This window comes from Pinus tabuliformis, chromosome 9, assembly GCF_031772625.1.
Source record: "Pinus tabuliformis cultivar Carrire ecotype Pingquan chromosome 9, CPIR1, whole genome shotgun sequence".
NCBI lineage: Eukaryota > Viridiplantae > Streptophyta > Pinopsida > Pinales > Pinaceae > Pinus > Pinus tabuliformis.
Genome location: NC_142307.1, coordinates 1,674,413,453 through 1,674,485,541, shown reverse-complemented (window position 1 = coordinate 1,674,485,541; position 72,089 = coordinate 1,674,413,453).

Here is a 72,089-nt window from a genome sequence, read left to right as displayed (position 1 = left end):
GGAATGTAATTTAGGAGTCTGCAAAAATACCAACTTCCTCAGATCATATCTCCGCAAATATAGCGCGAAAATCTCTGAAATCCGGATCCAAGGTTTAGTGCGATTTCTTCTCAAATGGGTTTTCTTGGAAACTTCTGAAACATCGCAGAAAAAAAGTTATAGCAAAAATGCCACGATGACCTGTTTGGAGCAGTGAAACCCTAGAATCCAAAGCTTTGATACCAAATGTTATGAAACCAGCTCAAGAAAAAGATAGAAAAGATAGATCAACGCCTTAAAATTTAGCCTCTTCGAGGGGGCAACCTCCTTTACATTACATAAATGAACAATTCTTGGATGATACAAATGAAAAGACCTCCTTTCTATATATAGGAGTCCAAGGGGTCATAACATAATCAGAGCTGACATAACAATAATAATGTAAGGGCACAATAATAACAATAGTGGGCTTCTATGGGGCACAATAGTAACAATATGGGCACTACATGGGTACATCAATATAATAAGTGGGTTGTACCAATAACAATAAGGGGTTACACTAGTAGTATAGGGGCCTAACATTTAATTTTACTTTAATTTTCAAAATCTTGCATTTTTGTGAAACATATTTGAACTTAACAATTCAATTTTCTGATATAAAAAAAATATCGAAGGAGTGTTGAAGGCAAAAAATGTTTTCTCTCCTCCTTTTCAACAAATTTGCAGTAAATACAAAAAACCCATTCATCCAAACACAACTAAATGCACAATCTGTAAATATGACATAGTATTTAACTATGAGCATAGTGTTGAATGCACACTAGAAACAGATAGTTGCAAAATTGATTGTATGTTGCAAATGCCACAACTAAACGAACATTGCACAGTTATTGTTGGGACAAGTTTTCAGCAATACATTCAAAGAATATTATCTATAGTTTTCAATTTAAGAAAGCTTTGTATTCGAGGTCTTTTCACTTTAACAGTTAAGATAAAAAAGTTTTCAGCAACAAAAGAATGCTTGCTTTGTTCATTAAGTTTATACATTTTTATAATTAATATATTCTTCCTCTTTCCATTTTTACTTCCTTCATTGCACCAACTCATAATTCACAAATCCTTGCACCAAAACGAATGTATAGTTTTGCTTTTATTGCAGGTTCCATAATGTTGGCATTATGAATTATGAGTTGTCCTTGATAGAAACCCACCTGAAGAATGGAAACCTACTTAATGAGATGTATCTTGATGGAAACCTACTTGTTGAAGATGTAAACAAGATGTGACAGAGTGTTTTGGCAAAGGCATAACAATTCATAGGCAGAGGTATGATAATGTTGAAAGTTCAAGAAGTATACACGGGTTCTGTTAAGTAAAGTCACGTACACACATGAGTATGAAGAAGAAAAGGCATGTATAGTTTCCACACCATGGTATTCTAAATAACAAGGGTCCTTAGCATGGTATTTCCCTGAGGTATTAAGTCAAGTAATGGAATTTTTGATCCCATTTAAGAAAACCATTGGTTAGAGTATGGTTTTGACATGTGGTATTGAAAAAGGCTAAGCTATATAAGGTGATGAAGATCAAAGTGGTAAAATTTGTGCAAGTGATGGAAATCTTATGAGTAGTTAGATCCGAAGCAAATATGCATGTTATGGGCTATTGATGATTTGCTTGATCTAAACTAAGTATGCATCCAAGAGTTTGATGATGGATTAGATACAATAAATCTGAGATGACAATCATGATTATGGGATGATTTGATTTGTATTGTTGGTGTCTTAACGCATGATTTGTCTATGTATGTTGAGATCTGGGTATTTTTGAAGTTTTGTGTTGCAGTGAAGATTTGATTTTGAATTTGCAGATCTGTACATGGGTTTTATAGATTAGAAGGTGCGTACACACGCTAGTGTGGTTCTGGTAAGTCGCTTACATGCAGTTTGTTTTTTGAAAATTGCGTTCACACACAGATATGATTTGAAGAATGCGCATACAGAAAGTGGGTTTTTGATGAAAAGGTTGTCTGGTCACTTTTAACAGTTTTGATGTGTTTTTGTTGTCTGTCAATGAAGTCTTCTCGATGATATGGGCTTAAACAATGATGTCTTGATTATGAATTTATTGCTTGAAGAATGTTGAAGTTACTTGGTTTTGATTAAATTCAGTGAAGGTTATACGGTTTTCTCAGAATGAGACAATATATTTGAGTAAGATTCAATGTTTGTTTTAGAATGGAAATGGTTCAGTTTTCAGGTTTCAGTGGTTGAAGATCTATAAGAGAGTATACTTCATGAAAAGCATGTACACACGGGGGTTTTCTACTAGAAAGTAGCATACATATTTTAACAAATGGTTGATCAGGGTTTGCAATAATAAAATCTAGTTTTTATGATGTACTGTAAGCTGTTTGATATTTTGGTTACAGTGATCTGACTATTCTGGTTGGTTGGTTGAGTTTCAGTTGATTGGGTTTCAGTGATTGGTTGATTCAGTTATAGTGATGAGTTACAGTTTGATGATTGATATTGAGATTAAATGTTGGTAGTGGGTCTAGTTTGAAAATTTGATGAAATGTGGCCTACAAGTTGTGATGTGTTGTAGCAGGTGGATCCAGTATGAAAATTTATGAAACGTGATCCCTGGAGTTGAGGGAGTTGGAGCTTCCTTCTAGTGATAGATGGTAAATCAAATCAGGGGGTTGGAGCTCCCTTCAAATAGTATCTAGAGAACAAGTGAAGGTTGTAGCCTTCTACAGGTTGGTGCCTGTGTACTGGTATGAGTGTACACCAGTAAAAGATCTAGGGGGTTGGAGCTCCCATCCAGTAGGAGTTCGAAAATGAGTGAAGCTTGTAGCCTTATGTAGGCGGGTGCCTACATACTGTTATGAGCCTGTGCTAGTACAAGATTGTAAGCTTTTCTTTATATTAAAAAGAAGACATAGATAATAGTAGCGGGTGGCTTTTTCCCACATTGGGTTTCCACCTTAAACCTAGTGTTCATGTGTGTTTCTTATGTGTGATGGCTTATTTTTTTCGTGCTACACATGGTTACTATCTATTCAATGTTTAATGAAGTACTGATGTAACGGGTCAAAATAAATAGAAGATGAATTAACTGCAAAGTAAGTTTTATAGATATACACTAATTGTCTCAAGAACTGTTGCGTACACACGCAGGTTACCTTCTATAAAGTCGCGTACAAAAATCAGGAAATGAAATGAAAAGTTTATTGATTTGGAAATACTGATTCACCCCTCCCAGTATTTTTCTCAACAATTGGAATCAGAGTTGGTCCTTTGGCAGAAGCTTGATCGCTTGAAGGAGATTTGTCAAGATGGGTAGTCACGAAAGAGTATTTTCTATCATACCTCCTACATTTAATGGAACTAACTTTGTCTTTTGAAAAGTTAGGATGAGAGCAGACTTGCAGGAATTAGGACCTGATGTATGGGAAATAGTTGGAAGTGGATATAAATTTCCAGCTTCCATTCCTTCAGACACTGCATGAAAGAAACAGTATGAAACCAATGCAAAGGTTATAAATTCCATCTTGGGAAGTCTTCCTGAGACTGAGTTTGTGAAGGTAATGCAGCTGAACACAACAAAGGGAATGTGGGATAAGATTATCCAAAGTTATGAAGGCGACACCAAAGTAAAAAGCGCTAAACTTCAAACATTCAAGATTCAATATGGGACATTGAAAGTGCATGATAATGAAAGCATTGCAACATATTTTCTTAGAGTAGATGAAGTTGTAAATTCCATGAGAAATCTTAGTGAAGAAATAAAAGATGCCTCTTTTATTGAAAATATTCTGAGATCTCTAACTCCAAAGTTCGAATCCAAAGTATTCTCTATTGAAGAAATGCAGGATCTAAAAACATTAGGGGATTTTTGAGGTCTCTAAAATCGGCCTCCTAAGAAAAATGTACGACCAAAATAAACTTTATAAGATCCAATATGATTCAAGATTATGACGTTAACCATGGGGGATGATTCACCATTTTTGGAGTAAAAAAGTACAAAGATTAAAAAATAATAAAATAATAAAATTGTTTTTTCAACTCGTATTTTCAACTTATTTCCCTAAGTTTTTACTCAAATTTCGAGCGAGAGTACTCATTAGATGAAAAATTTAATTCCTCATCCAAGGAGTACCCATGTTTCATACTTTTGATGGACCCTACTACAAGAAAAATAAAAAATCACTAGTAGAAAATGATGAAATTAGTGATTAGGTGACTAAAAAAGTTAGTCACCGCAATTATTTCAAGTGAATTACTACTAAATTTGAGAAATTTTAAGTGACCGAACTAAAAATGACTAACTTAAATGACTAATTTAGTCTAGGGATAAAATATACAACTAGATAATAAGTGACCAAACTAAATTGGCTAACTTAAATGACTAATTTAGTCTAGGACTAAAATATACTACTGGATAATGGGTGATAAAATTAATAATGATTAACTTAAATGACTACTATAGTCCAAGAATAAAAATATGACCAAATAAAAATTACAAGTATATGAATAACTCATTTATGTTAGTAATTTTTAATTATGTCACTCCAGAAATGGAAAGTTGCAATTTTGATATTGAAGTGCTACATTTCACTACATGGGTCTCTCAATCCATCTACATTGTTAAAATTATGAATAACCATTTGTCTCTAAATTTTAGCACTACAGATGGATTCAGAGAACCCCTTCCTTGAATCCATTTGTAGTGTTAAATTTAGAGACAAAGGGGTCTTTGAGTCCATCTATGGTGTTAAAATTTAGAGACCCCTTTAAGAGTGTCTCTAAATCCATCTGCAATGTTAAGTACATAAAAATGACTCAATATGACTAAAATTTTCTAGTCATAACAAAATTTGACATAAAAATGACTCAAAATGCACATACATTATCTTGAATCCCTTCTAACAAAAACTATTATCCATTGCATTGTGAATAAAAGGTGATATGAGATTACTTGTGCTATGAAATGTTTAATTTAAATCATTTACTTATAATAGTTCATGAATCTTAATGAAGAGCATTTTCATAAATCCTTTGGAGTTTAGATGTTGTGCATTACCTTCATTTTGAACATATTCTAGAATATTGGCCTGGTTGAAATCTCCATGAAATATAACATATGATAAAAAAATAAATGCTAGCTATAAAGAAACAAAATTGCATAAATTTTTTTCTTTCTTCTATGCTATTGTTTTCTATGTTGCCACCTTACAATGTTTACTTGGAAACATGTGGTGCAATTGCTAGTTTTATATGTTTGATGAATATAGTGTTTAGATTTTATATAGACTAATTTGTTATTAACTTCTTGGGTGATATTCTTATAAACTCCAAGAAAAAAGAGGAGCATGAGTGGAATTTGAGGATGGTGCTATAGGTGTTACAAGAGCAATAATTTTATGCAAAGTTGAGCAAGTGAACTTTCTATCAAATGAAAATCCATGATTTAGTTCACAATTTCTTAGAGGAGGGCATGGCAATGGACCGAGGGAAGATGAAATCCATCAAAGGTTGGCCATCACCAAAAGAATATTTCAAAGGTGAGACTGTTTATGGGTTTACCTAGTTACCACATGATATTTATTGAAGGTTTCTATAAGATTGTACATTCAATTATTTCAGTGCAACAAAAATGAGTATAGAGTGAATGGACTACAAATTGTGAAGATAATTTTCAATAGCTGAAATATTTATTAACCAATGCACCTATTCTAAAGAATGTAGATCAAAATAAGGATATTTTGGTGTGCATAAATGCATGTAAAGAAGGACTTGGTGGACCCCTTATCCAAGATAGGCATGTCATATGAATTGAAGAAAATCAAAGAACATGAAAGAAATTATGCTACCCATGAGTTGGAGCTTACAACTATTATCCATGCATTGAAAATGTGAAGTCGACATTATCTTATGGGATGAAAATTTGAGTTGAAAATAGACCATAGAAGTTTGAAATACTCACATAGAAAAATTAGATGGTTGGAATGCTCTAGTGAATCTGACTTTGACATCAACAACACTAAGGGAAAATAGAATAAATAGGTTAGTGCACTTACCATTAAGAGGGTGCATGTAATGCATGCTATAGCTATTAGCATATACAAATTAGACTTAAAAAGAATAATTTTGGAAGATTAGGATCAAACTAACACTATTTACAAATTAAAGAAGGCTTACAACAAGGTAATTCACACCAAGAATTTAACGACTACATGCTAGAAGAGGATGGAAACCTCTTGCAAAGGAACACAAGTTTATGTTCCTAATTCTCAAGAATTGAGAAATTTAGTGATAAGAGAAATGTGTGATGCGCCATATGTTGGACACTAGGGTACCAGAAAACTATTGGACACTAGGTTGATTACATAGCCAAACACATGTAATGTTAGAAGGTAAAGGATGAACATAGACATCCAACATGATTTCTATATCCATTGTCCACTAGTAGCTAGATTTCCTAAATCCCAAAACTAAGAGCTCCTTACCAATCTATGTTAGAGCCCTAGAGGGGATGGAGATTGTATAAGGGACTATGATACATAGAAATAAATATCATCCTTAGATTGTGAAATATGATTGTAGGAATTATTGTAGGGGTCACATCACTCTTAATTTAGTAGGTATTGGTCTCTTAGTGTTGACTATAGAAATCCATAGGAGCATGCTCACCTTTGTGGAATCATAGCCCTAGATTAGGGGTGGCCTATTATAGAGAGAATTAGTCCAAAAATAACTATGGTTGGATGGAGTATTTGACATTTGTAGCTAGTTGTGTAAAACATTTATAAGGATAAATATTCCAATCACTTTGTTATTTAATATGTAAATGTTATGCTTGAATGTTACATTCAATTTATGTTGTGCATGATTAATTCATCTACATTATTGAATTTTAAAATCATGGACAATCACATGAGCCTATATGTCAGACAACATACATTCATTTATTTCAAAATGGTATTAAAGTTGAATTTATGGTAACATGCCTTAGACTAAGGGTCTAGGTATGTCACTCATTGTCTTATTGGTATGTTGTCAAAACCTAGCAAATTTTCATGTAGAAGAATAAGTTATGAGGTTTAATGATATTTATCTCAAACATCTACAAAGAAATGCAAAAAGAATACCGAGAGAATAGAGAAAATAAACCATAAATGAATCCCAAATAAAAAATTATTGGTTCTTATTAGTTTGGCAATGGAATTTTTATAGTTTTACAAATAGATCACCAATTGAAGAGTCAATCCTTAAATTTGGCATGCATACAAATTAAAGGCTAGAAGAAACAACAAAATATGCAACTAACTAACAAACTAGCATTTAAGGTCTAGAAAGGGATCCTTCACGGGAGGTGAACTACTAGTGATGACGCTCCTTGATGATCACGGCCTAATGTGTCATACTAGGTCCTCCCAACTTAGAGGATATTTTCCCCAGTTTCTTCTCAATATAGTGATGGAGCTATGACTGTGAAATTGCTACTAGATAGGTTATCACTAAACTTGCGAGCACTACTAAAAATGATATGATGAGCAAGGTTACAAGGATGTGCATGAGCATATGAATACAACTTTACTCAATGTGCAGATGAAAAAACCTATGCTATGAAAAAAAATGAAAAATATGTTGTTGTAAGCTACCAAACACTACTAACATCATAATGTGCCATCAGAAAATTCTAATATATAAAATTAAACTAAAATCTTATCCAAGATGTAAAAACTCAGTGTGTCAAGTATCTCACTCTTACATCTCAAATATTTAAGCTTTTAGAAACTTTTGACCTCCAAAATTGATAAAATGCATACTTTTGTGACATTTCACAATGAAGAAAAGTTTTTATTTTCCACACCATTTAAAAAAAACAAATGTTGAGAAAAAAACAAATGTCGAAAATATTCAAATAAATTTAAAACAGATTGCTCAAAATTGAGCACTTTCAAATATATCTATCCATCCCATAATTTAACACATAACACATATTGCTCAAAATTGGGCACGTGGTTAAACATATTTTACCATGATCTAATTCCCACCAAAAAGACAAAGGCGAGAAAAATAGTTTGACAGGGCAATATGAATCTCCAATCTTATTTGGGAATATATGGAAACAGGTACTGGTCATTGGATCAATTTTTAGGATGTCTAGATCGATTATTTTTCTTCAAATCCATTGAACTTTGATACCTTAGTTGCAGATTTTTTCTACGTTTTCATACTTATTTGTTCTACTTTTTCCAGTGATTCACCCGCAGTTAGGGTTTCAGTGTTGAATTTCAGAAAGTTCATCGATTTGTTCGATCCATATTTTCGTGAATAAAAGGAATCATGTGCGAGTGCACCACAACTTAATGATGACTCTCAACGTGCAACGGTCCCCGTGAAAGCACTCACGCTCGGTCTGGATGATTTTCCCATTTTGTAAGCGGTATGTTACGATGGATATATTCATTACTGGAAGGAAGATCGAATATTGCATTACTCTGGTTTCCTTAGAGGCCACCTTCACTCTGTTCTCTGTCTGGAGGCCATTGGTGATCTGATCCTCAGTGGCTCAGCTGATACAATGATTAGGGTTTGGAAAAGGGAAGCGAGCGGCACCAAAATATGTTGCATTGTAGTGATGGAGGGGCATTGTAGTGATGGGGAATTAAATTTATTTTAGAAATTTAATTCCGGTAACTTGATGTTCAGAGTTGTATGGTTTTTTAAATTAGATTTTCCGCATTCTTGGTGAGGCGGCAGTATAGATCCTTAATTGCACAGAAATGGAGAGAAACAGGGCCTGCCAATATGGATCTGGGCGGCGGCCATCGTCAAATACTGGCCACTGGGAGCATTATTCTGGAGGAGAAATTCCTCAGAGCCTGCGGTTTCTTGGTGATCCTCTGCATCCATGGTGAGCGGTTTCTTGATTTTTTAATTTAGATCCTCTGAATCCATGTTTTTCGGTTTTTTAAATTAAATCTTGTGCATCCATGCTGAGGCAGTTTCATATTCATATTCCACAGGAATCCTATGCCAATCCTAGATTGTAGTTCATTGTTTCCATATTTAGAGTTCCCAAATTCCTCAAATAGCCAAAAAACAAGAAATATTTTGTCCCTCAAGTTGTTTCGTCAGGTGCCTATCGTTCCAACAGAGAAAATCTTTCTCGAATGGACAATAAAAAAGAGATCCATGCGTAGAATGACGACCAAGATCAACAATATTAGGGACACCACTCATCCAGATAATATGGACTTCTCCTTTCATGCAATGGAGAAGATATTCCAAGACGTGGACAATATCGGGAATAAGTACGAAGAAAAGATTGACAACAAGCCAAAGTGCCTCATTGTGCCAGTGTATTAGATCCTCTGCATCGATGGTGAGGCAGTTTCTTGGTTTTTTAAATTAAATCCTCTGAATCCATGTTTCTTGGTTTTTTAAATTAAATCCTTTGAATCCATGGTGAGGCGGTTTCCTTGGTTTTTTAAATTAGATCATCTGCATCCATGATGAGGTGAGAAACCCAACTTGCCAAATTCACTGTTGAATATGGATGGTCGATGTTAAAGCATTTTTCTGGAGGATAAATTCCTGAGATCCTGCTGTAAAGTGAAGATGTTAAAAGATGGAGTTGGAGGGCGTATATGGTGCATAGTGTTGGTACAATGATAGGCTCCTGAATGGGTTTCTCCATTGTGGTATCCAACTGTAGTGGACTTTAGGTTGGTCGCCCATTTTTTTATGCATGGTCTCCCAATGTAGCGACCATTCTCTTAGATTATTCCTGTTAATGTAGACATTGAATCTAAGGGCAAAGAAAAAGGGATTGAACAACGTCATAATCCTTGCAAATATCATGTCTATGTGGATTTAGGGTGTATACGGTGCATAGTGGTGGTACAATGATAGGCTCCCGAATGGGTTTCTCCGTTGTGGTAGCCGGTAGTGGACTTACAGTTGGTCATCCATTTTTTACGCATTGTCTCCCAATGTAGCGACCATTCTCTTAGATTATTCCTGTTATGTAGACATTGAATATAAGGGAAAAGAAAAAGGGATTGAAAAACATTGTAACCTTTGCAAATATCATGTCTATGTGGATTCAGGGTGTATACGGTGCATAGTGTTGGTACAATGATAGGCTCCCGAATGGGTTTCTCCATTGTGGTATCTAGTAGTGGACTTATGGTTGGTCACCCATTTTTTACGCATCATCTCCCAATGCAGCGACCATTCTCTTAGATTTTTCCTGTTACATAGACATTGAATCTAAGGGCAAAGAAAAAGGGATTGAACAACGTCGTAACCCTTGCAAATATCATGTCTATGTGGATTCATCCCTCAGAGGTAAGGTAAGCATTTTCTTGACGGACTATGTTAATTTTGTTGGGTGTCATTGTCGATTGCACCAAGGAGAATAGGGGATTTTATCAGAAATTCATACATGTGTGATAAAGAGAATGTTCAGATTTCACTGCACTCTCTTATTAGGGTGCTCTGAAGACTCTTCATTTAGATTATCATCAAAATCATTTTTTAGGTCTTCATTGCTTTTATGTATCGAGCCTCTTGTGTTGAGTTAGAACTTTTAACATCCCTAAAGAGACCATCAACAGAAACTGTCCTCTCAGGAGAGATTCTAGCAAATCCTAACTCAAATTCACCAAACTGAATGCTCACAAAACAATTGTATAGAATTTCCGATATGTCCAATACCTCTACCCATTCTGCATGAAAATCACAATAGGGTGCATGATAAAGCTTCACATGACTATCAGTTGTGCAAACAACGAGTCTCTGTTGGGCTACCACGAAACCGGTGGTTTTTTGACACTGAAAGGTGGTTTCCTCCTGGACACTTGCTGTTAGTAATGGATATAACAATTCGATGGCATATGGCATTTTGTTGTATCAGATTTCACTGTACTTTCTTGTAAGATAATTAATTTATAATCTATAGTCATCATTGTGATGATGTCATGATTTTGATAATAAATTTATGTATTGTTGTGAAAAAACATTGATTCTCCTACTCCAAGCTTCCAAAATTGTCAAACTCCATTTTGCACTGGGAATGATGTTTGCATTTAATTGATTATATCTTCTCTTCTAATTTGATAAATATTCCCAATGAGTTGTAGGTTATATTCTTGGGAGTATGATGACTTGAGTTTTGTCTCAGAACATCCTTGAAACTCATCTCCTTGCCCTGAGTCTTGGCATACTATAGCTAAGGATATATCATAAACATGGCCTGAGGTTTCTTTAGAATCGACATAACCATGATCTGACATTCTCCCTTGACCAATTCAGGCAGTGGAAGAGACCAAATTTACTTGTACCTCATGGCTCATATTAGATGTGAGGAGCACCAAATAGACATGAACAATCCTAAGATAATGCTAACACTAAGAACTTTAATGATTATGGTAAGATTGTGCTTGAAAGGGAATGGAAAAATTCTCAAGTCACAAATGAACCCAATGCTAGAACCAATGAATTTATGGGTAGAGACGAGAGAAGTTGGGAATCTAAATTTCAAAAGAAGGAAGTTTTAAATAGAACCATTCACTCCCCTAACAGAGACAGACGTTTGAATATGGAATCTGCAAGTCATGAAAATAGTAATAATTATGACGCGGTCACCAGAAGACTGAGCGTTCAAGCTACAATGAGTCTATTTGAAAACAAGAAAAACAACATAAGTGATTCAAATGAAGGTTGTATAAATACTATAGATTCAGAAAATCAAACGTTATTGTCTACGGGAGAAATGAGTTCAAGGAGATGGAGTGGAGAGAGTGACATGAGCATGGATTTATCATTGCAATGGTCCACCAACAATGAAAATGAAGAACATATTTGTCTACAGAATTATGTTCTTCAAAACACCGAGATGCAATTGCAGCTAAAGGTAGATGAACCCATTCTATTTCCAAGGAATTTTGTTGAAAACTGCAACACCAAACTTTAGTTGAATGAAGAGATAAGGAAGAAGGCCAGAAAACTTGAAGCACCTTCCACTAGAAAATTCAAAAGCCATGATGGGCCTGATGCTCTAGTAATGAACATCAACGTTGAACATTCTGAATGTATGGCATTGAAAGAACCAACCACTGAGAAGGAAATAGATGAAAATTCTGGAATGTTCAAAAGTTCCATGGATTTGAATCTACAACTTTTGGAAGAAATGATTGAAAACAGGAACAAACAAGTGCATTTGGGTGATGGGTTTTTCTCTCAGGAGCTGAGAGGGAAACACTATGACTTATACATGCTGAAACGAGAAGAAAAGTTAAGGGAGGAAGATCCTTCAAAAATGTTGGAGAATGAAGAAAAATTTAAGGTGATGGAAAGATTCCTAGAACAGAGTAAAGTAGACATTAAAGGGAAGAGAAATCCTACTAGCCATTTAACGTTCTGACCCAAACTGCAAAGGATGGAGAAGAGGAAACCGATGATTTATTCAAGGAACACAAAGGTAACAAGTAGAGTAAGAAAGTTACATTCAAAAATTCTGCTCTTGCTGCGATGGTTTCTCCTCCATCTTCTAAGGACCTGCCAAGGAAAACGAGACCATCCAAACCAATCCCTTGTCTCACTACAACTCCCATTTCTATTTCTTCAAATAAGAAAAGGAATCAATCTAGTATGGCTAAAAACCAATTAGCTAGATCTGTTCCCAACTTTACAGATCTTAAAAAGGAAAATACCAAACCCTCTCCGGGGAAATCTGGTTTTGGTTTCACTTCAGTTTATCAAAAGTCAGGATCTTTTTCTTATGCACAACATCAAAATAAGAAAAAGAGTTGCAATCAATTTGCTTCTTATGTATAGGTTAACCACTCTCTATCTGCAAATAGTATGAATGAGAAGAAATGACGCAACAAAGATATGATGAAAATCTGTGCCAGTGTGAGTGAATTGAAGAGTTTGTCAGGCCCAAGGTATGAAAGAGGTATACTGAGCCCATTGAAGGCTTCCAAAGCAAACAAAAATGGTAGCTCTATTGAAAGTAGACCTTTCCTCACCAAAGGCAGAGGACCAGGACTAAGCATTGGACCTGGAACTACTGAAGCTAAAGTTTCTCCTCTGAAGAACATGGGGTATAAAAGTGTAGACAAACAGGGTAGTATTTTTCAATCATCAAATGTTATAGATGCATAAAAGTATAGCATGGGTAAGCACAATATAATGAACTTCTCATATGCCCAATGCCCTTCAGATACAACACCTTATGATTGTGAAGAAAAAAGAGGATTTAACACACCTGATTCATCTCCATTGAAAATTCCACCATTTTCTAGAGAGGTAAAATACAGAGAAAAATATGGGCATCTAATGGGGGGCTCTGATAGTTATGTTACTAGGAGGGTGATTACTAATTCTCCTCAGCAATTCCAATAGGTTTCTCTCGAGGGAATGAAAAGGTTCCTGAATTTTGGTTAGTAAACTGTGGTTTTTGAAGCTATTAACATAAAAGAGCAGGAAGATGATTTTATGAGGAGAAATCTATTTCCATATCAGACAAGCTATGGTTGTGCAAGAGTACAAAATGAGCAAGTGAGAGGTAAGTGGATGCATATTTATTTTTAAAATCATGTTCATTAATATAAGATTGTATGTGATACTAGTATTGCTAGTATTTTAAGGGACCTTCCTTGTAGTGTTACCCTCCTGAATTTTAATCCACCCCATGTAGATATATAAGGATTAAGTACTGTAGTATAATCTCTCGTTAATTGTACTAGCCCGTGAGCTCACAAAACTAATGCTAGTGTATTAGTAATTTGAAACAATATTTTGGAGACTCTCATGTCTTTCTGACCAGATGTGTAAGTCTACTAAACAAAATGGCCAGTAGCATCACCCCTGAAAGGGTAAGTGAAATAAGGGATCTAATGCATTATTATCTTGCAGTCCAGTCTCTCTGAGCTTCTGTTCCAGCCTGGCTTGCAAACTCCGAGTTAGAGGATGATCACACTTTTGGAGTTGGTTCCTTACCTAAATGTGAGTTGCATTACTTTCTCTCATAAAGCCTCATATTTGATGAGAGAAAAGTTGATGGTAATGCTGATAATGATGTTGAGTTGGGTGATGCTAATGCTTCTCAATGTTCATATTGTGATTTTGGACAACACCTCGATCTTGCCTCGCACATACATCATTCAAAAGCAGTGGAAATGACCCCAAGTCTGGCTTATCCACAATGAAATATGTGGGTGTACGACACTAGTTCTTGCAACTAGCCTCCTCCCCTTCCAATGCATATCAAATATACATACATACAAGCTATTTTTTCATGAAAAGAACTTCAACAGTTGGTCATACTAGAAGTTTTGGCAAGATATATCAGCATAGCTATGGATTTGTTGGCCCAGATGACTTAAATTTGGTTTTGGTATGGTAAGTTGTGTGGAACAGAGTGGATTTAAGTGGTGTGAAGAATGGAACTTTAGTTTTCAAGGTTACTGGGTCTAGGCATTCAATTAGCGTATTAGTTGTTTGTGGGCAGATCAAATTATTTTCCTTGTAGAGGCATGATCATAATCATTTTATCACCCACAAAGCGTATTGAAATGTATTGGTCGAATTTAAACTTTAACAAAAGTCATTTTACTACCCGTTCTTCAAATCCATTGAACTCTGATGCCTTAGCTACATATTTGTTCTACGTTTTCACACATATTTGTTCTACATTTTCCAGTGATTCACCGATAGTTAGGGTTTCAGGGTTGAATTTCGATACATTCATTAATTTGTTCGGCACATATTTTCATGAATAAACCAAATCATGGGCGAGTGCAAAACAACTTAATGATGACTCTAATCCATTTAAAAGGGAGGTAGTTGTTGTCATAGAAGGTCTAAATAAAATGGGCATGCACCCAATCATGGTTACAAGAGATAAGTAGACAATGATCGACGAAATGCAAGTCCCCTACCCCTGCCATACACCTTTCCTTAGTAGAACTAGATGCCTTAGAATATTGATTTCCTCTCATCATAGGAGAGCCAAAACTAACCACTGGTTGTGATTTTTCTATCATCAGTACTTCTAAGTTAATAAGAATGTTGAAAATAATACTGAGAGGGGGGGGGGGGGGTGGTGAATCAGTATTATCAGGTCAATTATTCTTTATTTTACAATCAAATTGTATACGCTACTTCAGTTAGAAAATACCGCGTATGTACGCAACTTCAGTTAAGGAAACAAGCGTATATGAGCAAACTTGTAAGTTAGATTATTCTTCAGATGTTGATCATTAATTTGTGCATCAAAACATATGAACAGTAACCAGGAATAGTAAAACAGAACAGGCAATCACACATAAGAACACCAGATATAAGGTGGAAACCCAATGTGGGTGAAAACCACCTGCTGCAATGCGTCTCTATCTTCTTTCAATTAGAAACTTCTTTTTACAATGTTTCTGTACTGGTGCAGACTTATACCAGTACGCAGGCTTCAACTTGCAGAAGGCTACAACCTTCTCTCATTCTCCAACTTCTCATGGAAGGGAGCTACAACCCCCTTAGCTCTTGTACTAGCTGAGATACTAGTACGTAGGTGCTGACCTACTGAAGGCTTCAACCTTCTCTTTTCTTCCAGGGACCACGTTTCATAAATTTTCAGACTGGATCCATGAATATCAAACAAACATCAAGTAGATCTGCAACAACCAATCTCCTTTGTACAAATACTGAATCAACCAATAACTTCTCTGAATGCTGTAACCAGAAAACAGTACCAGTAACCAGACACCAATTCTGAACCTAGAACACTGCAGAAATAAATAGAAGCAGCTAAAACTTATTTTAAGATATGTACGCTACTTCACCAATATAAACCTACGTACATACGCAACTATGCCAAAACAAACCAGTGTATACGCAATATTCACTTGCTTAAACTGCGTGTGTACGCGCCTCTACCGTGCCGAACCTGCGTATAGATCTATAAAAGATAATTTATCCTTTTACTTAATCAGACGTCAGTTATACCCAGATTATCAGTTTTATAGATCTAATCATGCACCAAATATAATAGATCAAAATCACACAATGATACTACTATTCAAGTCTTGAGATCTTGACCCATCAATAGAACTTAACCATCTTGTAATGCTTAGGTTCCTCCTTGATTCAGGTTCAGCTATGTCTCACCAACCAATCACCAGTCTTCCAGATCTTTCTCCTCTTCATATATTCAATGCATAAGTTGATCACTTGCCAAATGATCTCCTTCCCTTTTTATAGTCTAGGCCTTACTCAAACCATGGTCCAAAACCATAGAGATCCAATACTAGGGACCCAATACCTGGGTTTAATACTTAGAAAGCAATACCAAGGATCAAAACCATAGGTTCAAATATGTCGGACTAAATACCATGGACCAACCATAAGTTTTCCCACATGTACGCGCTTTTCTTTGCATGAAAGTGCATGCATACATATACACGCCTTCTGATCGGTAGACCCGCGTTTATACGCGACTTTGTCAAGATGAACCTCGCATACCTCATTTTCTTTCATTCTGAGAGCTTGAACTGTGATCTACCTTTTGAGTGAGTTGTCATCAAGGACAACACCTGTGTCATAGTGCCAAACCTATGCCATAATGCCAACACAAGAAAGCCTTGAAACCTAATTTTCTTCTGACACATGATGATCATATACCTGCAATAGAATCTTGATATCATTCTCCCCTTGCTTAATGGAAAATTTAGAGTTCCAGTTCCAAATAGGGCATAAACCCAAGATTTTTCTTATCCATTTTAGCAGCCAACTCCCTCTTTCATTGGGGAGTCAAACACATAAGGAAGAAGATTCCCAGGTTCATCCATCACAACCTTGATATGGAGGTTGGAATTAGTTTTATCGAGCCTTGATAGGTATGCATCAAATGTGTCAGTCAAAAGGTCTCATCAATTCAACAATGAAGACTTTTTCAAGAAAATATCAGGTGAATTTTCTCCATCTTAAACTCATTTATTTTGATTTTTGTCATGTGATAACTGAGACTCTCTCATCTATATTTTCTCAAGTTTATTCATTTGTGGATAAATAACTTATTTTTCTTAACTTTATTGGATTATGTTCCCTTTCTTTCCCTCTTTCCTTATCCCCTAGCTGTTAGTTTCCCATTTCATAGTTTTTTGACCATTCATCTCAAGCCATGTTTTCTTCTACCTTCATTTTTTCCCCTTCTTGGCCAGTTGATTGCCACACCATCCCCATCCCTTCTTTCCACGATTTGACCCATCCCACCCTTTCTTTGCATCCTTACAACTACACAATTACATGAACAATGAGAGGAGCATGACATTGATGAAGGTACAAATTGTTATTAAAGTAGCCATGCCCCACTGTAAGATATTCAATTACATTGATTGTAAGTAGTGTAATGTAGCATCCCTACTCTAATCTGTGCAAGTGGATGATATTCCTTTTAATAGATTTGAAGGAAACAAACAATTGTGAGCTCCCTAAACTTTAACATTGCCTATACCTTTGACAGAATATTTATTGCCTAATTTAACTACTAAGAAAATCGTCCTATAAGCCAGTGTTCTCACATAAAGAATATACATTTTGTATGGATATCTTCAAACTAACTATGCAAAAATTTATAGTTCAAATTTAGCCATTTTGTCCATCTTAAACTCACTTTTCTCATTTGTTTTCATCTTTAGCATGTGACTGAAAGTCAAGAAAGTATTCTTCATATCTGTTCAATATTATATCTTTGCATATAAAGAGATAAATAAATTCCTCATTTTATTATCCCATTTACCTTCCAGGCGTAGTTGAATTAGTTTATTCTACTAAAGAAATTCATGTGAACTAGTTTCCAAGCATGAATTTCTCTTGTTATTTCTCCTTAACAAATTGAGATTGAATAAAAATTTGCCTCGAGAATAAAACAAGTGAAGATTTATTTCACATGTCACTTCTTCTCAAACTCAATGTCTCTTGTTTATATGAGTTTCTTCTCTTGAAGCTAATTCCTCTACTGCCAATTACAATTAGTGTACGACCTAAACTAACCAAGTTGAATAAAATTATAGACACAACTTGTGAAGAAAATAAAACAATATCTGACCCAATTGAGTTAAAGATATTTCACATTGTAGCTAATGTTAAGAGTAGTGGTAAGTTGTATGAAAATACACCCTCACTAACACTAATCGATGAAGAGATTTTAAATTTAAAGAATAGGTATAAGATTTCTTGAATAAAACTAATAAATTTCAGATTAGTCATTTAAGTAGCAATCCATAGATAAGGCTATAGAATTTTGCGAGCTAGTAAAAGATAAATAATTTATTGAACGGAAATTGCAAGAGAGAAATATGAAGCTTAAACCCAGCTTGGAATTTGTATGCATCCAAACTGGAACAAATGTATAAAGTCAGGTTGCAATTGAGAGCCTTGATAGATCATGCTCTGTCCTTGTATAATTAATCCAACAGACCAATGCTGCTTTGGTATCCCCATGATGAAAAGGTTGGATGCTATCATCGAAGAGTTTCTAATTCTCTTGAATATTTGGTAGGTTTCAGTGAGTCTGTAACAGAGAAGGTTCGTATACTCACAAATATTCAAAATATATGGAATATGATAATATCCATAATAGGAAAAGTAATATTTACATATAAATAATATTTATATATAAGAATGTTGAATGTACAAGTCATATCATTGGTTCCAAATGAGTGTTGAAATTTGATTGCAAGTTGAATTTTTGATATTGGTAATTACTTGTGAGAGAATTATTATTCTCTTACCATTCTTTATTCTTCATCAAAAAATTATACTTTAACAATTTTAATTGTAAGAGATTACTAATTCCTATGGTTTGTAGCATATATGGATGAGTGTTAGGATCCGAAGATATTGGGGTTGTCTTGGTTTTTGAAATGGATATTTTTTAGGATGTAAATAAATATGAAAGAAGAAATTCAAGTGAGTACATTTGGTCAAATACATTGGAAGGGTGTGTATACGACATAGTTTTAGAAACAATTTCAAAATGCCATTTGTTTGCCATATTTGATTTTTTTTGGGCATGTGGAGAAAACATGCAAAAATGATACTATGGGGTATAACTAGTTAAGAATGGATCAATAGTGGAAATGATAGTAACCTGGATTTATATATTTTTTTAAACATCAAATTTACATCATGGTAAAAATATGAATATCCCATTAAGTATTACCTAAAGATGATCCAAAAAATCTCACCTTTAGCCTAAGTACATGGTAGAGTAATTTATGAGGTGTAAAGTTTTATTAGAGGTATTGTTTGTTTGTTTTGGTTAGAAAATGGTTTTCTCTTGGTTTTATGTGAATTTCAATTTATCATTTGTAGCACGTTGAGAAATGGGAAAGTATAACATGTGACATTTATTTTGTAGAAATTGATACTGAATGAAAGGATATAGAATTTAAACAAGCTACAATCTACTTTGGTAAAGGCAAAGGAACATCTTAAAAGTTTGTCTAAGAATACACCATATACAAAGTTTGAACAAAAGTAATATATGGTTTTTTATTTTGCATATATGTTCTTTTTCCTACCTCATTAAGGTCAATTTTTTTGTTGTCCTAATTGATTGATACCTTCTCATGACAAGAAGACTTTAAATATGAATTAATTTGTTCCTTAAACAAATCAGATTGAAAGTTTATAGATATAAAGATAAAAAAAATGTCAACGCCTTTGTTCGATTGTTAGTTGACTCTGATGTGGGCAAGTTATAAGAAATGAGATTAAAAAAGGACGGGGAGACAATGTAGAGCATGTATTGGATGCGATTCATTTGTTATCCTTCAGGCACTTGCCTCATCAACTGTGGAAATGTTTCTAGTAGGGATTCCTATGATTTTTAATGTTGTGATTCTTTCACCTAATGGTTATTTTGGGAAAAAAAATATTTTTTAGGAATGCTAGACAAGACACAGGTGGACAGGTAAACAAATATTTTATAATTGCAATGTGCATTCCATGATATCTCGTCTTTATTGTTTGATTGTATTTTGAACGTTTCCTTTTATTTTGTTTTGTTTTTTAACCATGAAATTGAAAATACTTGGTATCATGTCCATTTAAACATCCAAAGATTGAATATGAGATTAGTATTACATGATATTAATTGAAATCCTTTTAGCTATTTTGTGTTAAGAAAATTTCATGACTATTAGAAAAGTTTACTTTCATGTTGTTATTTGAGCACATGTTGTCTATATACTTTACCAAGTTCATGCATTAGAGAATGAAATGTGTTGTGAATAAAATGACAAGGATTAGACATCACACCTTAGATTATTTGTTTTCACAAGTTATCTACAGTCTGAGATTTTTAGCATGTAACTTAGTTGGCTTGATTATGCATAAGATTTCTCTAAAGGTTTAATACTAAGTTACTAAGTTGTTCTTTTCTATGGTGACATTTGAATTTCATTGTTTATACAGGTCATTTAACCACATAGTGTCCACTATCTGACCCAACTGAAGAAAAATTGTTCGAGTTTCTGGCTTTTATGGAGAAAAATGGTATTGACATTGTTGATGTTGAGGTATATGTCATATAAATATTTTATAGTCTACTTTAGTTTATATTCCAGTATTCATTGTATTTCACGTCTTATACTCTACATTGTATCTTCTTTCGTTTTCAAGAGAAGAACTTAATATCGATGGTAAGAAGCAAGAATTGAAGAAATAGGAGAACAATAACACTAGAGTGATAAATGCAAAAAGAGAAAGAAGAGAACTAGTCTAGTGATATCCTTAGAGCCAATATCTCACATAAGACACACAGATAGAGATTGTTGTTCAAGTCTTCTTGAATTCACTTTCAATCTCTTGGAAACACAGTGATAATGTTTTGAAGTGATGAAACAATATTGCATGTTTAAATTGTAGTCCAACCAATATTAAGTTGGAAACTCATATTGTAATACTTGACATTTTATATAATATAATTTATGGTTGAAATTATTTATAGTTGCACGCGATATTATTTAGATTGTAATTAACATATGTGACTTTGTGTTTTCATACTAGATGAATATGCACATTGTATGGAATTTTTTTATCTAGTCGCAAAATCATACTAATTAATTTGTGTTGATTAGTAATGAACACATAAAATCAATATAAACTACTAAATTAGTAGTTCATATTGATTAATGATGAACACAAATAAAATGAATACACGACTAAATTGGTCGTTTATAATGATTATTAATGAAAGTAAATTAAATTAATATAAACTATTAAACTAGTCGTGTATATAATGAATATGAAACTACCAAGAAAATATAAATGACTACTACAAATGATAAATTTGTGATTAAAAATGACGACTGAATTTTGCATTAATACGATTATTAGTGGTTAATTTATAGTATCTTATAACATGACCAAAATTTATTCAGATTTCTTTGGGCATTAATTGGTTTCAAATGGTGACTAAAATTTGCATATATATGACTATTAGTAGCTAATTTATAGTATCTTATAACATGACTAACGTTTTGGTCATATTTCTTTGGTCATTGATTGGTTTTCTCGGACGTTCATATAGTAATTTATTTTGTTGTATATTTGGTCATTAATTGTGGCAATTAATGACTAAATCAATGACTAAATTAATGACCAAATATATGATTAAATATACTACTAGAAGATAAAATTGAGACAACTAATTAATGACTAAGCTAAAAACGACTAAATGTTGGTCGCGTTATAAGATACTGTAAATTAGCTACTATTCGTCACCGATTGAAAATTTGTCGTTTATATGCAAATTTTAGTCATTTTTTTAGTAACTAATTAGCCATTTTCTACTAGTGAATACATGAAGAAACGTTACTGCAATCATGTTTTTCATGTATTTCTCATTTTTCATGTAGAAAGGTCCATCAAAAGTATGCAACATGGGTACTCCTTGGATGAGGAATCAAATTCTGCATCCAACGAGTGTTTCCGCTCAAAATTTGAGTAAACCCATATGGAGATAAGTTGAAAATACGAGTTGAAAAAATAGTTTTGTTTTTTTTCCCACTAAACTTTGATGATGTTATCTAGTATTATTTTACTATTTCCACTATTATTTTGTAATTTCCTTAGGAGGCCCATTTTAGACCTCAAAATTCCCCTAATGTTCTTAAACTTGATCAACTCCATGTAATATTGAGAGCTTTTGAGATGAAAAAAGGTGGTCTTTCACATATGAGAGAAGAAGCAAATCTATTACAAAAGGAAAAGAGAAAGAAGAAATGGGTTATGTATCATAAGATGAAGAAGCAAACTTTGTAAAGAAACTCCAAGTGGGTATAGGAAGATTCAGAGGTAAGATTCCTTTCAAATGTTTTTCCTGTGGTAGAGTTGGTCATTATGATGCTAAGTGTCCTTATAAAGAAAATAAGGAGAAAGGAAAAGGAGCTCCCAAAATAAACAGGAAGAGGTTTGAAAACAAGAGAATTTTTATACATATGAAGACAGTGATGGTATTTCAAATGGTGAAGAAGGTGAGTTTGATCAAGGTTGTCACTTATGGAATTTGAAGATTAGTCTAATGATAATTTCATGGATGCCCTAGAAGAAAAGGATTATTTTACAGATGTTAACAAATATTCAAAATAGGGAGAAACCCGCTTTCTATTGATCAAGAATGAAGAATATGAAGCATCATCAGGTATGGATTTTTGTTCAAGATGTGATACATGTTCTTGTATATGCAATAATGATAGTAATAGTGAAACCACTAAGTTTGCACTTATGGGTAAAAGTGAAAGTAAGCCTCTTGAAGCAACAGATCAAATAAAGTTAGAATCAATGGAAAATGCAGATATGCCTATGCTAAGCAAAGATAATTATCAACAATGGAAAGGAAAGATGAAATAGAATCTAATGAATCTTGATGTTTGGCATCTAATGGTGCAATGGTTAACTGAGTTTCCTCCATCGGGAAAGGAAGTGAAAAATAATAGTAAGGCTTTGAGTAACATCTTTTGTAGCATATATGATTCAATATTAAATAAGGTTATGTAGTATACTACTTCAAAGAAAGTATGGGATAAGTTATACGCAATACATAAAGAGGTCCCAAAGGAAGATCTCTCAGGTAAACTTTTATCTAACAATGTGTCCAAAACAACAAATGGTGTCGTTGATTCAAAACAAGAAAGGTTAGAAGAAATTATTGTTAATCTTAATGATAAGTTGCAGGTTTATGACAACAAGGATCATGTTAGTATGGTATCTAACCAATATTGTGAAGATATTGAAGCTGAGGTCATCTCTCTAAGAGAAGATCTTGAAAAATTGAATAAATGGAATGAAGATCTACTTGAATTTTTTGAAGAATAGGAAAATAGGTTGAAAGAAGAGATTCTCAAATTGAAACAGCAAATGGAGGAAGGAAGAAAGGTTGAAGAAATCATGAAGAAGCAATATCTAGTAAAGGAAAAAAAATATTAGGTTGAGGTAAATATCCTAAAAGGTAAATTAGAAGAAAAGGATAAACATTTGTGATTTCAAGATAGTACTAAGATTTTGGATAATATTCTTAGTAGTCAAAGTTCTCCTGCCATCAAATCTAGTCTTGGTTTTCATGAAATTGTTAAAGGTGAATCTAGCTCACAAGCTGAGGTAAGGCATTCTAATGCAAAATCTGATATGCTCAACAAGGAGATAAGAATTCAACCTCATCAACAACTAAGGAAAGATAGTCTTCAAAGGAAATAATTTACTCCTAACTATAGAAGTGTTAATCAATTTTATCCTCTTATCAATAATGTTGAATGTTCTATATGTCATAATTTTGGACATGTTATAGCCAGTTACAGAAGTACAATGTTTCAAGCTAATAATTGTTTCAGGGAAATATCATCCTCTTCCAGGTACTTTAAGGGATATTGTTCTACTTGCAATATGTTTGGGCACAAAGACATTGATTGCAATAGAAGGAATATGAAACATATAATATGTTATGCTTGTAACAAGTTTGGGCATGTAGCAAAAGAATGCAGGAACAAGTCTATGGATTGCTACAAACAACATGATAAGCAACCAGATAAGAACATTAATATTAGAAAATTTGAAAAAGGTGGATCCACCAATAAGAAAGAAAAAGAAGAACATATAAGGTGTGGTCTTGCTCTCTGCTCATTTGAAGATGAAGATGAATGGTACATAGATAGTGGATGTTCTCATCACATGAATGGAGATAAGAGTAAAATGGAGTCTCTCAGGAAGAACCATCATGGTAATTTTATTCTTGGAACTAATGTTTTAGCAAAAGTTCTAGGACAAGGTAAAGCCAAAATTAATAAAACTAGAGCAACAACTAATTTTTTGTTAGTTCAAGGGCTAAAGAAGAATATCCCAAGTGTAGGAAAAATGGCAGATAATGGAAATATAATTGTGTTTACATCAACCAAGTGTAAGGTTATGAAAGAAGTAACTAGAAAAGTCACAATAAGAGGATATAGAAATAGAGACAAATTGTATGTGTTTGAATATCGGAATTCGCATAGATATGAGAAAGGTTCAAATTTAGAGTAAAATAAGATGGTGCCTATGGAAGTCTCTTATTCTTAAATTAACATTTCTAACATTAAATGCATAAGTGGTGAGAGGTATTTGACCTCATGAAAATAGAAGATAATTATCAGGTCCTCAGTATCAGTGATATGTAATCACAAGGGGAGTAGTACATGTGTTATCATGATGATGACTCCCCTGTTTGCGTTTTATTTTCATGCTACTTATACTACTGACAGTGACGCTAGTGTAATAATAGTGCATAGGTACAGACAGAATAGACTTAGGGGGAGGTGTGAAAATTCAGTGTTTCACCTTCTGTACGTGGATCCTATGAAGAAAAATCATGTGTATACGCGAGTTTTGAACTGAACAATCACATATATCTTGGTTTGATGAAGAAATAGTGGGACAAACTCAAGAGAAGGGTTTGATATGCTTCAATCAATTATTGTTTGGATTTTCTGCTTTGATGGTTGATGTTTACAGTTTGTTGATTTTATTTAGAAGTGATTTTTGTCTTTTATATGACTGGTTGATGAAGATACTTTGATGTCCTAACTGATGAATGAAATGATATGATCAGATATCATAGTGAACAATTGGCACAGGTTCAGGGGGGACATTTTCTATGCTTCTAATAATGCATTGTTGGAATTATGTCTTCTTCTTGGGTGATGTTGCTTATGTTGTTGAAGCTCTTGAATGATGAATTTTCTATTTCATACTATAATGAACAGTTGATTATGTTTCATATTGACTAAGTGGTGTTGGTGTGATAAATCTTCTTATGAAGAATTTGGGCTAAGAGAATGATGTTGTGAAGACATGGTCACATGCTACTGCTACATCTGTTGAATGATACTTGGAAACATGTCATATTGAAGAGTGATGCTACATTGTCCTATCTTATGATGATTCTCACTTATGATGCTGTGGTTGCATACCAGGTCACAGGTTGATGATATTGAAGCTACATTGTTCTATCTTACATTTTGATGATGAGTTGTTGCTGACAGATGCTTATGGTGCAAATCCCATATGGTGTATGATAGTTATTGATGACTATCATGGTATTTTTTGAGCTATTTGGTCTTGGTTATAAATTTCTTCTCTATCATTTGATGTAAAGGTCATGTAAAGACCTATCATGTAATCATTATAAAATTTAGCCATGTATGGACTATTTTGGTCAAGTCCTTCTGGATATGTGATGTAGTTTGTAACCCAACTGTGTTTGGGAAGTTGATGTAATAATGATGTCAAATATGTAAACCCACTATGGTTGGGTGATTGATGTATGTTTGAGTCCTTGGTGATAGAACAAGTCATATGAGTCATAGAGTCATGTATTTCATTCTACATTCATCAGAAACTTTAGCATGTGCTCAGGGGGAGCATGATCAGTGTTCATACTCAACAGTTCAAATACAAAAGTCTTCATTCAGCATTTGGTCAACCCTTTTCCCTTGATGTCAAAGGGGGAGAGTAGCTTGGTTTTTGGAGAGGTGTTTGGAGAGTGGTTTGGTTTGGTGCATGGTTTGATGTGTTTTATAGGTTGTGCTGACCAAACACCAAAGTGGTTTCCATCAAGTCCAAATGGGGGGATTGTTGGCATTATGAATTATGTGTTGTCCTTGATGGAAACCTGCCTAATGAATGGAAACCTACTTGATGAGTTGTCGCTTGATAGAATCTACTTGTTGAAGATGTAAATAGGATGTGATAGAGTGTTTTGGAAAAGGCATAGTAGTTCAGAGGCATAGGTATTATAAAGTTGAAAGCTCAAGAAGTAAGTGTGGGTTCTGTTAAGTAAAGCTGGATACACACGCGAATATGAAGAAGAAATGCGTGTACAGTTTCTGCACCATGGTATTCTAAACTCCAAGGGTCCTTACCATGGTATTAGATGATTCAGAATGTATAAATATCTATTGTAACATTGAAAGGAACATAATGAAAAATCAAGCTGGTAGTCCCAGTTTTAGAATCTAGGGGAAAATCTTTGTGTAGATGTGTTTTCTGTGTTATGCTCTTGCATTGTTTATTTTCTGTGTTTTAGAATTCGTATGTAGGTAATTTCTGTATGGGGTTAAAACTTACATTTGGTATTGGAACTGTTTTAGCTTCAAGGGGACCCCTTTGTTGTTGAGGGGTTTCGCTCAGGCCTGTGGTAGACCCCGTTCAGTGGGAGATCTGCGGGATCGATTCTGGTGGTGAAAGAAGATGGCGAGCAGTTGAAAGATATATATCGAGAAATTTAATGGTCAGATTTTTGAGCTGTGGAAACTCAAGATGGAGGATATGTTGGTGGATAAATATTAGTGGATCATGGTAGATCCGGGTACTAAACCAACGAGAGTGTCTGAAGAAGAATGGAAGAAGTTGGATTAGAAGGCAAAGAGCACAATACGATTGTGTCTTAGATTCAGTATTGTTGAATGTATTAGGGGAAGCTACGATGAAGGCTTTGTGGGACAAGTTAGGGAATTTGTACCAATCTAGGTCTCTGGTGAATAAACTGTTCATACAAAAAAAGCTGTATAACCTGGGGATGAAAGATGGAGACTTCGTGACAGAGCATCTGAATGTATTTAATACTGTGGTAAGTTAGTTAGCATCTGTTGATATTAAAATTTCAGATGAAGATAAGTGCATCAGTTTGTTGTGTTCTCTACCAGATTCGTGGGATAGTCTGTTTATTGCAATAAGTAGCAATACAACTGCCTTGCAGTTTGATGAAATAGTCTCATCCTTGCTGATGAAGGAAATAAGATGGAAAAATATGGAGAGCCAGAATGGTGATGCCTTGTCTGTACGAGGATGGTCACCAAATCAAAAATAAGTCATCGAGTGGGAGATCTAAATCTAGAGGGAGATCTAAATCTCCAGGAAAACCTGTAAAGGTGGTGTGCTGGAAATGCGGAAAGGAAAGACACTACAAAAGGGACTGTAAATCTAAAGGTCCTGATAAAGGAAAGGGTCTGATGATGCTCCTTCTACAGAGGCGAAAACCACCTCAGATGAAGGTGGGGATGTGTACTTGGCTTCTTCAAGTACACATGTAGATCATGAAGCATGGTTGATTGACTCAGGTGCATCCTTTCACTTCACTCCCCATAGAGAGTGGTTCTGCGAGTATGAGAAATACGATGGTGGTGATGTCTTCTTAGGGGATGATATAAAAGCTAGAATCATTGGTTGAAGAAAAGTAAAGTTGAAGTTGCAAGGTGGAAGGGCTAGAACACTTCCGGGTGTTCTACATATTCCTGCATTGGCCAGAAATTTGATTTCTGTAAGCAAGCTGGATGATGCAGGTGTAAAAATAGTGTTCGAGAAGGATACCTGCAAGATGGTTCGGGGAACACTGGTATTGATGTGGGGAGTTCAGATTGGAACTCTGTACAAGCTGCAAGGTAGCACAGTTGTTGATGGGTGCAATAGTTCTATGGTTCCTGAAAGTGGATTAGAAAATTTAATGGTCTCTAGAGAGAAGACCATGTTGTGGCATCAAAGGCTTGGACATATTGGAGAGAAGGGCCTTCGAATACTTCATGGTAAAGGTATGTTAGAAGGTATGACTAATAGCTCTCTGGATTTTGATTTCTGTGAAAATTGTGTATATGGGAAGTAGAATCGGGTGAGTTTCCCTTCTGGTGGTAAGAGGGCGAAACATATATTAGAGCTTGTGCACAGTGATGTGTTTGGACCTGTGAAGGTTCCATCATTGGGTAAGTCTATGTACTATGTATCATTTATAGATGACTTCTCAAGGAATACATGGATATATTTCCTTAATAAGAAATCTGAAGACTTTGATAGGTTTAAAGAATTTAAGGGCTTTGGTGGAAAACCAGACAAAGAAGAAGATAAAGGTGCTGAGGGCAGATAACGGTGGAGAGTTTTGTAGTAAGGAATTTGAAGAATTCTGTAAGAAGTGTGGTATAGCACGACAAAAGAATACTCCATATACACCTCAGCAAAATGGAGTTGTAGAAAGAATGAACAAGACGTTGATGGAAAGGGCAAGAAGCATGCTCAGTGGTACCAGGTTAGGACAAGAATTTTGGGCAGAGGCGGTGGAGACAGCATGTTTCTTGGTCAACAGATCACCTTCAACATCGTTGGAGGATAAGACTCCACAAGAGGTATGGACTGGTAAGAAACCCTCTCTTTCACATCTGAGGGTATTTGGATGTGATGCATATGTACATGTTCCAAAGGAGAAATGAACCAAGTTGGATAGTAAATATGAAAAGTGCATCTTCATTGGGTATAAGGATGGTTTAAAGCGTTATAAGCTTTGGAACACAGTAAGAAGGAAGGTTGTGTACAACCGAGATGTGGTGTTCAGAGAGGTGAAATATGTTATTAAACATGAATTCCAACCAAAGGAACCTGAGAAGATAGAGTTTGAGCTAAAGGAGGAAGAATCAAACTCTACAGTAGAGGAGGAATCAGAAGATGAAGAGCCACAAACTCTGGGTGTGAAAATATCAGTTCGAGAAAGAATGTAGCTAGAAAGGTATAGTTCATCTAATTTCTCTTCAAATTTTGCTTTATCTATTACTAATGATGGTCACAAAACTATGAAGGAAGCAATAGATTTAGAGGATGGAAAACTCTAGAGAGAGGCCATGGTTGATGAAATGGAATCTTTACACAAAAATGAGGCTTGGGATCTGGTGGAGCTTCTGGCTAGAAGGAAACCCATTAACAGCAAATGGGTGTTCAAGAAGAAGACAAATGCAGAAGGAAAGGTGGAGAAATACAAAGCTCGATTGGTAGAAAAAGGTTATTCCCAAATGCCGGGAATTGATGTCGGTGATATTTTTTCTCCTGTTGCCAAGGTAACTTCTATTAGATTACTTTTATTTGTTGTTGCTGCTTTTAATTTGAGGTAGAACAGATGGATGTGAAGGCACCATTTCTTCATGGGGATTTGGAAGAGGAGATCTACATGAAGCAACCTGAAGGTTTTGCAGTGAAGGGTAAGAAAGAACTAGTATGCAAGTTAAAGAAGTCTTTGTATGGGTTAAAATAGTCACCAAGGATGTGGTATCAGAAATTTGATATATTTATACGGGGACTTGGCTTCACTAGAAGCAAAGCAGATCACTGTGTGTATTTTAAATTAATTGGTGACCGTGTTATTTATCTGGTCTTGTATTTGGATGATATGTTGCTGGTTGGAAATGACAAAGAAATTATCCAGGATTTGAAGATCCATTTTTCCTCCAAATTCGACATGAAATATCTTGGTGCTGCAAACTATATTTTGGGCATGGAAATTAAAAGAGATCAGGCAAAGAGGAAGCTCTGGTTAAACCAAAGGAAGTATGTCGAGACAATATTGCAGAGGTTTAATATGCAGGATAGTAAATTGGTGAAGGTTCCTATTCCTGTAGGTGTAAAGTTATCTACTGAACAATGTCCCAAGACACAAGAAGAGGAAGAGGACATGTCCCGTGTTCCATATGCAAGTGCAGTCGGTAGCCTGATGTATGAAATGGTCTGTACTAGACTAGACATTGCACATGTAGTGGGAGTATTGAGTAGGTTTATGTCAAAACCAGGAAAGGAGCATTGGACAACAGTGAAGCAGGTTTTCAGGTGTTTGTGTGGCATCAGTGATTATGGTTTGTGCTACCAAGGAAGACCAGGATTAGACAGAGTGTTGGATATCTATGGCTTTGTTGATGTAGACAGAGCTGGAGATCTGGATCAGAGAATATCTACAAGTAGGTATGTGTTTAACCTATTTGGAGGTGCAGTCAGTTGGATGAGTAAGAAATAAATCTTTAGTGGCACTATCAACTACAGAGGTAGAATACATGGCAACCACTCATGCAAGCAAGGAAGCAGTTTGGTTGTAGAGATTGTGTTCAAAGATGGGGTTAGTACAGGGAACTATAAGGATAGACTGTGACAACCAAAGTGAAATTTTCTTGGCAAAGAACCCTGCATATCATTCAAAGACAAAGCACATTGATGTTCAGTATCACTTTGTGAGGGATATGATAGAAGACAAAAAGGTGTTACTGGTAAAGGTGGACACTTTGAAGAATACTGCAGATGCATTGACAAAATTTGTGAGCTCTGAGAAGTTCTCTTGGTGTAGAGAAACAATGGGCATTGTAGGGATGAATAAATGACTAAGCTCTCTTATGGCCCCCTATGGAAATAAAACAACAAGTGTGAGAATGTTGGGTTGTGTTATATTCTTTCCACGACTAGCCCACATAGTTAACTGGGGAGCCAGAAGGGGGGTGGAGCCCCCCTTCATTGCACCGATTGTGTAGCGGGGGGAGACACAGGGGGTTTGAGGGGTAACCCCACTCTATGGGGTCCAGGGCAACGCCCCGTAAAATTTTGGTTTTGGACCCTATGTTAGGTTGGGCGGACCCACCTATGGTTTTGTGCATGATTTTTGCACATGGTTTTGGATGTGATGGTTTTCAGTTCATGGTTTTGGACGCAATGGTTTTTGGTCCATGGTATTGGATGCTTTGACATGTATAAATATGTATTGTAACATTGAAAGGAACATAATGAAAAATCAAGCTGGTAGTCCCGGTTTTGGGATCCAGGGGAAAATCTTTGTGTATATGTGTTTTATGCTCTCGCATTGTTTATTTTTTGTGTTTTAGAATTCGTATGCAGGTAATTTCTGTACGGGGTTAAAACCTACAGATCTAAGGGGTTGGAGCTCCCTTCCAGTAGGATCTAGAAAATGATTGAAGGTTGGAGCCTTTTATAGGTGGGTGTCTACGTACTAGTATGAGTCTGTGCTAGTACAAGATTGTAAAAGATTTTCTTTATGTTAAAAAGAAGACAAAGACACAGCAGGTGGTTTTTTCTTGCATTGGGTTTCCACCTTAAATCTTGGTGTTCATGTGTGTTGCTTATGTGTGATGGTTTATTTTTTTCTTACTGCACATGATTACTGTCTATTCAATGTTTAATGAAGTACTGATGCACTGGATCAAAATAAACAGAAGATGAATTAACTACAAAGTAATTATACTAGATATACGCTAGTTGTCTTAAGAACAGTCGCGTACACACGTGGGTTTCCTTCTGTAAAGTTGCGTACATAAATAAGGAAATGAAATGGAAAGTTTATTGATTTGGAAATATTGATTCAGTCCCCCCCCATCTCGGTATTTTTATCAACACATAATTATAAAACACAAAAACATATTGTTTAATGCTTTCTTCATATTTGCTACAATACCTGAATCAAGATTTTTTTTAATTTTTAATTTTATTTAACTAGTCCTTATTTTATTTTTCCTTTAAGTTTTGAATCAAACATATTTTTTTATTGCAAGTGAAGATACAGGGTAAGATGCACCTTATATATATATATATATATATATATATATATATATATATATATATATATATATATATATGTATATATATGTATATATATGTATATATATATATATATATATATATATATATATATATATATCTATATATATCTATATCTATATCTATATCTATATCTATATCTATATATATATATATATATATAGATATATATATATATATATATATATATATATATATATATATATATATATATATATATATATATATATATATATATATATATATATATATATATATGCCAATATTTTTCTCTCCACTTTTGAAATATTAACTTGGATTCTCATTTGTTGCGAGCTAAGGAATTATGTTGACTTAGGAAAAAAAAAGGGAAGAAAAGAATTGCATGTGTATACATGTCTTGAATTTTTATATTCTCAATTCAATGCTTTGTGCTAAAAGAAGGCACTATAGGGGAATTGAGATATCTGTGTTTTGCTTTTCTTTTCCGATATATCAAATCCTGCTTATTTTCCTATTTGCATAATTATTTTACATGTTTTTTTCATTTGATGATTAGATTTTTTGATCTCAATTTCTGAGCTATATAGTGTTGTGTTGCAGTTATATACAATTCCAAATTTATTTCCCAATGAATTAAGAAAATTTGTATCTCATTTATGTTTTCTAGTTTTTTTCTCTCTTCTTAAAATGCATTTCAACTAAAAAAAAAAAACTATAATCTACGCAGATTGTGGTTTTATTGATACTAGATGATTTGACTATGGTGCTTAGTAATTTTTTGCTTGTTTTTCATGAGACAGACGGAAAGAAATGTACATAGTTACTAAATTCACTTGTTCTTTCGAAAATTTATGGAAAAAATAGTGCATCATTTTGTTAATAGGACCATAATATCTCAGTTGCACAACAACATCTTATAATTCCAAAGAAAATTTTATACCGTATTATATACATACCCATGTTTTTTTTTCCACTGTTACAATATTGACTTGAATTCTCATATTTCGTAAATTATGAAGTTATGTTGTGAAGGAACAAAAGGGGAAAAACATTGTATCTCCATTTTTTAATTCTTGTATATGTTCAATGAAATGTTCTATGTAAAAAATAAGAGTCTCTATATGAGCATTGAGACATTTGTGTTCTCTTCTTTTGTTCGAATATATCAAATCTTCCATTTTTTTTGCACAAGTGTGTTTTTTTCAGGTTGTGTTCTTAGGTTAATTGGCTTTATTATATAGAGGTTTTTATTTTCTAAGCTATATAACGTTCGATTTAGTTTATATAATTGTAAATGTATGATCTAATGAATTAACAAAATGTACATCTTATTTATGTTTTCTAATTTTTTTGTTTCCTCTTATAATGCATATTAGCTTGCAAAAAATTGCAGATTTAACTATAGTGTAGGGAAACTATGGTTCTTCTAATCCTAAGTGTTATAACTATGGTGCCAACTATTTTTTTTCCTCCTTGTCCCCAACCATAGATGGTAACGAGCGTGCATGGTTTCTATAGCCACTTGTTTTTCCATCGCAAGCTATTTCTATTCTTATTTATCACATCACATGTTAATAGTTTTGAATTGTTGGCATGTGATAATGAATGTTTAGTGAATTGCAAAGGGTATATGTATGATTTGGAGTCAATTATCCATTTTTTATAGCACAATGTCATTTCTATGAATAATAAATATATTAGTTATTTCAAACTTTGAACTCTTATGATAAACTTTCTATACACCTATATAATCAATTTTACTTGGACATTATGTCAGTTTTTACTCTCTCACTAGCATAGCATTTTTCCTAACAATATTGTCTTAGGTATTTTTTGTATTTATTGTTTAAGATATGCAATTTAGCACTCCATATATATTGTAAAAAAAAATTGGGAAAATTGTAAAATAAGCTTTGAATCATTGGTGATGTGAATGCTTAATTTTCATCTCTTATGTCACTTTAGGCTCTATGGTTTGACTGTAACAATAGCTAATCAGTACCATTGATACAAATATCACTAAACTTATATCTTTGGACCCACCTACTTCTGAAATATTGCAAATCTCTTGAATCGTTGAGCCAAGTGCTTTTATCCCTTTATTCATTTAGCATTGTAGAACTATGTCCAATGTTAATTCAGTTTTATTTAGCCGTGAATTGAAGGGAGAAACCACTATTACCGTGAATACAAGAATGAACAAACATAGAGTCAAATGAGCATTTTAAAATAGAGTTATGGAGTGTAGCAAAGAATATGTCAACAATTTCTCTTCAACCACCTATTCTTCTTGCACCAATATTATTAATGAATCAATGAACTGAGCTTAGTGACGATTGGAAACATGTGCCACACAGTTCAACCAGTGGAGTGACTGATCGAACAGAAAAGCATAAATTTATGAATAAAGAGGCATGCATTTTTTAGGCACTTCTTACCTATTATTCAATATTCTTGGCAAGTTTTATCAAATGTATTTTGAGTACACTGATTTAACATTTGATGTGCTCACCATGCCAGAAGTATGCACCGAGATAATCATTGGACATTTAATAATGAAGTCATTCTTGAAGTTGAAACTAGTCTGCAGACATTGTAGATTTTAATATTTCAATTTTAATATGATAATTAATCTCATCATAGGTAACTTTTCCTATAATTTTGTGATTTTCAATCTAAGTATTTATTTTATCATGTTCATTTACAAATAATCCATTATGTTGGATTTCTTATGGAATGTGTATTATATTTTTCTTCTACTTGTAGAATGTTGCAAATTGTCATACTCCATCATTGAATCCAGAAACTACAAAAAAAAGGATGATGCAAAGTTCATTTCTAGGTAAAACAACAAGTCATAAATACCATGATTTACTCTTGTCCTTTTTAAACTTTTTTTCTTTACATTCATACTAAGGTCTTTTTTTCATAAGACAAATAATGATATATTGATTTTTTCACTAGGTGGCTACAAGGTATCCCTATGTGCTTGGGCACAATATTGAAATATCTATGGGTGTCTAATTACCTACACAATTACAAAAGCTATCAACATGATGTAAGCATCAATTCTAGCCTACCAGCATCATCCATCTACTCAAATAGTTTTAGGCTATGTTTCAGTTAGAATGGAGATTATTTTGATATCTAGTGAAGCTTTTCTTGTAGTGGAACAATAAAAAAGACAACATGCTTTCATGAACAAGGGGAAAATTCTCCTTGCCAGATATCAAAAAATATATACATGGTTATGTTTGATGTGTTAAAGCTTATATTGTTTCAGTTGCCAACCTTGTAGGAAATTTAATGGCCTTCGACCACTGCATCCACCATGTATTTTGTATACTTTTCTATTGGGCTCACTCTTAGCTTAACAAAAAATACAGGTTTTCATTCTTTTTCATATCTCTCTTTGTCTTTTATCATCCATTTTAACTATAGATATAAATGGTATTTTATGATTGATATATGAATAAAAAACACATTGACTAATATAAATTCAATCTAAGATCCTTGAAAATAGAAAGCATCTCTATGCAACCCTAACCATAGTATTTATTAATATTTTTTTGTCAACAAAGGACACATTGTATATCTTCCAATCATTGGGAAACATTCCATTTTCCTACTCGTTTTCCACAGATTTGATTGAAATAGAGGAAAATGTTAGCAGTGTTATTTCCTTTCATGTATGTGGTCAATGTTCATAGATTTCCTCTTGCAAACTTTGCAATTATGCATTGTGCAAGATACCCTCAAATCTCTGCCACCAGAGAGAAAAACAATGGAAAACATGATAACCTCGATATCTGTTGCGATCTTAGTTATACTCTTTTCTATTAAGAGGTTCATTTTACAAAAAGTTTGTTATTAATTTTTCCCTACTATTTTGATATGATTCTTATTTATTGCATTCATTGGAATATCAACAAACATGATACAAGTGTCTTCAAATATTTTTATCCCAAAAATATCTTTGATTACTTTGGAAGAAAATCAAAGTAGCCTTGGGTTTTACTTGGAGGAATAGTTCTATGCATAGCAAGTATGTAATATGCTTCCAACTGTCTGAGTAATTTGTTTGGATGTTATCAAACACATTCTACATTGGTAACATTAACAATGAGACATGTAAACGATTATTTAGAAATTACCGATCCTAGTCTTCATTACTAGCTTCAAGTAAGAAGAATGCAAAAAATTATTTTGACATTGAAAAGTCCAGTCTTTATTGCTAATATTAAGTAGGTAGCATGCAGGAATTGAAGCTATGATTGCATTGGTCAATCATTTTTCATTATCATATGTACTTGAGACAATAACATAAATTAATTGAATGCAAGAGGAATATAATGCATCTTTGTTACTACTAGTGTTGTTTTTGCTTTGAAATCGAAATCCAATGGTCATTCATTCCATGACCCATGTTCTGGAATTTTTTTTTATATGAAGCATTTAATATAATTCACAAAATAATGTACATTCCTGTTATCAGGTTTACAAGAACCCTTTCTCCTTTTGTGCATCGCAAAATCAATAAAAACAAAAAATCCTTATACATTTTTCTTTTTTCTTTTTTAAGACTTAAGTCAGAGCTCAAATCCATAAACATTTTGTAAATAAAATTATAACCTCCCAAATACCCTACCTTCCAACCATCCGACTAGCAAGTTAGGCCGAATACGATTTTTTTTATAAATAATTCACCCGACCTCCCAACCTTAGCATTTCCTGAATTTCTAACTACCTGACCTAATGAGAACACCCAATTATGGTATAGTTGGGGTCAGGATAGAGTAAATCAATCATAAAACAAAAACAAAAATGCCCCACTGATTGACCTCCTGACTGTAGGGTCATCCCAATAAATAAATAAAGTTTGGATTTGTGTACAATGCACTTTTTATATAGATTTTCAAATTTTTCCTTTTCATGTTCAATTGATTCTTTGCTAACACAATAATAAATTTCCTTGTTTTTTCTCGATTCACGAAAATAAAAGAAATTGGTATGCTTACGAGAAATTAATGAACACTTTTAGTTGTGATTTTTTCGTATTTTAAATATAATTTTAAGAGTTTAGAGTGTTTTCACTGCATGTTGTTTTTTTAATTTTGATTCAAAGAAACATTGAATTAAGGAAATATAGTACCAGTTTCAAAAAAAAATATGTATCCAGAATATCATTTTACAAACTCCTTAATTAAATTTAAAATTTTAAATAAGGAATATATATATATGTATATATATATGTATATATATATGTATATATATATACATATATATATATATACATATATATATATATATACATATATATATATACATATATATATATACATATATATATATACATATATATATATACATACATATATATATATATATACATATATATATATATATATATACATATATATATATATATATATAGATATATATATATATATATATACATATATATATATATATATATATATATATATATATATATATATATATATATATATATATATATATATATATATATATATATATATATATATATATAGGCAATTAAAAGTGGAAAAACCACCCGATTAGCTGACTACTCGACCTAAAGACAAAACTCAATTTATGGTATAGTCGGAGTCGGGATAGAAAAAATCAATCATAAAATAAAAAACCACTCGATCAACTGACCGTCCGACCTCCCAACCATATGATCATTTGAATATAATACCATTTTTGTTGATTTACGTGCAACCCACTTTTTAATAAAGATTTTTCAAAATTTCCTGTTTCATGTTCAATTGATTATTTGTTAAATAAATAATAAATTTTCTAAATCTTTCTTGATTTTCAAAAAGAAAAACAGTTGGTATGTTTACAGGAAATTAATGAACACATTCAATTAAAATTTTCGTGTATTCTCTAAACAAAATTTTAAGATTTTAGGCTATTATGTCTGCATGCTCTATTCTTAAGTCTTGTTGGAAGAAAAATTATATTAAGGAAACACAGTGCCAATTTCAAAAAATTATATGTAAGTATAATGTTATTATTTTTAGAAATTCATGAATTCAATTTCAAATTTTAAATAGGCAAAACTTATATATGCTCTATTGGTGTTTACGGGTCATAAAATGGAAAAAAAGGGAAACTCTCCAGCGGTAAAATTAAGAATTTAGGATTTTCTTTATGCATGCTCTTTTCGTAAATCTTGTTTGAAGAAGAACTAAATTAAGGAAACACAATACCAGTTTCCAAAAAAATTGTGTTAGCATAATGATATTTGTTTTAGAAATTCATGAATTCAATTTCAAATTTTGAATAAGAAAAACTTATATATATGCTCTCTCAGTGTTTACAACTCATAAAATTCCAAGAAAGAGAAAATCTTGAAAATACAATTTAAGATTATAGGGTGTCCTACATGCATGCTCTTTTCTTAACTCTTGTTCGAAGAAGAACTGAATTAAGGAAACATAGTACCAGTTTCACAAAAAATTGCGTAGGCATAATGTTATTTTTTTTAGAGATTCCTGAATTCGATTTCAAATTTTAAATAATAAAAACTTATATATCCTTTGTTATTGTTTAGAGGCCATAAAATGGGAAAAAAGGGAAAATCTTCAGTGGTAAAGCAACAAATGGATAAAATTAGGGAAAATATTAAGGAGATGGATGACCCACTACTAGAGAAACACAACTTCAGTTCATTCCTCATCTCAGATTCAACTTACAATAAATAAAAAGCAAGTACGATGAGATGGGAGGAGATATTTGAATTCTTTGAGCAAAGAGAATGGTTAAAAAACACAAAAAACTATTGAAACAAAGAGCAAACAATTCGAAGCAATAAGAGAAAAAGAGTTACATAAAGTAGAATCTAAGCCAAGAATTTTTCCCTATTATGACATGGTTTCATGGATTCTCTCTCGCGCTGATATTAAAACCCGAACAATATCAAACCATCAAGTAATTTTCATAACTTCCTAGAAAGTTGAAGTCTTATCGGCCATATATAATCTCGGTCCCCCAGAAATCCACCTTTTTGTTGATTTCCTTTATAGGTTTTGAAGTATTGCCTTGAAGAAATGTCAAGAGAATTATGATGTAGTAACTGGAGACTGGTTGAGAGAAGAAGAGCAAGGTTTCAAGCTCAAAGAAAAAAAGGAATATCCCATAGCTATTTTTTTTTTTGTAAATCATGCTAATTCTATTATAGTACAAAAAAGATTACAGAGAGAGTTACATCCGCCACAAAGAGTTGGCTACATGAATAGTTTGACATTCTGAGACTGAAACTGAGTCGGAGAAAAAGAGGGACTATGAAACTGTCCGCTGACCCCAAGCTAGAACCAACAGAGAACTGGACCTAGGTGCTATACTTCCACTCCCTTCCGAGGCGAGGGAGGAGTTTACAGACCTTGCAAATCCCACATTCAAAAAACCCGACATGACAGACACAGACATTATAATCGACATACAAAAAACTGAGTGGTGCGACCCGAAAACTATCATAGACTAACTCCCATTATTTACTGTAGCTGCTACTTCGACATCCTGAGACTGAACAAAGTGTTTCCATAACACACAGAACGACCATGCAATGTGACTAGGCATCCACAGAGGTGGATGGTTGCTTCTCCACCACTGGACAGGCATATGGATCTGGTTGCTCCTCCACCACTGTACAGGCATATGGGTCTGAAGCACTCGAGTTTGTGTATGGCGCGTCGTCCTTCGCAGGCTCGCTTGTTCCCGCTCTATTCCCCGCCACCGCACCCGAGCCTTCCGCAGGCTGTAATCGCGGACCCTGAAAAGGCGAGGGTGGCCGAGGCTCTGTTGGGGCTTCTGGTCTATCTGCATGGTTGCATTTTTCAATGCGCACTGAAACATAGTAGATTGCGTTGTCCAGAGCACACGGGAACCTGAAGCGGGTTGATGGGTGCAAACCAAACGTACACACCGCGGCTCTTCCCCGCCCTCTGCCTCTTCCGCGCCCTCTTCGAGCTCCTGGTGAGCTAATCTCCTCCGACGGGGAGTCGATGGATGCCGAGGAACGTGGCGATGAAGCCCAACTTCTGGCACCGCCTCTTGAACCTCCCCGCCTGCAAGCGCCATGTAACCTCTCACGCGGCATCCTGTAATCAACAAATAACCAATTCTGCCCAGAGGCCGCGAGTGCTTTGCGCCACCGAGGATTCTAAACCGGTGCAACAACTTATACAACAGATGAGAAACAGGTAATGGAACACGAATTCGAATAGCAATGCTTACCACATAGGTCGAAAGTCGAGCCTTTTTAGGAGCTGCACGGGGTAAATTGCTCCCAGAGAGCTGAGCAGACCAGAACCAGGTATGACCAAAGCGCCGAAGGGCCAAATCTCTAACAAGGGCGCAGAGCAACTGAAACACCGTGACACTCAGAGCTTCTGGAGGTCGAAGGTGCTCAGAGACTTTGCTTAAAAAGAGCAGAATGACACTCAATACACTGATCCATAGCATAGAGCCGTAAATTCTCTGACAATCCAGGGTTGAGACCAGGGCCTCCATAGCCGAGGGCCGAGGTCTGAGTCTTGGCTCATGCACCCACGGTGCAGTCATCCAAGAGCCGAACACACCATTCACAATTGAGACCATACAGAGCTTCCAACAGACAATGGCGCTTCCCGCACCTTCCAACAGAACACCTCTCATCGGCAAACCAAGGCGAACGACCAATATACCTATGCAACCAACTGTTCTCCCCCTACCATTAATGCTCGCATAACTGTTGGCCGGACTGAGGTGATGGCTTCTCGAGGCTTCGGTCCATTTGGCTGGAGCGAGCGACCACTTGCCATTTAATAAGGCCGCCTCCTCATTCATTGCGCTAATTAACACCCACAGCCGGGGATCCCATAGCTATTTTTAAGAAGCCAATAGATTTCTTATTAAAAATTTAACTAGATTATATGGGGAACGAGATCCTTAGCATTGCAAAACTAAATGGAGCCCAATAATCCATAACTTTTGGAATGAGAGAAAATGTCTAAATTGGGTTGACATCTTATCGTAGAATATCACAGATTCATTAAAATTGTCAGTATCATCTCCCCCCCGGTTCAAATATATTTTTTGTTTTTCTTCCTATTTGATAGATATTGTTATTATCTCTGTTCCATTCCCACTCATGAAATGGAATTACTCGTCTGACCAGTAGCCACCCATTCAAAATTATGCTCCTATTGTATGAGAGTCTAATTTTAAATACCATTTTATGATATTTTTCATTATGTTTTAATTCATTTCCATAAAATCGTGTTTGGAACAATACCTCCTAGAATAAGTGATAATTTGAAAGAAGGCCTATATTCAATAGATGGCTGGTTTGTTGAGGAATTGGTTTCCTACGTCATAGTTTTGGAAGTGAAGCTAGTTCCCATCTTCTGCCCTGATATATCTTGGAAAGACTTGCTTTGAGAGAAGTGGATAATCAAGTTGTTTTGAATGGGCAAGCCAAAAATTTGAGTAAGTTGCAAAAGAAACTCTAGCCTAATTTTCTAATCAAGTTTGGTGATATCAATATCCAAGACAAAGGACATGGATTCAAAGAAGTCCAATAGCTTTAAGAAATTTGGTTATTTCCTTTGCGTCATTACCACTAATCCTAGAGGTCTCATTGGAATTCATTATATAACAAGCAGTTATATAAAAAAAATATTCATCAGAAACCCCCTTCCAATGAGATTTTTATAAACATTGATGATTTTCAGCAGGTTGTTGAAAGAGGCAAACTCTTAAATAGTCAAACAAGACAACAATTGTAAGAATTTAGGGAGAAATTGTTGCAAATTTTCCCAAAGGAAAAGGCTGTCCACCTCAAAATTTCATTCAAACAGTTAAAGTCTACTAATTTTTATAGTTTAATTTTAACGAACTCACTTCAAAACCTTCTATTGTTTCTCAAAAGAAACGAGGGGTATAAATTGAAAAAATAGAAGGTTTTGAAGTCACAACAATAAAATATCTCAAAGAGAAGCAGGAAAGTACATAAAGAACAAGGACTCTAAAAAAGATAAAAAGCAGTTGAACAGGAGATTATTGTGATTAATTCTCCTGAAAAAAAAGAAGAAAAAGTAACCAGAAACTACGGAAGTGAAAGAAATGGAAATAGATAAGGAGAAATAAAAATAGGTATCTATTACAACCAACACCAAGGAAAATGAAGAAAAAATGGGCTCATATAACAAGATGGATATTATATCTGTCGTATCCCATCAAGCATCAGTAACATACATTTTTCTCAGATTCCTTGGGAATCATTTTTGTTTAAACTAGTTTCTAAGTTAGAGCCAATTGCAGATACTATCCATTCTTTGACAGATTATTATTTTAATACTAAAATAAAATCAGTTGTTAGAAGAACAAATAAAATAAAACATGATACTTTGAAAACTGTATCTGAATTTAGCTTGCAGGCTTAGGGAGACGTGAAAGAAAAAGCTCAAGAATCCTCTCAACATTTAGGAGATTTTTTTAATTACAATCAATATCATTTGAATGAGATTGCAGCTTCATATGATAACAACTTGCAGAAAATTAAAATTTTGGAGGAAAATTTGAAGAAAAATGAATTGTTCAATGAAGAAAACTAGCGAAGGAATTATGCTACTTTAGTTCAAGGATTTGTTGTAGAAAGAGAAACCTACAGAATAATTCTCATAAACAGTTGAAAGAAGCATATGCAAAATATGAACAGGGGATTCAGGAATTTAGACAATTACATGAAGAGAAAACCTACATCTGGAAGTAAGAAGAAAAAAACAATTCTCAGATTATGATCACATCTTTGATAGAGAAGATTGAATATCTTAAATATCAACTCAATGAGAATCAACATGCAAGACAGAGTCTCAAAGTTTTCAAGGATCAAACTTTGCAAATTTGTCTAATTTTAAGAAAGAATCAATCAAAATTCTATAAAAAAATGGATAAAATCTTAATATGTTATCAACAAATTACAGATTTAAATGAAAGAATTGATTCATTGGTACAAGAAGACAAATCAATTAAAAACAATTTTTTGTCTATTCTTGATTGGGAAAACAAATTTCAATATAATGAAATTCCAAAAGTTTCTAAGAGAGATAAAAGATTGATGCTTATATCTTAAGTTGTAGGGAGAAAGACAAAAATGAAATCAGAGCATGCATACAAACATCATATGAGCATTGTTTAACAATTTGGGAAAAAGGAATAGAATTTATAGAAGAATTTGACCTATCAGGTGGCAAGTCATTAAAGGAAGCAAATCTCGGAGAATTAAAACAGTCTACGGAAGATCTCATTGCCAATGACTAGGTAGAAATAAAAAACATTAAAGTTTGGAAACATCAAAGTTTCCAAAAATTCCTGCAACTGCCTTTTGAAAAAATCAATCTTATTTCCAATTTTGAGGTCAAATATGAGAAGAAGAAAAAGGTACAAGGATTAACTACAAGCTTCCAGATCAACATCAATCAATTTCCTTCTATTTCTTTCTCTGCATTGTATGATATATATTCACAATGGGCAACATATATCCAAGTGCATGCACCTCACTTGCTACTTAGTATCAATTATGAAGATTCTGAATATGATGAAAGGATTCTTGCTTCTTTGCCACATATCAATTGAACAAACATATTTTTAGAATTGAGTATTTACTTTCAGAAAATATGTTGATTTTCACGTTTCAAGACCTTTTTTTTTATTATTTTTAAGTATTTATGGACCTTTTTGCATGGGTGCAAAGGGTCCATAATCAATGAAGACTACAACCTTGGATGTTTCAATCAATTTTGAAGTACCCGTTTTTTTGAAAACCATTTTCAGTGTTCATGTGCGATAAGATATGGGATTTATGTCAGTACATGGTATTAATTACTTAATAAATGCCTTTGATATTACTCTATGACTTATGTTGCTTGATTATGAATGAATATTTAATAATTTTGTTTAAGATTCATTATGACAATTTTGCAATTTACATATTTTTATGATCATGAATTAAAAAATGGTGAATTTACTTATTGCTTGTTGATTATTGCAATCCAATATTCAGACATAGGCCCATTTGTTCTTGTTTATGAGATAGATATTTATATTTATTTACTTTAAATTGTGCATGTCTAGATATTCCAAAAAATACCAAAATATGCGTTTGAATAGGATGAAAACCCAAAAATATTATTGAAGTTTCTATTTAAATCTTCAGCCAAAACTTATTTCTTCAATATTCTGAATTCAATTCAAATTAGGATTTTAAATCTCATGATATTATGTGTGGTTTTATGCTTATTTAAAAACTTTAATTGCTGTTATTTAAATTGTTTAAATCATTGTAGTAGAATGTGTACATATCATGTAAATTATTAGAGTATATCACATTTTTTTCTTAAATTATTTATAGTTTTTCTTAGTTTAATTTTAGTTTTAGATAGGCAATCATACCTTTGTCACAGGGAATATACATCCATACTAAATGAATACATATATATATATATCTATATATATATATATATATATATATATATATATATATATATATATAGATATATATATATATATATATATATATATATATATATATATATATATATATTTGGAACTTTAATTGGCCAAATACTCACTTGTTCCAAGAGGAGTTTCTCCACTTGTCAATAATTCCTTATGTAAATTGGATGCAAGGATAGCAGTTATTGCAATCATAATTGTACCTTGATCCTTGTTGACATTGGTAATGCTTATAATATAGCATGGTCATTTATTTCTTGTTATAATGTTTATCATTGTATATGCCGCAATGGATTTACTATTCTTTTCAGCAGTGTTCTACAGGTTTCCCTAAGAAGGTACATTCCATTAGTTTTTGTTGCAATATTGTTTCTTGTAATGTATGTGTGTAATTATGTGCATGAAAGAAATTATTCCTATGAGATAAATCATAATGTGACACTTGATTTCATGTTGAACTTGGGTGTGCCTAGAGTTCCAACAGAAGAGTTACTATTAACAGAACTAGCACAAGGAGTTGGGGCAATATTTTCACATTTCGCCAAAAAATTATTTGCCATTTACTATGTTGTTGTATTCATTTGTGTCAAGTATTTAGTTTTGAATACAACTGTAACTACAAAACTCTTTTTATTTAGCCGCATTGATACCAAAGGAAAAAAAATGTAGAAATGTATTGCTAGGAATAGATGTAGACACAAAAAAACAACAGATATGGACTTTGACAATCAATTACTGAAATTCTAAAAAAAAATTATAGTGTCACATAACATATACACTCATGATATCAATAATTTACCTGAGACTCAAGAAAATAATTGTGACTGTGCACATAGTATAGTATTTTGATAACCTATTGGACAAAGCCAAGTCTAGTCTTCTCTAATTGCTTCTTATATTGAGTCAATTCAGTATCAAGTTTCTTAATATTCTTAAACTACACATCTCTCTATTTCAAAAAGTTTAAATATGTAACAATAATGGAAGCAAGCAATTACCTAAGCTTATTCTTCATTTATTTGCCAAACCAATTTAAAAAAATAATTCTAGAGTTTGGACAGTAATCTTGAACTTTTTGCCATATAAATTAACAAAAAATAGTTTATTGAGCAACAACTTGGAGTGTTGGATAAGGGGGCTCTTCGTTTATATTTTCCTTAAAGGAAACTACAATCTATGGCTTCTCTAACACAAAAAATCCATTTCAATCCTTACCTCTCTCACTCACAGATAATGGAAATCACCAATTGTATACTTCCATGCGGCAGTAGACCATGGGCCTGTCAGTACAACGAAGAGGCGATTAGTCGGGGCATACCTGTTTATTACTCCATGACATCATGTTGCTCCTAACTCCCGACTTCCCGACCTAGTGGCAGTTGGCTCATCCCGAAGCTTGTAACTTGCACTCCCCTTGACCGCTCGATCCTCGACCTTCAACTTAGTCATTTTAGCATATCACCTACATATCCTTCCACTGCCCATACGTCTCGACTTATGACTAAGTTGCTTCCGCCACCACTTTTCTTATGCTATTATCCAAGTATTACTTTGTCACCTTATTTCTTGGTTATCCGACTGACTTCTTGGTTCCTGCACATAATACATGTTCGATGTCCAAACATACAAGAGGAAAATCCCACTGGTTCAATCAGAAGCTTTGCCACCTACGATACTGACTACAACATGATAAGCCTTATCCAATTCTTTCTTTAAATTCGTAATTTTGCCCCTTTAATCCATAGTAAACATCGTTCCTTATTATTCGAGAATGGATGCATCATGGTTGTTTGGCTCTGCACTGCGCAAAGCGTTCACTGGATACTTTGGCACTCTCCCCAAAGACTGGGCCTGCTACTACACGACCTACCTTGAGCTAATCCTATCGATTTCTGCCTGCTCTCAGAGATTCATTTGACTTCTAGATCTAAATCAGGACCTCACCACTCTATCAAATTCATACTAAGACGTTCCACAATGTTACCCCTTTTGAGCTTGGGTGATAGCTACATTTAGGGATTACTATCGTGTGACACTTCTCTGCCTTCAGATAGGGAATTCCTTTCAAAGCGGCGTAGGTGATCCTACATATGTTATCTGATAGAAGCATGGTTCCACCTTACAATAGGCTTCCACCTCACCTTCCACACACCAACTATTCCAGAATTCTCATGGACTCTCCCAACATCTCTTCTAGGCTACTCATGGATAGTTAGAGCATTTGGCTGTTAGTAGGGGCTCATGACCCTCATTGCCAAATTCCCTGTGGAAGGAATGGAGGCTTGTGCACAACAAACGCTAAAGCCTATGGAAGTACCACAATAAGACATGATATTCATGGGGAAATTCCCTTGATCTTTCTCATGTTTTTCATTTGTCAGAACAACATTTTGTAAACAGATATCTTGATGTAGACATTAACCAACTCTAGTGAACAAAGGGTCTCTTTTACAAATTTGTACATTAATACAAAGGGTCTCATAGCCCAATTATTATAATTCATCATGTTTTGCAATTGGAATAGATCATTGATGTCCTTAAATTCATTTATTGAGTTATTTATGATACCATTAAGTATTTAGGAAACATTATTATGGGACTCTTGTCCACTCTGAACTTTAGACACTCTGTGATTACTATTGTTCACTATATTAACTTATTTATCATTTCATGTAAGCATATGAAACATGTACCCATGTATAATCATAGCCACAATCAATATACAAATCAATAAAATATACCTTCATAATTGCATCAAACATATATACACAAAAACATATATTGCAGTTACTATTTAACCATATCTATGACAATTACAATGTAGCATAACCCGTTAATTACAAATAGTAATCATACAATATTTATCTTTTTATCTGCAGTGAAACTAAATTTTACCATCTATCCATGTCCTCTTTTCTAAATGCTTCTCTTTCTTTTGGGGCAAGCTTCTTGTCCCTCCATTATTGCTACATCCTTGTTGTTGCAACCCCCCCATAAATTATGTCCTCTTTTGATCCTTGTATTATCTCAAGCAACCATGGCCTTGAATAATTTCCTCAGATCATTTAATTTCAGGGACCAACCCCTTTAGTTTATGCAGCAATCGGTCTCTAATCCCTATTGTCAAGTTCATGTTTCTTATTTGCATAATAAACTGTATCATCCCTAGCAAGAATTATCCATCCCTAGCTCTAGAATCCATGTCCCCATACTCAGTCCCATTTTTTTTGTTATTTCAAATATTGCAACATATGTACATTATTTTTACAATGTAGTTCATATCATAACCTTAGGTGGGGCTATCACATAGACAATAAAATTTTATTCAAATCCTGAAAACTAATAATAACCACAACACCTTTTCTGTTGCTTATTCTTGTTCCCTGATCTGATGTAAAGTGTAGCAAATGTCAAAGTGCCCCAACAGTCTTCTTATTTGTTATAAGAAATAAAATTCCTATTAAACCAATAAATATAGATATCAGTAAAAACCCAAGCAAAGTAGTGCAATGTGTTTTCCAATTTAAATAAAAAAACAAAGACACAAATGTCATTTTGAAAAAAAGCTACCTAAAAGTCATTTTTGCAAAAAACAACTTGTTTTTCCATTCCATGTAAATAAATACAAATAGAAATAGGTTGAGCGTGAAAAAAAATGATATTATCGAAAGCTGATGGTTTTCTTGAATTAAGAAAAATATATAAAATTACACTTAGAAATTAAAATTCATTTTTTTGAAATTAGAAATTAAAATCGAATAGTTTGGAATTAATTTCAAAATACTTTGGCTTATTTTATCTTTGTTTTTAGGAATTATTTAGGCCTAAACTTTCCATTTATTGTAATTGATTTCTTATTAAATTTAGCTATATGTAAAATTTTTCTATATGCGTTTAATTGTTTTTCAATTTGTGTTCTCGATTTGACCTCGAAGATATACCTGGAACAAAGTTTTGTAAGTTGTGTGTTTGAGATTGAGCTATATCTAATGTGTTAAAGACTTCTGTTACAATGGCTTGATCTTCATACATAACATTTTAACTAAATAAACTCAAAACTATATGCACAAAATTCATGTCTACAAATAAGCAGTGACATGCCACCAAGTGGCTCTTGTTTATTCATGATCTACTATTTATGTTTTGTTATTTTGTTATTTTGTTATTTGTTATTCATGGTCGTAATATAAATTAAATGACTATATTGACAATATACAATTTTGATCTCTTAAATCATCATGAGTCTGATTCTAATCATAGACCTTTAATTTTAACTTTAAATTTTCCTGTATGAAATAAGCACATACATGAGAATTGCAATAGTCAAAGCAACTTGATTTTTGAAAAATTTAAAATGGATCTCTTCTTATGGTATTTAAATAGGGATTTACACATCTTAACTGATAAGGATAACATTGAAAACCTCTATCATAATTTTACTACAACTCTCTCTACTACCATTACCAAGTTCTATAACAAGGTGTCATATAAAAAGAATAATATAACTATCAACCCTTGGTATGATAATGAATGTAAAAATTGCTAGAAGAGTGATCAAGCATGATCCTAACGAACCATTAAAAATTGATAAGATAAATATATACAAAGATCTTATTAAAAGAAAGAAAAGATATTATATAAGTAGAAAGGAAGAGCAACTAGTGACACCTCTCTTAGTCTAATCCTAGAATTTTTTGGAGAAATATTTGAACTCCTAAGACTAAATAAAATCATTTGATTCCCTTGAAGAACTGGATCATTTACCTTAAAAACCTCTATGAATTCCGTAATTCCATGGACACAATTTTGAATGCCTCTATAGAGGACAATATATTTTCTTTGGAAAACATTGGGTTTGGTGTTAAGCAACTCGCTAATGGGAAAGCTAAGGACATTGAAGGCTACCAATCTAAAATTTTTAAAATGGGAGAATCTATCCTCATCCCGCATATACACAAGATATTTAATTTAGTAGTGAAGAAAGGCTTCCCTAAGCCTTGAATGCAGAGCCTTATTGTGTTTATTTTTAAGAGTGGGGATAAAATCATTCCCTTGAATTACAAGACCATTATGATTAGCCAAATTTTAACCAAGTTGTGCAAGCTTATTTTGGAAAAGAAGATTAGTCTTTTGTTTGAAATCCATGGTAAAAGAGATAAATTCCAACCTGGGTTTAGGAGATATCATTCAATTGTGGACCATCTTGTAACTCTAAGGATAATTGCACAGGAATCCCAAAATAATAAAATTGATCATTATTTTTGTTTTTTTGTTTTACTTTGGAAAATCTTTTGACACCATTCCTAGAACAGAGTTATGGAAGAGGCTATAAGAGATATCAGTTCTTCTTGAGTTGAGGGTTGTTGTGACAAGGTTGTACGAGAATATTTTTTCCAAGCTTATGGTCACCAAGGGTTGGTTGGAAGAAATTAAATAAAATATTGGAGTCAAGCAAGGGTATCCCTTATCCCCTACCCCTTTTTGGCATATACATTGATAAGTTATAAGAGTGTTTGGAATATGCAAGTTGTTTTATCCCCATACTCATTGGTATGGTCATAACTCTTCTCCTTTATACTAATAATATTGTTCTTTGGCAAGGATCTATTATTATCTTGGCCAATAACTCAAAATCCTCCAAGATTTCTGCCCCAAGATAGATATGATTGTAAATACCGAAAAACCTAAATTTATGTTAATTAAATTTGAAAAGATCACCCAAGATACTTTCGTTTATGAAAAAACTCCTCGGAGGAAGTTCCTTCATACAAATATCTACCAATCAACATTAATCATATGTTCTATTGGAATTATAACATTGAGAAAAAGGGTAAACAGAGGTTGGAAAGCTTACTATGGGCTTGAAAATAATTGTAATTCAATGTATCTTTAGACTTGGGATTAAAACAAAAGTCTCCTCTTTGAGACTTTTGTCATTCCTATTATTTTATATATATGTGAGATTTGGGATTGCAGTATATCCGAAGAGTCATGGAGGAAGTTTGAACGGATCCAAAATTAGTTTATAACCTATAACCTCAATATTAATGGAAATAACCCCTACCCTATCATCTTGATTGAAGGAAACATTTCCCCCATTGAAGGAATGGTTATGACTAGGTATCTTATGTATAAGAACAATTTATACAACATGGATGCTAAGAGGTTTCCTAACTTTTTTCTTCTAACTCTTGCAAAAAAACCCACCTTCATCTTAAGTGAGGGTGGCATAAGGATGCCAATTATAGGCTATACCATTGGGGAATAAAGGAGGAGATAATCTTGTAGAATTTGGATAATATTAAAAATATTATTACTTCCAAATTTAAGGAAAAAAATTGGGGAAACAAAGAGTTGGAAGGAAAAAAGGAAACTACGGTATTATAAGGGGGTGATCAACACCAATCTAGAAAACCAAAATTATCTACCTTGACTAGTGTTAAGAAGAAAATGAGCGTTGCTAATGTTAGAACTAATTATCATGAGCTTCATCTTGAAATCGGTCATTGGTCAATTCCCAAAACAACATGGGATGAAATAGCTTGTCACCTATGTGATCCTAAGAGGGTTGAAGATAAAAAACACTTTATCTAATATTTTTGATCTTATACTTGCATTCGATCTAATTTTCAAAATATTTATCACACTATTGACCTTCTTGGCCTTCTCACTCAACAAAACTATGTTGATATGGGAACACTTCTCTCACTTATTTTTTAGCATAAAAATAAAATGTTAAAGGATTGTGATTAACCCAACATTATATGTTTCCAAGGTTCAACATATTTGCCAAATATTATTTCATATATACTAATGAACTCTACATCATACAAATTAGAAAAAAAACATGATTACTTTCTTCTATGGAATGCAAATACATTTTCAAAAGTCATTTGTCTTAAGAAAATGCAAACTCCTACTGGATGCACATATGGAATACATTTGTAAGTATATTGGGTTCCAATATTCCAAATAAAATTATAGTTCATACATATACCAAATTAAAATGGATAAGTTTCTAGTTTATTTTCAAGACATTTTAATTTTTTTCCATGGGAAAAAAACTGTAAGTTCTATTAATTAAAATAAAAAATACATTTTGTAGACACTCTCAGTGTGTATGCATATAGTGATCAGATAAATACATATTGAGATACAAAGGGAGAGTTGAAAGAAGCAAGTATGGTCATAAAATACAAGGATCCTCAGAATATAAACTAGGAATAGCAAAAAAGCATGAATAAAATTAAGGCTAGCTGGTGCAAATCTTTTTCATTTTTCCTTTCCACCTATAGATTGTTTGTCAACCTTCAGGATTTGGATCAATGTGGACCAAGGCCAATTCTTGTCCCACATGTTAGACTTCTTTGTCTGAGTCAAAACTCTCTTAGACATGTGATATTTTGGTGCCCCCAGATCCATCCATTGTTAATAAGTCCACAAGTTCCTTTTCAACCTATTGTACATTTCCAGAGGTTGGTTGTACCATAGTGTCCCCACCATGGTCGACTCCCAGCAAGGCTATACCATTGGTTTCTTATTGTTCTTGTTGACATTACTTTTTATCATATTTTTCATCCTATGAAGGATATTGCTTTGTTTATTTCCCTCTTCTTCTTCCTGGGATTCTTCCTTACATGTGGACATGTCTGTTGTAAACGGTATGTCTAGAAATACACATGAATGTATCATTTTCATAGTCTATGACTTATGACCAATTTTCTTTTTGGGGTTTCAGATTTTAATGATCTGGAAGACCTTTGTTGAGGTAAAGATCCACACATATTCTAGCATAAATGAAAATACCATTTTCTATTCTCTCCATATCCATTTTTTTGAATTTTCTCAATGTGTTTCCTATGTCTTCAATAACTTTATGGTGCCAGAATGGGAGTGGGATATTTGGGACCCTAAGCCAAACTAGCTAGTAGAAACCACCGTAAAGTTTGCATCAAACTCAGGAAACCACGAGGTAATGAACAAACTAGCTCTACCCCAAAATCAGGGCCCTGCATTTAGAGCATAGTCCAACTCCTTCTATCTTTCAAATTGTATTATGAAAAAAACTTTTGGACATAAAAAAAATTCAAATTTTGAAGTCTAGGTGGAGATATTCCATTGTATGAGAGCTTTAGGTTTTAGCCAAAAACCATTGAACCTGCATATGACTGCTTTGGATTGTAGAACCGAGAATGATGAATTTATCTCAGGAAATTATACTTCCATGGAGGGAGATTTTTCCATTTGTTTAACAATATTAGGCCTAGAATACCTTTAATATGTTTTGGTGTTGTTGCAACCTTCCTTTTGGTGGCATCGTTAAAGGATATAGGTATCCCATTAACATATTTAACATCAGGTGCACCCTCACGAAGTCTTGTATTCAGAATGATGGTTGAGTTTTTAGAGATATTATAGTCTTGAAACTAGGATGTGTCAGTTAAGACCTTCCCGTCAAATTGAAGGCTTTGATAATAAAATAAAATACCACATCTTGTTTCGATGGTCTACTTTAACGAGAAAATAGTAGAATAACTATTCACTCATAATAGTTTAGTTTCCCCACAGAATTTCTAATCAAGATCTGGAAGGAGGGACTCTCTATGTACTCTTTCAAAGAAGAAACATTCTTAGATATACCCATTTCTTCATGCTTAGTCTAGAAGGAGGGGATAACATAAAACATGGGAAAAGTGCAGGGGATACCCTATCCCGACATCGACGGAAATTGTCTGGTCTCATGGTCATACATATCTGAGATAACCCATGAATATATACTACAATGAAAAAAAGAACCACATGAACAAGGGTTTATCACCTTGGTACTTGATATTCGCTTTACCCACTACCAAAACCACATAGATTGACCTCAATCAAAGCATTCAATGATATATCTAAAGGCATAGTTGAGGCAACAAACTAGCCATATTATGACCACAATAATCCCTCTTGTTAGCTCCACTAGTTCCATTTACCACAAAATCCATGCGAAGATGTTGCAATAACCTTCCCCTAAATGGGGCCAAGCTCATTTAAACACCTCCCAGTGGACATGAGAATACCTTGAGAAACCATGTACATAGATGGGACCAGTGTTTAGGGAAGCCACATATGCGGTGGCGACTTGAAACTTATAATAAATGAATAGAGAAACCCTAGTTTGACTCGTCATCACTCCCCAACTCTCAATTTCCTCACCAGGTTGTAAAAACCAATTTGGTCCACTTTTACTCCAATTCAATACATTTTAATATTCCAATACACATTAAAAATAACATGCAAATTACATGTTTAATGTGTACAAAGTTTCAGATATAAATCTACAAGTAAGATATATATTTGAGTAAATCAATCGACCTTCATTTATTTTCATATATTAAATTTGATTGAGAAACTTAGTTAGATGATATAAGTCATTCTATGGAAACACTAATTTGCGACTTCCAACGTGTTCATTGCACATATCTTAATAACATCATGTTCTCCCTTTCCCTATCTAGTCACAAATAAATTATAAAAATATTGAACAATTATATTTTGTAAAGGTGACACAATCAATAGAAGATTTATATTAACCAACACAACTATTTAATGATATCCAATATCAATTGAATTCAACCCCATGTTCATTCAATAATTTGTACATTGCATTCAAACAATGTTGAACACAATGTATATCATATGTACAATCATCACTAATATAGAAATGGTACTCTTGAATCGCATGACAATCAAGATTAGTACTTTCCACCTCATTGGCATTGAGTTGTGCATGTCTCTATATAACACAGACAAGTATGAACACTTACTTTGAATGATAGTATTCATTATGTATCTCCATTTTTGTGCAACAAATGTACAATTCTCTGCAAAATGAAGCAACAAAATTTTCCTTGTTGGAAACACCACACAAGACCATTTGAAGTGTAGGTCTTACCACCTCACTCTATACACATTATTGGTGTATTTATAAATCTTATTCAAATTTATTCAATAACTCTAGTACAAGGATCATATCCTTTAACAAATCAATAATTTTAGAGGGAGGACCTCTAGAGTATGTAGTGTTCAGAGTAAAGAATAGCATATGTGTATCTCTTCCAATTGACAATCATATTTGTTGATGATAGATCATTTAGGCCAATAGGGAACTTTGTAATGAATAAATATGTATTAGCAAAATTATTGCACTTTTTTCCAACAACACATTATTTTTTGTAAGATAACAATGACTCTTTCTTTAGCATAGAACCTCACATTATTTTTGGTAAGATAACAATGACCCTTTCTTTAGCATAGAACCTCACATATAATGACTCTTTTTATACATGGTTAATCTGGTAAATATGTGCATTGGTAATGCATTGATAATGTGTGCATTGGTGTTGCAATAATTTTTTTTTGTTATATTTATGAAGCCTTCGGCTATATCAACCACATTAATATTTTTAGTGTGGTTGTACTAGTTGTATTTTTTTTTCTATATATTTCACTTTAATCTTCTTATAAAACAATTGAGATAAAGATTCAATCTCTAAAAATAATATGATAGATTCACTGTGTTATCTTACCACTTCATTCATGAAAATGAGTTTTTAAATTGTGAAAAATAAATTCAATATATCAGGAATTTTTGGGGGTGTGAATTAGGGGGGAATTATAGGTGTTGGGGGTTATAAAAAAAGGGTATTTAGTAAAAGCAAAAGTTATCTATTATAAAGGGTTATTTTTTTAGAAATATGTATTGGGACAGGTTCAACAACAACAAAAAATACTAGGTTTTTATCAATCTTTAATGAAATTAGGATATTCTTCAATATCCCACGAATGCAGGTGTTGTGACATAGGTTGACTAAGTAGAGACTCCATAAAAAATATAAAACCAAAAAATTTGTATAAATCTAAGTGTAAAAACTTAAGTCTTCTTCTTTAAAATGATTTCTTTTATAGTTTACGTCTAATTAGAATAAAAATAGCAAGTAGAATCCACATGTATGTGAAATATTAAAATAAAATCTTTATATAAAATAATCCAATAAATAAAAATAAATAAATAAATCAAATAGAATCCACATGTATGTGAAATATTCAAATAAAATCTTTATATAAAATTATCCAATAAATAACAAAAAAATATTAAAATAGTGAGACAATTTATGCAAAATGTTCTAATTTATTTTTTCTCAAATAAATTTAATATTAAAAACAATGACATCTACAAACATTACTAATTATTTATCTTGCATATTTTGAGACATATTGTTGTAAAACACTAAATTGACTTATTAAATATGTAAATAAAAATTTCACAAAAATAATGAATATGAAGTTAATAACATTCCTTACCAGTCATATTTTATATTCCAAATACAAATATAAGTTATATGATGGTGATAAGTTGAACGATCAATCATGAAAATATTTTATCATTCTATATTGAAATTATAAAAATAAATATAAATTATGATAGCGATTGTTGAACATCCAAACAAAACAACATTTTACCATCCTAGTAAACAGGAAAAATAATAAATAGTTTTCGCAAATTCACTTTGTTTCCATTTTAGGGTAACTTCCTAAGAGACACACTTTGTTGAGTGTGATATTGTTACATGTACAAGGATCTTGTTCTAGTCCCCCATATCTAGGCTGATTTTTCTCCTCCATTCCACCATAGGCATGGATGTCACATCATCATATGGTGTCCATATAAAAAAATTGCATATTTCTAGCATATGGAGAAAGCAAAAATCACTTAAAAGAATATTGTCACAATTGCAAGTGGTTAGACGTGGTTAAAGCATAGTTATTTAGGGCAACCATCTTCAAGGGTAGTTATTTTTCGACAGAGTGCTAAAAATTCCCCCAAATCAACATCATTGGATGCGAATTGGCCACGAGATTTCTGAAAATGGGGGTCATAATAAAATATTGATAAAAATTAACCAACTTACATTGTTTCAAAAACTGTAGCAAGAAAATTGTTAGGTGTCTCGACCTTTTTGATGTCCACGCATGTTGAATTTGACTACAAGATGTAAGCACTTCACTAGTTGCTACTAAAATATCACTTGTAAAAAATTAGTATATTTGCTTGCAGGTTGTTAGATGTACTCTTGGTGTTATAGTGGCACTTACGAGAATTGATCCTGGGTCTTCTTTAGATTAGGTCTGGCAGTTACCCATGTGCCTAAAAAAATATCACTTGTAACAAGCACAAGCTATTGTAAAGCGCATTTTGTCAAATGATCATTTTGACACCTCTTCTCTTATATAAATCATTGCTTTAACTGGTTTTTTCTCATTGGAAATTGGAGAAAATAAAGGAAATATCTATACTTTGTTTTGGAGTTTTTATTTTTCGTTGGGCAAGTTTTTCGTGAAATTAATGGAAATTTATTAAAGTTTTAAATTCTATCAAGCGATCAATGTTAGCATAAAAGTAAATACATACAAAAAGGTATAATCCATGTTTATTTATTTGCATTTTTAAGTTTTATAAATAAATTAATAAAATATTTAGAAGAAATATCCATCACTATTTTTAAATCTATTTTAGTTATTTTTCTAAACTAGATTTAACTTCCTTGAGTTAGGAGGATTTTTATAATTTCATATTGTTGTTTTTAGTCCAACTTGGAGATGGACAAAGACTCCAATCACATTCTTGTAACAAGAAGCATTGCGGGAAAGGGAAAATAAAGACTGCAATGCATAGTGGTGAAGGTATCATTGTTTGTTAGGCCCCTATACTACTAGTGTAACCCCTATTGTTATCAGTACAACCCACTTATTATATTGATGTACCCATCTAGTGCCCATATTGTTACTATTATGCCACATAGAAGCCCACTATTGTTACTATTGTGCCCTTACATTATTATTGTTATGTCGGCTCTGATTATGTTATGACCCCTTAGACTCCTATATATAGAAAGGAGGTCTTTTCATTTGTATCATCCAAGAATTGTTCATTTATGTAATGTAAAGGGGGTTTCCCCCTCGAAGAGGCTAAATTCTAAGGCGTTGATATATCTTTTCTATCTTTTCTTGAGCTGGTTTCATAACATTTGGTATCAGAGCTTTGGATTCTAGGGTTTCGCTGCTTCAAATAGGTCATCGTGGAATTATCGCTATAACTTTTTTTCTGTGACATTTCAGAAGTTGCAAAAAAAACCCATTTGAGAATAAATCGCGCTGAACCTCAGGTCCGAATTTCAGAGCTGTTTGCACTATATTTGTGGAGATATGATCTGAGGAAGTTGGTCTTTTTGTAGACTCCTGAATTACATTCCAAATAGGTGACCTGGGGAAAACGTCATAACTTTATCTCTGAAGATCAGATTGAAATTTCGTAAGAAGTTATAGAAAGAGGACAAACTGTAGTTTCTTGTATGCATTTTTCAAATCCAAAGGTCGAAACAGTGACTCGTGGCACGTCATACAAGTTCGCTCTACTAAAATAGTCTATAATCAAGTCACTGTAGAAGATTTCTCATAACTCTTCCTTGGAGAATCCAATTTGGGTCAGACTTGTGGCATTGGAAAGAGGACACAGAGGGCTACTGCAGATCACAAATTTAGATCTAGATGATTGGAAAGTATAGAGATACATCAGAGGAAATATTGAGCTCCTACAAAGTGAAAAAAACGTGTGTAGATTTTCTTAAATTTTTGCTTAAGCTTGGTTTGAAAATTTATTTTGAAGGAATTCAAAGGGCATAGTAGAGAATTATTATGGGTAACTGATGCCCCGAGGAAAGAAAATGCAAACACCTAGTAAGGAACCCGAAAGCTCTAGTATGACTCATGAAGAAGAGGAAGAAATGCAACATGATATATCAAAATTACAAGACCAAGTGCAACAACTGTCCCTTGCTCAAAAAGGAACAGAATCTAAGATGGATGGTTTAAAGAAAGGCGTAGAAGCTAAGATGGATTGTTTAAAGAAAGGTGTAGAAGCTAAGATGAATGACGTGGAAGCTAAGATGGATGATTTGAAGATAGATTTGAAGACAGACATGGAAGAATTGAAGATAAATATGAATAAGTTGCTACAAGAAAGGGTCACTAATGGTGAAAGGGTAGTAAAGGAAACTCATGATGAGAAAAAAAGAAATGTTAATCATGATTCCATAGACTCTAATGTTGGATCAAAGACCCACCATATTCCAAAAATCGATATGAGGAAGTTTGATGGCAAGGATCCCGCAATATGGATATTACAGATGGAGCAATTTTTCGATCTCAATAATGTGCAAAACACACAAAAGGTACGTATTGCAACTTTATATTTGGAACCAAATCGGTTTGTATGGTATCAATGGCTTTGTTCTCGTAAACAACTTGTTATGTGGTCAATTTTCACGGAGGAAATGATAGCACATTATGAGGATACAAAGAGAAACACCTTCTTTAGAGCAACACCACAACAATTGGAAAGAGTAAAAGGGCTTTATGACATAGTGGAAAGAAAAATTATGGAAACCAGGAAGCATACCCCTCACAACTATAAATATGGAAGTGTTGTTTCTCCCAGCCTTCCACAACCTACAAGGGTTACACCACAACAATTGGAAGAAAAAAGAGAAAAAGGGCTTTGTTACAATTGTGATAGAAAATGCACTAAAGGTCATAAGTGTGCTGAAAAGAAATTATTTTACATAGAATATGAAGAGGAGGAAGAAAAAGATCAAAAAACATCGAAAGAATAGGATATATGCCAGGACCCCACCCTAGACAAAGAAGAAATGAATCAGACCATATCTTGTAAAGCACTGGCAAGAATTACCACTCCTCAAACTCTCAAGATAGAAGGACATATCAAGAAGAAAAAGGTGCAAGAAGTGAAAGATCACATCGAGAAAGAAGAAATGAATCCAACCATATCTTGTAATTCATTGGTCGAAATTACCACTCCTCAAACTATCAAGGTAGAAGGACATATCAAGAAGAAAAATGTTCAAGAAGTGAAAGATCACATCGAGAATCAAGAAATGAATCTGACCATATCTTGTAAAGGATTGGAAGAAATTACCACTCCTCAAACTCTAAAGATAGAAGGACATATCAAGAAGAAAAAGGTTCAAGCAGAGAAAGATCACATTGAGCATCAACAACAAGTTCTCCAACTTTTAAAGGATAACGCCACTTCGGTGCAAAACCAAATGAAACAACAGGTAGATCAAAATCGTAGTGAAAAATGTTTTGATGTAGGTGATTGGGTATTTTTACTGCTACATCTCAAGCAAGCTATTTATGAGAAGGAAATGTTGGCAATACTACATGCACTTAAAAAATGGCGACCTTACCAAATAGGAAGACTCTTCAAGGATGAGGATATGGAAGCATTGTTTTGTGCTTTTTATATTATCCAACTAGATTGGATAGACGAAGCAAGGGATGAATGGAAGAAGGACAAAGAAGTATGGCCACTTATTCAAAAGTTGCAAAAGATCCCAATTCAAACAATATTGCCAGAAATTGAAGAGGAAGGAAAAATCATATTGGAACCTAGAGCAGTCACAGAAACAAGAACTCGACATCTACGAAATCGATCAATTTCAGAGTATCTCGTCAAGTGGAAGAACTTACCCGCTAAAGATTCCACATGGGAGGACAAGAATTTTATACAGAAGCATCAAGAACTACTCAAGCATTGAGGACAACGCTTTTTGAAGGAGAGGGGCATGTTAGGCCCCTATACTACTAGTGTAACCCCTTATTATTATTAGTACAACCCACTTATTATATTGATGTACCCATGTAGTGCCCATATTGTTACTATTATGCCACATAGAAGCCCACTATTGTTACTATTGTGCCCTTACATTATTATTGTTATGTCGGTTCTGATTATGTTATGACCCTTTAGACTCCTATATATAGAAAGGAGGTCTTTTCATTTGTATCATCCAAGAATTGTTCATTTATGTAATGTAAAGGAGGTTTCCCCCTCGAAGAGGCTGAATTCTAAGGCGTTGATATATCTTTTCTATCTTTTCTTGAGCTGGTTTCATAACATTGTTTTTCTCCCTACTAATCTAATTTATTTCCCCATTTAAATTTAAGTCAAATATTTTATTTATTTACTCATTTTAGGTTACATGTTTTAAAATTTAAATTGTTTAGGTAAATAAAGAATTGATTTTGGACTTTATCACTTTTATTCAAAACTGAGATTCTAATTAATCTATATTAAGAATGAATTACAGAGTTTAAATTATCTATACCCTAATCACTAAACTTTCACCTTAATATATTTTGCAATCATCTCATTAGTACTACAAATATGGAATAATAACTTAAACACTTAAAATGGCCTTGCAATTTTCTGAGCATTTGATTGGATCTACAATTTCTCGGATATGAAACACTAAAAATGGTAAACCTAACATTGATATATTAAGTAGATCTCGGATATGAGACACTAAAAATGGTAAACCTAACATTGATATATGAAGTAGACCGGTCCCTTTAAAATGTGAAACAAATTATTTCTAAAATAATACTTCATATTTTTAGATTGAAGAATGTTGAAGTTACTTGTTGGCTGTGATTAAAGTTCAATGAAGGTTCTATGGTTGTTTATGAATGAGATAGTAGATTTGAGTAAGATTTAGTGTTTGTTTTAGAATGGAAATGGTTTAATTTTTAGGTTTCAGTGGTTGAAGATTTGTACGCGAGTATAATTTATGAAAAGTGCGTACACACATGGGTTTTCTACTGCAAATCATTGTACATATTTTGAAAGATGATTAACCAGGGTTTGCAGTAATCGAATTTGGTTTCTGTGATGTACTGTAAGTTGTTTGATATTTTGGTTACCATGATCTTACTATTCCAGTTGGTTGGTTGAGTTTTTGTTTGAATTTGAGTTGATTGGGTTTCAGTAATTAGTTGATTCAGTTATAGTGATGAGTTACAGTTTGATGATTGATATTGATCTTAAATGTTGGTAGTAGGTCCAGTCTAAAATTAATGAAACTTGGCCTACAAGTTGTGATGTGTTGTAGCAAGTGGATCCAGTATGAAAATTTATGAAACGTGGTCCTCGGAGTTGAGGTATTTGGAGCTTCCTTCGAGTGGTAGATTGTAAATTAGATCATGGGGTTGGAGCTCCCTTCGAGTAGCAGTTAGAGAATGAGTGAAGGTTGTAACCTTCTGCAGGTTGGTGCCTATGTACTCATATGAGTGTATGCTAGTACAAGATCCAAGGGGTTGGAGCTCCCTTCTAGTAGGAGCTAGAAAACAATTGAAGGTTGTAGCCTTCTACAGGTGGGTGTCTACGTACTGGTATGAGTCTGCTCTAGTACAGGATTGTAAAAGATTTTCTTTATTTTAAAAAGAAGACAAAGACAATAGCAACAGGTGGTTTTTTCGTGTTCATCTGTGTTGGTTATGTGTCATGGTTTATTTTTTTCTTACTACATATGGTTACTGTCTATTCAATGTTTAATGAAGTATTGATGCACTGGATCAAAATAAAAAGAAGATGAATTAACTACAATACGCTAGTTGTCTTAAGAATAGTCGCATACACATGTGGGTTTCCTTTTGTAAAGTTGTGTACAGAAATCAGGAAATGAAATGAAAAGTTTATTTATTTGGAAATACTAATTCACTCCCCCCCCCTCTCAGTATTTTTACCAACACATAAATATAAAACACAAAAAACATATTGTTTAATGCTTTCTTAAGATTTCCTACAATACCTGAATCAAGATTTTTTTTATTTTTTTATTTTTATTTAACTAATCCCTGTTTTATATTTCCTTTAAGTTTTGAATCAAACATCTTTTTTTGTTGCAAATGAAGATAGAGGGTAAGATGCACCTTATGCAATATAATAATTCAGTTATATCAAAAATTATGTTAGCCTATGGTATCGTTTTGTTAATAAGAACATAATATCTTAGTTCCATAGTAACATAATGTAGCTCCAAAATACTTATTATACCATATTATATATATATATATATATATATATATATATATATATATTGTTCTCTCCACTATTGAAATATTAACTTGGATTCTCATTTGTTGTGAGTTATGGAATTATGTTTACTTAGGAAAAAAAAGGGAAGAAAAGAATTGCATGTGTATAAATGTCTTGAATTTTGTATATGCTCAATTAAATGCTTTGTGTTAAAAGAAGGCACTACAAGAGAATTGAGATATTTGTGTTCTTCTTTTCTTTTCCCATATATCAAATCCTCCTTATTTTCCTATTTGCATAATTGTTTTTCATGTTGTTTTCATTTGATGATTAGATTTTTTTGTTCTCCATTTTTGAGCTATATAGTGTTGTGTTGCAGTTATATACAATTCCAAATTTATTTCCTAATGAAGTAAGAAAAGTTGTATCTCATTTATGTTTTCTAGTTTTTTTCTCTCTTCTTAAAATGCATTTCAACTCAAAAAAAACTATAATCTAAGCAGATTGTGGTTTTATTGATACTAGACGATTTGACTATGGTGCTTAGTAATTTTTTGCTTGTTTTTCATAAGACAGATGGAAACGAATGTACATAGTTACTAAAGTCACTTGTTCTTTCAAAAATTTATGGCAAAAACAATGCATCATTTTGTTAATAGGAACATAATATCTCAGTTGCACAACAACATCTTATAATTCCAAAGAAACATTTATACCGTATTATATACATACCCATTTTTCTTTTTCCACTGTTACAATATTGACTTGAATTCTCATATTTCGTAAATTCTGAAGTTGTGGTGTTAAGGAATAAAAGGGGAAAAACATTGTAAGTATCTCCATTTTTTAATTCTTGTATATGTTTAATGAAATGTTCTATGACAAAAAGAAGAGTCTCTATAGTAGCATTGAGACATTTGTGTTCTCTTTTTCTGTTCACATATATCAAATCTTCCAAAAAAAATATTTTTTCTATTTGCACAAGTGATTTTTTCATGTTGTGTGCTTATGTTAATTTGCTTTCTTGTATAGAGGTTTTTATTTCCTAAGCTATATAACATTGGATTTAGTTGATATATATTGCAAATTTGTGATCTAATGAATTAACAAAATGTACATCTTATTTATGTTTTTCTAATTTTTTTTTTGATTCCTCTTATAATGCATATTAGCTTGCAAAAAATTGTAGATTTAACTATAGTGTAAGGAAACTATGGTTCTTCTAATCCTAAGTGTTATAACTATGGTGACAAATATTTTTTTCCTCCTTTTCCCCAACCATAGATGGTAATGAGCGTGCATGGTTTCTATAGCCACTTGTTTTTCCATCGCAAGCTATTTCTATTCTTATTTATCACATCACATGTTAATAGTTTTGAATTGTTGGCATGTGATAATGAATGTTTGGTGAATGTCAAAGGGTATATGTACAATTTGGAGTCAATTATCCATTTTTTATAGCACAATGTCATTTCTATGAATAATAAATATATTAGTTATTTTGAACTTTGAACTCTTATGATAAATTTTCTATACACCTATATAATCAATTTTACTTAGACATTATGACAGATTCTACTCTCTCACTAGCATAGCGTTTTTCCTAACAATATTGTCTTAGTTATTTTTTGTATTTATTGTTTAAGATATGCAATTTACTACTTCATATATATTGTAAATAAAATTAAGAAAATTGTAAAATAAGCTTTGAATCATTGGTGACGTGAATGCTTATTTTTCATCTCTTATGTCACTTTAGGCTCTATGGTTTGACTGTAACAATAGCCAATCAGTACCATTGATACAAATATCACTAAACTTATATCTTTGGACTCACCTACTTCTGAAATATTGCAAACCTCTTGAATCGTTGAGCCAAGTGCTTTTATCTCTTTATTCATTAAGCATTGTAGAACTATTTCCAATGTTAATTCAGTTTTATTTAGCCCTAAATTCAAGGGAGAAACTGCTATTTGCGTGAATACAAGAATGAACAAACATAGAGTCAAATGAGCATTTAAAAACAGAGTTATGGAGTGTAACCGAGAATATGTCAACAATTTCTCTTCAATCACGTTTCTTCTTGCACCAATATTATCAATGAATCAATCAACTGAGCTCAATGATGATTGGAAACATGTGACACACAGTTCAACCAGCGGAGTGAGTGATCGAACAGAAAAGCATAAATTTATGAATAAAGAGGCATGCATCTTTTAGGCACTTCTTACCTATTATTCAATGTACTTGGCAAGTTTTATCAAATGTATTTTGAGTACATTGATCTAACATTTGATGTGCTCACCATGCCAGAAGTATGCACCAAGATAATCATTTGACATTTAATAATGAAGTCATTCTTGAAGTTGAAACTAGTCTCCATGCATTGCAGATTTTAATATTTCAATGTTAATATGATAATTAATCTCATCATAGGTAAATTTTCCTATAATTTTTTGATTTTCAATCTAAGTATTTATTTTATCATGTGCTTTTGCAAATAATCCATTATGTTTGCTTTCTTATGGAATGTGTATTATATTTTTCTTCTACTTGCAGAATGTTACAAAATGTCATACTCGGTCACTGAATCCAGAAACTACAAAAACAAGGATGATGTGAAGTTCATTTCTAGGTAAACCAACAAGTCATAAATACCATGATTTACTCTTGTCCTTTTTAAACTTTTTTTCTTTACATTCATACTAAGGTCGTTTTTTCACAAGACAAATAATGATATATTGATTTTTTTCACTAGGTGGCTACAAGGTATCCCTATGTGCTTGGGCTCAATATTAAAATCTCTATGGGTGTCTAATTACCTACACAATTACAGAAGCTATCAACATGATGTAAGCATCAATTCTATCCTACCATCATCATCCATCTGCTCAAATAGATTTAGGCTATGTTTCAGTTAGGATGGAGATTATTTTGATATCTAGTGAAGATTTTCTTGTAACTGAACAACAAAAAAGACAACATGCTTTCATGAACAAGGGGAAATTCCCCTTGTCAGATATCAATCAATCTACACATGGTTATGTTTGATGTGTTAAAGCTTATATTGCCTCAGTTGCCATCCTTGTAGAAAATTTAATGGCCTTCGACCACTGCATCCATCATGTATTTTGGATACTTTTCTTCGGCTCACTCTTAGCTTAACGAAAAATACAGGTTTTCATTCTTTTTCATATCTCTCTTTGTATTTTATCATCCAATTTAACTATAACTATAGAAATGGTACTTTATGATTGAGGTATGAATAAAAAGCAAATTGACTAATATAAATTCAATCTAAGGATCCTTGAAAATAGAAAGCATCTCTATGCAACCCTAACCAGAGTATTTATTAATATTATTTTGTCAACAAAGGACACGTTGTATATCTTCCAATCATTGGGAAACATTCCATTTTCCTACTCGTTTTCCACAGATTTGATTGAAATAGAGGAAAATGTTAGCAGTTCTATTTTCTTTCATGTACATGGTCAATGTTCATAGATTTCCTCTTGCAAACTTTTCAATCATGCATTGTGCAGGATACCCTCAAATCTCTGCCACCAGAGAGCAAAACAATGGAAAACATGATAACTTTGATATTTGTGGCGATCTTAGTTATATACTCTTTTCTATTCAGAGGTTCATTTTCCAGAAACTTTGTTATTAATTTTTCCCTTCTATTTTGATATGATTCTTATTTATTATATTCATTGGAATATCTCCAAACATGATGCAAGTGTCTTCGAAGATTTTTACCCCAAAAATATCTTTGATTACTTTGGAAGAAAATCAAAGTAGCCTTGAGTTTTACTTGGAGGAATAGTTCTATGCATAGCAAGTATGTAATATGCTTCCAGCTCCTTGAATAATTTGCTTGGATATTATCCAATACATTCTACATTGGTAACATTAACTATAACACATTTAAATGATTATTTAGAAATTACCAAACCTAGTCTTCATTACTAGCTTCAAGTAAGAAAAATGCAAAAAATTATTTTGACATTAACAAATCCAGTCTTTATTGCTAATATTAAGTAGGTAGCATGTAGGAATTGAAGCTATGACTGCATTGGTCAGTCATTTTTCATTCTCATATGTACTTGAGACATTAACATAAATTAATTGAATGCAAGAGGAATAGAATGCATCTTTGTTACTACTAGTGTTGTTTCTGCTTTGAAATCAAAATCCAATGGTCATTCATTTCATGACCCATGTTCTGGAAATTTTTTATATGAACATTTAATTAAAAAATTCACAAAATAATTTACATTCCTAATATCAGGTTTACAAGAACCCTTTCTCCTTTTGCGCATCACAAAATCAATAAAAACAAAAAGCCTTATACAATTTGTTTTCTTTTTGAAGAATTAAGTCAGAGGTTAGATCCGTAAACATTTTGTAAATAAAATTATAACCTCTTGAATACCTTTCCTTCCAACCATCCCACTAGCAAGTCAGTCTGAATACAATTTTTTATTATTATAAATAATTCACCCGACCTCCCAACTTCAGCATTGCTTGACTTTCCAACTACCTAACCTAATGAGAACACTCGATTATGGTATAGTTGGGGTCAGGATAGAATAAATAAATCATAAAACAAAAGCAAAAATGCCCCATTGCCCAACCTCCCGACTATAGGATCATTCCAATAAATAAATAAAATTTTGATTTGTGTGCAATGCGATTTTTATGATTCTTTGCTAACACAATAATAAATTTCCTCATTCTTTCTCGATTAACGAAAAAAAACAATTGGTATGCTTATGAGAAATTAATGAACACTTTTAGTTGCGATTTTTTCGTATTTTAAATAAAATTTTAAGAGTTTATAGTGTTTTCATTGCATGTTTCTTTCTTAGTTTTGATTCAAAGAAACATTGAATTAAGGAAATATAGTACCAGTTTCAAAAAAAATATGTATCCAGAATATCATTTTACAAACTTCTTAATTCAATTTAAAATTTTAAATAAGGAAAGACAAAACCAGACTATGGTATAATCAGAGTTGGGATAGAACAAATCAATCATAAAATAAAAAACCACTCAATCAACTGATCGCCCGACCTCCCAACCATATGATCATCTAAATATAATACTATTTTGTTTGATTTACGTGCAGTCCAATTTTTATTAAAGATTTTCAAAATTTCCTGTTTCATGTTCAATTGATTATTTGTTAAATCAATTATAATTTTTCTAAAGCTTTCTTGATTCTCGGAAAGAAAAACAGTTGGTATGTTTACAAGAAATTAATGAACACGTTCAATTAAAATTTTCATGTTTTCTCTAAACAAAATTATAAGATTTTAGGCTATTATGTCTGCATGCTCTATTCTTAAGTCTTGTTCGAAGAAAAATTATATTAAGGAAGCACAGTGCCAATTTCAAAAAATTATATGTAAGTATAATGTTATTATTTTTAGAAATTCATGAATTCAATTTCAAATTTTAAATAGGCAAAACTTATATATGCTCTATTGGTGTTTACGGGTCATAAAATGGAAAAAAGGGGAAACTCTCCAGCAGTAAAATTAAGATTTTAAGATGTTCTTTATGCATGCTCTTTTCGTAAATCATGTTTGAAGAAGAACTGAATTAAGGAAACACAGTACCAGTTTAAAAAAAATTTGTGTCAACATAATGATATTTGTTTTAGAAATTCATCAATTCAATTTCAATTTTTGAATAAGAAAAACTTATATATTCTCTCTTAGTGTTTACAACTCATAAAATTCCAAGAAAGAGAAATTATCGAACATAAAATTTAAGATTTTAGGGTGTCCTATATGCATGCTCTTTTCTTAACTCTTGTTTGAAGAAGAACTGAATTAAGGAAACATAGTACCAGTTTAAAAAAAAAATTTGTAAGCATAATGTTATTTTTTTTAGATATTCCTGAATTCAATTTAAAATTTTAAATAATAAAAACTTATATATCCTTTGTTATTGTTTATAGGTCATAAAATGGGAAAAAAGGGAAACTCTTCAACCGTAAAGCAACAAATGGAAAATTAGGGAAAAGATTAAGCATATGGATTACCCACTACTAGAGCAACTCAACTTCATCTCATTCCTCATCTTAGATTCAACTTACAATAAATAAAAATCAAGTAGGATGAGATGGGAGGAGATATTTGAATTCTTTGAGGAAAGAGAATGGTTAAAAAACACAAAAACTAAGAGCAAACAGTTTGAAGCAATAAGAGCAAAAGAGTTACATAAAATAGAATCTAAGCCAATAATTTTTCCCTATTATGACATGGTTTCATGGGTTCTCTCTCACGCTAATATTAAAACCCGAGCAATATCAAACCATCAAGAAATTGTCATAACTTCCTAGAAAGTTGAAGCCTTATCGACCATATAAAATCTTAGTCCCCCAGAAATCCACCTTAATGTTGGGTTCCTTTATAGGTTTTGAAGTATTGTCTCAAAGAAATGTCAAGAGAATTATGATGTAGTAATTGAAGACTGGTTGAGAGAAGAAGAGCAAGGTTTCAAGCTCAAAGAAAAAAGGAATATCCCATAGCTATTTTTAAGAAGCCAATAGATTTCGTATTAAAAATTTAACTAGATTATATGGGGAACAAGATCCTTAGCATTGCAAAACTAAATGGACCCCAATAATCCATAAGCTCATCTTGAAGTTTGTAACTTGCACTCCCTTTGACCACCTGACCCCCGACCTTCAACTCAGTCGATTTAGCATATCACCTACACGTCTTTCCATTACCCATATGGCCCAACCTCCGACTAAGTTGCTTTCGGCACCACTTTTCTTATGCTATTATCCAAGTATTACTTTGTCCTCTTATTTCTTGTTTATTCGCTTGGATGCTTTCTCCCCGCACATAATCCATGTTTGATGTCCAAACATACAAGAGGAGAATCCCATTGGTCCAATCAGAAGCTTTCCCGCCTATGATACTGACTACAACATGATAAGCCTTTTCCAATTCTTTCTTTAAATTTATAATTTTGCCCCTTTACTCCATAGTAAACATCGTTCCTTATTATTCAAGAATGGATGCATCATGGCTCTTTTTCTCTGCTCCGCGTAAAGCATTCACTGGATAATTTGGCACTCTTCCCAAAGACTGGGCCTGCTACTGCATGACCTATCTCGAGCTAATCCTATCGATTGCTACCTGCTCTCAGAGATTCATTCGTCTTCTAGATCTAAATCAGGACCTCACCACTCTATCAAATTCATACTAAGAAATTCCATGAAGTTACCCCTTTTGAGCTTGGGTGATAGCTACATTTAGGGATTACTATTGCGCGACGCTTCTCTGCCTTCGGGTAGGGAATTCCTCGCAAGGCAGCGTAGGTGCTCCTACATATCTTCTAACAGAAGCATGGTTCCACCTTATAGTAGGCTTCCACCTCACCTTCCACACGCCAACTATTCCAGAATTCTCATGGACTCTCCCAACATCTCCTCTAGGCTGCTCATGGGTAGCTAGTGCATTTGGCTATTAGAAGGGGCTCGTGACCCTCATTGCCAAATTCCCTATGGCAGGAATGGAGGCTTGTGCACAACAAATGATAAATCCTTTGGAAGTACCACAATAAGACATGATATTCATGGTGAAATTCCCTTGATATTTCTCACGTTGTTCATCTGTCAGCACAACACTTTGTAAATAGATATCTTGATGTAGACATTGGTTGACTCTAGCGAACATAGGGTCTCTTTTACAAATTTGTACATTAATACAAAGGGTCTCATAGCCCAATTCTTATAATTCATCATGTTTTGCAATTGGAATAGATCATTGAGGTCCTTAACTTCATTTATTGAGTTATTTATGATACCATTAAGTATTTAGGCAACATTATTATGGGACTCTTTTCTACTCTGAACTTTAGACACTCTGTGATTACTATTGTTTACTATATTAACTTATTTATTGTTTCATGTAAGCATAGGAAACATGTACCCATGTATAATCATAGCCACAATCAATATACAAATCAGGAAAATGTACCTCCATAATTGCATCAGAGGTATATACACAACAACATAAATTGTAGTTACTATTTATCCATATCTATGACAATTACAATGTAGCATAACCCATTAATTACAAATAGTAATCATACAATATTTATCTTTTTGTTTGCAGTGAAACTAAATCTGAACATCTATCCATGTCCTCTTTTCTAAATGCCTCTCTTTCTTTTGGGGCAAGCTTCTTGTCCCTCCATTATTGCTACATCCTTGTTGTTGCAACCCCTCCATAAATTATGTCCTCTTTTGTTTCTTGTATTATCTCAAGCAAGCATGGCCCTGAATAATTTCCTTAGATCATTTAATTTCAAGGACCAACCCCTTTAGTTCATGCACTAATCAATGTCTAATCCCTATTGTCAAGTTCAAATTTCTTCTTTGCACAATAAACTGTATCATCCCTAGCAAGAATTCTCCATCCCTAGCTCTAGAATCCATGTCCCAAGACTCAGTCCCCTTTTTTTTGTTATTTCAAATATTGCAACATATGTACATTCTTTTTACAATGTAGCTCATACCATAACCTTAGGTGGGACTGTCACATAGATAATAAAATTTTATTCAAATCCTGAAAACTAATAATAACCACAACACCTTTTCTGTTGTTTATTCTTGTTCCCTGATCTAATGTAAAGTGTGGAAAATGTTAAAGTGCTCCAACTGTTTTCTTATTTGTTATAAGAAATAAATTCCTATTAAACCAATAACTGTAAATATCAGTAAAAACCCTAGCAAAGTAGTGCAATGTGTTTTCCAATTTAAATAAAAAAAACAAAGACACAAATGTCATTTTGAAAAAAAGCTACCTAAAAGTCATTTTTGCAAAAAACAACTTGTTTTTCCATTCCATGTAAATAAATACAAATAAAAAAAGGTTGAGTGTGAAAAAAAAAATGATATTATCGAAAGCTGATTGTTTTCTTGAATTAAGAAAAATCTATAAAATTACACTTAGAAATTAAAATTCATTTTTTTGAAATTAGAAATTAAAATCGAATAGTTTGGAATTAGTTTCAAAATATTTTGGCTTATTTTATCTTTGTTTTTAGGGATTATTTAGGCCTAAAATTTCCATTTATTGTAATTGATTTCTTATTAAATTTAGCTATATGTCAAATTTTCTATATGCGTTTAATTGTTTTTCAATTTGTGTTCTCAATTTGACCTCAAAGATATAACTGGAACAAAGTTCTGTAAGTTGTGTGTCTGAGATTGAGCTATATCTAATGTGTTAAAGACTTTTGTTATAATGGCTTGATCTTCATACATAACATTTTAACCAAATAAACTCAAAACTATATGCACAAAATTCATGTCTACAAATAAGCAGTGACATGCCGTCAAGTGGCTCTTGTTTATTCATGATCTACTATTTATGTTTTGTTATTTTTTATTCATGGTCGTAATATAAATTAAATGAATATATTGACAATATCAATTTTGATCTCTTAAAACATCATGAGTTTGATTCTAATCATATACCTTTAATTTTAACTTTAAATTTTCCCGTGTGAAATAAGCACATACATGAGAATTGCGATAGTCAAAGCAACTTGATTTTTGACAAATGTAAAATGGATCTCTTCTTAAAGTATTTAAATAGGGATTTACACATATTAACTTATAAGGATAACATTGAAAACCTCTATCATAATTTTACTACAACTCTCTCTACTAC